The 58379-nt window shown below is 43.4% G+C and overlaps 3 protein-coding genes across 6 annotated transcripts in view; all 3 read right to left on the bottom strand.

The window, feature by feature from the left end:
• Positions 1-5855: 5855 nt before the first annotated feature.
• thrap3b (thyroid hormone receptor associated protein 3b) lies at positions 5856-21870 on the bottom strand. Of its 4 annotated transcripts, none has more exons than XM_063185176.1 (11): positions 21748-21870; positions 18855-19008; positions 17289-18158; positions 15652-16257; positions 15089-15270; positions 13164-13275; positions 12754-12829; positions 10270-10442; positions 9028-9304; positions 8484-8633; positions 5856-7946 (listed from the first exon to the last, which is right to left on the bottom strand). In XM_063185176.1, exons 2-11 carry the CDS (start codon positions 18974-18976, stop codon positions 7698-7700), a joined length of 2817 nt encoding a protein of 938 aa, XP_063041246.1. In that variant the 5' UTR covers positions 18977-19008; positions 21748-21870; the 3' UTR covers positions 5856-7697. The 4 variants fall into 4 exon arrangements, with proteins under 4 accessions (XP_063041246.1, XP_063041248.1, XP_063041247.1 ...); XM_063185178.1 differs by having other exon boundaries at positions 18855-19004; XM_063185177.1 differs by lacking the exon at positions 21748-21870 and adding an exon at positions 21244-21718.
• Positions 21871-50353: 28483 nt separating this feature from the next.
• On the bottom strand, positions 50354-55694 carry pex11b (peroxisomal biogenesis factor 11 beta). Its single transcript, XM_063185174.1, has 4 exons — positions 55253-55694; positions 54715-54830; positions 52442-52643; positions 50354-52126 (listed from the first exon to the last, which is right to left on the bottom strand). Exons 1-4 carry the CDS (start codon positions 55306-55308, stop codon positions 51664-51666), a joined length of 837 nt encoding a protein of 278 aa, XP_063041244.1. The 5' UTR covers positions 55309-55694; the 3' UTR covers positions 50354-51663.
• Positions 55695-56967: 1273 nt separating this feature from the next.
• rit1 (Ras-like without CAAX 1) overlaps positions 56968-58379 on the bottom strand; it is a 17083-nt gene continuing 15671 nt past the window's right edge. Inside the window, exon 7 of the mRNA XM_063185173.1 lies at positions 56968-58379. This exon is cut by the window's right edge and continues 2569 nt beyond it. The gene's annotated coding sequence lies outside the window, so the exon portion shown is untranslated.

The following is a 58379-nucleotide window of genomic DNA, read 5'->3' as shown; positions in this document are numbered from 1 at the left end:
GGATTGTAAGCTGGGGATATGTGCCTATTTTCTTTTATGTTAGTGCACATCTTTTCTTTATTACTATCATCACTACTTGGTATACTTCTCACTTATTCCAGTTTACTTCCCCCTTCGTAGATAATTGAATGGGTGGGCGGGCGCAAATACGTCAGGTGTAAGTCTGTTGGGAACAGGCATTAGTATAGGCACCTGGGGTCCTGGCACCGGTTGTCTTCCTGTTGCTAGCTCGGCGTTTGCTTGGGTCGAGTGCATGAGTGTTGTGGCCACTATCGAGGTATGTTAGCGACCTCCGTTTTGACTTAAAATCATATGTAGGCTTTCACTTTGAGTAATGTGTGTCCTATGTCTTTGACTAGTGGCTTGCTGTGTAGCGCTACCGCGCAGCTCTTGTAAAGAGGTCCGGGGGTGTGCTGGCTTCTAACTGAGCAGGTATGCGTTTTGTACATTGAAGCATCTCAGTGTGTGACTAAAGATATGTCGCTAGCCTTTGGATAATGTATACTACTTTGTGTCCTTTGCCAGCCACCTGCTGTGTAACGTGGTTATCCCAGCCACCTGCTGTATGCCGTGTTTACCCTTGCGCTGGTTTGGGGGGCTGGTCTAGGAAGCCCTAGCTACAGTAGGCTACTTCAGCAATCCAGGTATGCACATCGGCCGCATACTGTAGCCAAGTGTACCAACCAATGGTCCTTTAATATTGGTACTTGCTTTTAGTAATGTATGCCATTCTGTGTTCTTGGTCAGTCACCTGTTGTGTTGCGGGTTCACCCAGTCACCTGGCCTATCGTGAACGAGTTATCCTGGCATCGGAACGATCTGTGAAACTCTAGCTGCAGTAATAGGTAGGTTTGGGTGCAACCCGTCTTTTGATGTCTGTCCATTCGGTAGTAATGAATCACTTTTGTGTGGAGACTTAAGTATTCGTTTGTCATGATCAGAATGTAACACATGGCAAGTGTTAAAGTCCTTTTACTATGAGGGGCACAGAATTGTGGTCAATGGGGTATGTTTCATTTATGTGTGTTTTTCTTTTGTTTCAGTTGTGTACAGCGCCACGGTGCGACTACATTATTTGCTGGCTGCTGTTCTTTGGGTGTGTGTGTGTGTGCGTGCGTGAAAGGTTTGTTGCTTTAGTGGTGCATAGGGGTTATTGTTTTTTTTTGTTTCTCCCTCCAACCTGGGCTGGAGAAATAAGATGTTGCAACTGTGAGCCTCAGGTTGGAGGGATTTCTTTTCTTTATTCCTTTTGTTTGTTTTTTTTGTCTTTGTGTGTCCCGTCCCCCCCACCTCTTACTTCTGGCGTGGGCCGGGCGGTCAATCCAAAGCGTACGGCCTCCATAGAGTGTGTGCATCACCTGGTAGTGATTAGATAGTGACACGTTGTGTACATTCACTAGTGTGATCCATGAGGTTTATTTGTACACGTTTGAGGCTCTGAGAGCTATGTGTTGTAGTGGTTATACATTTCTCGTGTGGCATGAAATGCATTGTAGTGGTTATACATTTCACGAGTGATATGAAATGCATTGTAGTGGTTATACATTTCACGAGTGATATTGAGGCCAACGCTTTGGTGCCGCCGCCCAGGTTTAGTTAGAGTCCCTTGTCTGTGTAAGTGTTATTTATGACCAACCTCTGTGGTATTTTTAAACATGTTAAATAAAGATTTGTATTTTTATATTTCCTTCTAAACACCTGTGCTGTCTGGTTATTGCATCAGGATTCCCTTTGCTTTTGGTGGTTCTGCTGTAGGGGTGCAATAGCCAGTCTTAAGCGGGGGTTACAGTTACAATAGCACAGAACCTCATATCACTGAGTAGTACTCCCTGCACACGTACTGTAAATGTAGAGAGTAGGACCAACTGTGGCATTCATACAGTTACATAACAGCCATGTTACACATACTGTAACAGCACATGGGGCAGTTATGGCGTAGTGGTTCAGGAGATGGACATCAGATCAGGGGGTTGCAGGATGAAATCCCACCTGTATACTGACTTGTGCATAAAACTGTATACTGTATACTACATACCACTTTAGAAAGAAAAAATGCATACACAAAGAAGATGTAGGCCTACTTACTTACCTGCTACTTAGGTACACCTTGCTGGGCTGGTACTGGGCTGGGTACTGGGCTGTAGCCTACCCCTTTTGCCATAAGAAGCCATTTAACTGCCTGCAACAATGCTCAAGTAGACTGGGGCATTGTAATGATGCTTGATTGGTACAAAGGGGCCCAACGTGTGCCAAGAAATCATCCCCTGCTGAAATTATATTTGTGTCTTCTGAATGGTCAGTATACAGTCCTCACCAGTAGTATTTGGGTGCACAATGCCAATCACAGCTTCCAAACAAGTGTTGCATTCATCAATGAGCTTTTTGCACTTTTCTGATGGTATTGTCCCTCACTCTTCCTTTGCAATATGTTCAACTTCTTCATGATCTTCAAGTGTTATATCACAGAGAGTTTTTACATTTTGCTATAAATCATGACACCTCTGATACAGTCTAGGTCTTCAATACCAGATTCAACAAAGCCGTGCTGCCTGTTCAAACTACTACCCAAGACCCAAGTTGGCCTTTAGGTTTGTAGATGATAGACCTGCTGGTTTTCCTGCAAGAGGGCCTGTCTGGGAACACCAGATGTGTCATTATTGACTAAACAAAATCACTAAATGAAGAGCATCTCAAAAGGACTAGGCATGGACCGTTGCTAGATAGGGCACCAGGCTGCCGCCTCTCTCTCTCTCGCCAATCCTTTCCTGTCACAAAATGAGCCATAAAAAAACCCAAAAAAGAGGCTTAGGCCTCTAGAGGACATCTAATTGAAAGTAACAAGGAACAATTTTTCTTCAAATTACATTTTAAGTTCAGTACTTTATTGAACTACTTTACCTTTACTTGAGCAGATTTTGGATGAGTACATCACTTTTACTTACCCCTCGAGTAAGATTTAAGAAAGATAGGCCTACGCTCACTTGAGTACAACTTCAACTCTTTTCCCATCTCTGCTGCTAAGCACATGTAAAATTAAGATACATGTAGGTCTGACATGACGAACATTTTAAAGTCATATTTAACATGACACAATATGTCTACTAAAGTTGACATGATGTGTTTAAAGGCCTATTGTATTTCTCACACATTTGCTATGATTTTGGTTGGAAGACTAACATCAAATGGGCCATTATCACATATGTAGCAGATGTATATAACCTCTTGATGTATTGCATCACAACACTGATATTAGGACAAGTAGTCAGGATTCACGGATCATAACACAATGGAATCACTGAGAAACTGTATCATAGATGCTGGTTGGTAAGGAAAATCCTTTACCTGCGTTGCTAGGCAAATAGGTACAGCAAATATATCATAATATCCCATATACTGCAAACTCCAAGCTTTAATATGTTGTATAATGAGCTATGATAACCAATTGCAGAATGGCCCTAGAAGCGTTGCCAGTTTACCACTACATGGAACTGATAGAGTAGTGTGGGGTCATGTACAATGCGGTGTAAAAAAGAAAAGTGAAGTGGGAGTCAGTTATATTGCGGTTACCACTGAAATTCATCTTCAAGGTTGAAACGTCTTGAGGTATTTTGGACATATAATTAAGTTTCAGTCATGACAACAAATTGGCAACCGTTGCTATGCAAATAGGTTGCTATGCAAATGGGTACACCAAATACATGGTCATATCTGTATACTATACAATCCAAGCTTTCATATGATATACAGCGCCGCTGACAGCCTTGGCTGGGCCCGGGACAAAGACATCTGAAAGGCGCCCAAATTCAATACATACAATGTAATGAGGATCCAATTCTGCCCCCCCTCTCTCCCTGGGCCCGGGACAAGACATCCCTTTGTCCCCCCCCTGTCGGCTTCCCTGATGATATATAACAAGCCTATGATAACCAACTGCAGACTGTCTCAAAAAGGCCTTGCCTCCTGACTATACGAGACATTAGCACACAAAAAAACAGCAACAAAAAAGTGGCATGCCTCATACAAGACTGAAAATCACCCCCTAAACATGGGATAACATAGTGAAAGGATACATTTTCAGATTCCTGATACTCAAGACAGTATTTTAGAGTTTAAAATAGGTCTCTCTGATGCTCCCTGATGCCACAGTATGAAAAGACAAGAGATGATATCGGCGAAAATGGAAAAAAAATGTGTCTGAGTAAATGTTTGAAGAGCTGCAGGGAGGGCTATACTTAACCAAAATGTTCTCGAAAGGTGTCGGATGAAAGCTCAGAGTCTCCCCTTCGCAACTACACCACACATAACATAATTAAGCATCCCTATATGTCTTAAACAAGGGCCAGTAGACAGACAGGCACCCATCTTAAAAACCTTTATTTTTGATGGGGGCGTGTTATTTTGACGGCTGATAACCCTAACTTGGCTGTACTTCCAGAAGGGTTATCATACAAAAATGTTAACTTCAGACATGTATCTTTTCAAAAAATATAAGCAACCTTTGCCCCTCTGAGTGGTACCGACATCTCACCTGGCCCGTGGACTATTATGGTTGAGTCATGCAAACTCCTTATGAGGTAATTAACACCTCCAGTTGGTAAGATGTTATTCTGTGTTCCTTTCTGAATCCTTGGATCCACCATCACTGTGGTCTTGGGGGTAATTTTAGTGTGATAGCACTATTAGAAATGTTCACCACTAAGTTACATCATGCTTTCTCCATTTTATTTATTTGTGGATAATGGCTCTGATCATGGTTTGCAGATGACCCAATGATTTAGAAATGGCTTTGTAACCCTTTGCAGTCTGAGATGTCAATTATGTTCATTATAATCTGTTCCTGAATGTTGATGGATCACAGTGTGATGTCATGGGTTCAATGCACTATCTAGCAGGTCTCTAAATTAACACCAGCCAACTGGCCAAATGCTGGAGAAATTTCAGTTTGGCTGGTAGACAGTGTTGGGCAGTAATGCATTACAAAAGTAGGCTAATTAATTACTGTAATTACTTTTTTGCTGTACTGCAGTTATGTGAGGACCCACAATATGTATTCTTTGGCATAGTTCTGTTGTTTAGGTAGTTTTATTTCACAGATTCAGTTACATTTGTTATAATAAATAAAACTTGTTATTAAGCTGAGATTTTTGCTGTGGCTCAACTTACCCCGTGCCTGGGGTAAGTTGAGCCACCTGAACATTTTTTTTAATTTTTTTTTTTAAGGGAATATTACTTTAGCCATGAAATTGTATCAAATATTTTTTGCTCTAATAGTGACAAGACACTTTGAAATTTGGTATGATGGTTCCTTCACTTCTTTCTGGATGATATAATCGGACTGGCAGAGTTCCTGCCCTTCTTTTTTCCCACTTCAAGCACTGATAAAAAGGGAACTCAAACTATATCATGGGGGTGCTGTAAATACAGTGTTTCCCAACCTTTTTTTGTCCTGGGTACCCCATAAGCCATGTTGTCATATGAAGAGTACTCCCCTCACGCATGCTCTATTCTGCTATCCCAAAGTACACCATGTATTTGTTATAACCTTTCTCCACGTACTCCCTGAGGTGTGCTTGCGCACCCCTAGTGGTACACGTACCCCTGGTTGGGAAACACTGCTGTAACATATAAATCTGGGGAGCCAGGTTCGATTCCGCCTTGAGGTCATTTCCCGTTCTTTCCCCCATACAAGAACACAAATATGTTTGTCATTGGTACTTCCCTGTATCCTCTCAAAACTGTACTATCCAAAGGCAAGAAAGACCCTAAAACGTCTTTTTTTTTTTTTAAATGAATCAAATTCTGAATTTTGCACAACTCCATTGGACAGACAAACGATAATAATAATAAAAAAAACATTAACAGAAATTGAATTTATTGAAAACAGGACGGATGTCCTACAAGCACAGAACTTTTTCCTTTTTTCCCCCAAAGTGTATTGCCATGTAGATAGCCAAGAGGTTCTTGAAAGCTGTGGATCGCTGATGACCACAAGTGCTCAAGCATCAGAGCTGGCCTGTTTCAAGTCCAGAGCACAATAGTAAGCCTGATTTATTTACAAAATATATACTTTCCATTCACTAATTTGGTCTTTTTCATGACTTCTGACTAAGTAAATAAATAATGTTTACTAGCCCAACCAGTGTAGGTTGTGCAGCCAGATTGTAATTCAAATTGGTGAATTACATGGAGAGTAGGCTATCCAGCTATTCATTTGTGAAAAGTGTAAATGTCCAAATCCCCTCAATGAATACTTACAAAATGGTGGTGGGAGTAAGTATTCATGAAAAAGATGACATTTGTGAATGGGTAGCATTCATTTTGGAAATTAACTCCTAAAACAATTGCACATCAGACATTTTAGGCTTTGTGCAAGATAAAGGTGACACACTGAAGGCTACCAGAATCCCTCAACCTCAACCCTTGAGTTGAAGGGAGACACCTGAAACTTATAAAAAGAAAACTGAAAAATGTATTTCTTTTAACTGTAAAAGACATGACTATTAGGCACCCTAAAGTTCAGTGTCTTACATAGATAGCAATTACTCTGATATACAAGCATCTTTTTTTTTTTTAAATGCACACATTGTACACATTTGAAACATTTATAATTTGTAGCAATCAGTTCCGCGCTCAGTTTTGAAGGAAACAAGAAATCAGACAGCGTTGTCGTAGTCCACACCACACCACAATCCACAGCAAAAAAAAAAATCTTCATTTATAATCGCTTAATATTTTAACTACTGAAGACAGACTAAAATGTCATCATGGGCCAAAATAATTAAAAAGAATAATGGTATGCATCATTGACAGTGAAAGCAAGGTTGACAGGGACAGTCAAATAAGAATGGCGCCTATCTGACACTGCCAGGGGGTATACAATAACTCTTTTTACGTACGAACTGGCAGTTCAGTGCATTGGTCCCGGAGAAGACAAGAAGGCAAGGCTTACGGATCCTTTCAAAAAAAAATAAAAAATACTATCAGGGAGAAGTTATTACCATAATACATTAAAAATTTTACATTTTCAAAGATTATAAACTCATTGTCCACATTTTCAACTACTGTAAGTATTTGCTTTCTTTTTTTTTTTTTTTTAACTTTTTTTTTTGAAAGGATCTGTACTTTTCCCCACCCCAGGCAGACGCATGACAAGACATTGGAAAAAAAAAATTAAACATGTAAGCACTACATTAATAAACAGCACATGTGACACAGAAATCCGTACAGTGTTTTATGTCACCTAAGGCACAAGTACTTCAACATGCCTATTTTAAGGACATAAAAATAAAAACAGAGTGGTACATAAAAGTTTTGATTATTTTCTCAAATACAACTGATCATTATGATAAAGTTTCACAGCTGAGATGGTAAGCAAAATGTACCTCCTACTGAATGCAAAGCAATGCAAATAAAACATTTATTGTAAAATGTGTAGAAGTTACATGGTGTTTTGCTTTTAAACCAACCATAACCCCCACTTTTAGAACTTCCATCTAGCAAAGGCTCCAATAGTCCACCGAAACAATTACATTCTGATGTGTTCAATACAGTGACACTACAAACAAGTGTAATTTGGGCTTCAATGGCTTGACATTTACACAATAAAAAAATGAAACATAAAAATATAACTTAACTTTGCAAATACAGGGGGCGGAGAGGAGCATAGGTGACGAGGACTGCAAACGCTAATCTCAATGTCACATTTTCGACATGGCTGCATCACCAGCCTTCTCCTCGTCCTTGTGGTTGATGTCGGAGCCATTGCTGTCGCCGAGTTCACCTTCCTCTGAGCCCTGGAACATGTCGTGGGTCCACTTGGGGCTGCTGCCTCCTCCACCGCCCTTCCGGAACACAAAGCCCCGGCCACCGCGCGGATAGGGCCCGCCACGGCCACGGCCCCGCATGTCCACCCACTTACTCTCCCTCTCTCCGTCACGGTCGTCATGCTGAGGGGAGGGGGGAAAGAGAGGGGATTGTAATATCATTGTTAAAGCCAGAGTTCTTGGTTTACCCTTTGTGCATGAACTAGTAGCCCTCTTGGGGTTTATTGACCGTGAATTTGTCAAGGTAGTGTGAAAATTAGCCTTCGGTGGCACTTACTGAGTAATGCTGCTACAGACAACCAAATGAAATAGTTAATCTTCTGGTGCCTCAGTCGGTCAAATAGAAAATGTGATCAAACTACATATCGTTTGTATGTATGTCTATGTTTTGTTTGCATAGCCTTTGCATCTAAGAATTCCGAAAGTTTCGGGGGGAGGACCCCCAGACCCCAGCTGAAATGCCATATCCCGTATTTCACTGCTTACCCTACAATACACCTCACCACACGCCACTGGTCACAGTAGCCTTCATCTGTGACAGAATTAGGCCTGCAAAACTCTTGGTGGGCTCTTTTGTGACTGGGCTGTAGGTGAGACTTCTTTGGCGGAATAATGGGACCCCCCCCCCCAAACACACACACACACGCACGTTACACTTACAAGGTAGTATTTCCTGCTTTTAGGGGTGTACTCTGGGTCCCACTCTTCTTCAGCGGGGCGCACAGGCACACCCATCTGCTGGGGGTTGCCGTTGTTACTGTTGCCAGGGTAATTGCCTCGCCCCCATCCTCTGCCTCTTATCCTTGGTTGCTGTTAACACAGAAGGACCAGATAGGGAAAGAGTCGCAGAAATTAAGTACGCTCCAGTACAGTGGTTCTCAGCCTTATTTGAACAAACACACCCCTGACCTCACCTTAAGCCTCCCAACGCCCCTTGATGATCAGAAGCCTGCCCAAATAGAATCATTCAAAAAACGGGCAGTGGTATTCACTCAACAATGTGCACCATATGTGCCATTTAAAATCCTAGAATAAGTCTGCAAATCTTTAAATTTGATCTCATCTGCAGTACTGCTCAGAAGTCTAGGCCTCAGTCTCAAAAAAGGAGCTGGCAAAACTACAAGTCGTTCAGAACAGAGCTGCTACGCTTGTCCTAGGATGTTAGTCTAGAACAGTTATCAACCTTTTTTTTTTTTATACTTACAAATCCTCCTCGACCTCCCTCAAAGACCCCGCGGCCACGTCCGTAACCTCCACGGCCACGGTCGCCACCGCCGTGACCCTCAAATTCACGTGGGACCGGCGGCGGACCCCGGTGGTCCACAGGGTACTCTCGTGGTCCACCTAGACGTGGTCTGCCGTAACCCCCTTCCTCAAGGTCCATATCTTCCCCCATGTACTCCTTTCCCCTGTAGGAGGGGGAGGGGGATGAAGAGGAGGAAGAGGAAGAGGGAGAGCGCTCTCGCTTCTTCTTATTTTTCCTACAACAGCAGAACAAACAGGACTGAGTGTTACCAGTAAGGTGGACAAGGGTTGTTGGGTGAAAAAATCAGAACGTAGTAACAGCTACAAGAAAAAGAAAAGGAAACAAAACCCTACCAAACTACTTGGATATTGACACACAACACACTGTGTAGAAAATGTGAGAGTATTAGCATGCAGGGAGCAATAGCTGAAACAACCACCACAGTATTAGGCCATGAAAACGTCTTTAATGTGTCCATCTGGATTGCCGTGTTTGACAAAAATCCAGGTTTAAACAAGTCCGACAGGTGGACAAAGATGCGTCCGTCTATGCACTGCCGCCTTGTAGACACAGGAGGGAATGACAAGATGCTAAGACGCATCTACAAATAGAGTACTACTTCATTATTCCAGCCAGCTTGGGCATGTCCATCTGTTATTTATCTACACCAGTTTGTGTAATCTTTCATTTTTTTTTGAAAATCTATACATTTTCAAGTTTGACAGTGCTCTGGTGTCAGATGTGAGGTTGCGCCCTCCTGCATAAAAACTTGAGCCCAGGTTCAGACGGTCTATGAGTTTAACTTTCACTGTAGCAGTAGGAGCCATTGCAACTTTGTTTTGGATTAGAGCCAACACAAACAACAATAACAATTTGACCAATAATGTACTTGGGGCCAGAACATGCCACACAGCAACAAACAAACATTACATGAAACCATCTATAAAAAACAGAAAAGTAAACACAGAGAGAGAACAACAGTATGCCTTGCCACTATGGGGCAAGCAGAATGTTTAAATCAACATTTACTTCATTGTAAATTATAGGGAGATTAAATACAAATAATTAATGCAACTTGTCACACCAAAGAATAGGTGGCTAGTGAGACTGAAATTCTTAATAGCCACCGGCAAGTTGTACCAGTATTTGGCCGGTGCCAATGTCAAGCCCTGGTATAGTATGTGGGTGTGTGAAACATACTTGGATTTCTTGTGGTGTTTGGAGGACTTTTCAACGGAGCGCTCCCTGCTCGGACCCCTGGAGCCACCAGAGCCCTTGCCCCCGTCCCGCTTGTGCTCTCGCTCCTTAGCGGGGTACTTCTTGCGCCTCTCAATGTCCAGACGCAGGTCGCCGCCCTCATACTTTTTACCCTCCTGAGGAAACAAGACCAGTGCAGGCAGTCTTGTTAAGGGAGACTTTACCAGAGATATGTGCACATATTTAAGTGAAAATAGCTTTAAGACATTAGCAGCGCATCACATTAATATCATAGATCTCTCACACCATATTCTTTTTGCAAATGTAGCTGATGTAGAGCAGCAAGGAGAACAGGTTACTTATCAATATTAGGAGTCACTGCAGTCCTGATGGCATATCGGAATGGAGCTACGTACAGTGACTACAAAAAGTCTATGCAGCCCTGTTGAAATGCCGGGTTTTTGTGATGTAAAAAAGATAGGTAAGACAGCTATTTCACAACTTTGTCCACCTTTACTAAAAACAATAAAATACAAAGCTTTAAAGGGAAAAAAATAGAAAATAAAGAACTTAACATCACAATTTGTGCACAGGAGATGCACTCGCAATCTGTCAGATATGGAGTGTCTTCGTTAAGTGGAGTGGTATAATATTGCCACATCAAGATTCGCAGCACTTATAGACTCCCATCCAAAAAGTCTGAGTTCTGTGTGCCAGTTGGCTAGCTGGTCTTATAGGATTCAATGTAAATGGCTAGCATGGAGGTAAAATTTGCACTGCCATACTCGGAGAGTGATTGAAAGAACAGGAGAAAGATAAAACTCAATCATTTTACTCAAGGGGAGGTGTATTATGAGCTTATTTCCAAAAATGGCAAAGTTTAAGCAAAGATTCTCTATTCTGCATTTAGATCGTCTCTGGTTTAAGGGTGTGCATATTTAAGTTTTTCATTTTCCATTTTTTCCCCTTTAAAGCTTTAGGTTTGTTTCTCAATTGCATTGTACAGATTATAGCTAATATTAAATGTAGGAAAAGTTGTGGAATTATTTCTCATTTTTTGTCATTATTTACTTGTCATTTTTTTTTACATCACAAAACAAGGGTGAACAGGGGTGTTCAGACATTTTATTGGCACTGTATGCACATTTTGTAAAGGCCATCTGACTGAATTCAGACAGGAATACTGTGCTGTGTTCCATTCCCATGCTTATATTAACATCAATAAATCCCAGTTTACATAAGAATCACTGCAATTTACATGTAAATAAAAATGATTTCTGCCCGGTCCTTACACACCTGTGTACTGGTTATTGAACAGATGGATCACACAGTGTTCAGTGTGAGCTTTTTCTGGGAAAAGGGGCTCTTATTGGTAAATGGGGCTTAAGGGGCTCTTTTTGTTTGAATGTAGTAGGCCGCATAAATTTGCATACACATACACACAATCCCAGACATGCATTGATACAAAAAAAAATAGACTCAAGGAAAAACACAATTCAGTAAGGCTAATTTAAACTTTCAGGTAAAGGAATATCCCATTTACATTTCACAAACGCAGCATGAACACACACACACGTTGTTTAAACATCAAACTTAAGTTCTAGTAGAGATTGCTAGATAAGATAGGTCTACTATCCTGTAAATGTTCTCACTGAATTCTTATCAGAAGGCCTATAAAAAGAGACTCGAACTTTGGCCCACCTTACATTTACCCAAAAAATTCAATATGGCAGGCATTTTCCAAAATTGCTTTGAGGACATTATTAAAGTGACATTGCACCATTTTGGGATTTGTGCTCATTTCCCACCTTCCCGCCAAGTTGAAATACAGTAGTAGAGTTTTACTTGTCCTGTTCTCCCAACTGTTCTGACTCTGGGGGAATGACTTGTACCAACAATGCCTGCCTGTTGAATTTTGGGACAAACTAATTGGAGTCACAGGATTTCTGATGAGAAGTACATGGACATTTTGTCAGGAAAACATGGTTATTTTATCTAGCAAATAAACAAATGGGGAGAACAACATGCTTCAAATACTTCCAAACACCACATTAGGTCCACTGAGTTTAGGCAGAATAAAAATCACTTCATTTCTTTCTCTTTCTTTCCTTAAAAAGAACAGGTTGTCAAGGAGAAATACTTACTATTGGAATGGCTTAGTAGTAGTCCAGTGAAAGGCATTTTGACACTTTCGGGTGTCAATAGTCGCTTCCTGTGATTGATTATGCCGTTTTGCACTCAGGCACATACGAACCAACCCATCTAACCATACCGCAAAGGCCAGCGGGTACAGCCCAGTTTTAACACACAGAATTGTCAGAATTATATGTTACGCATCCCCTTTAAAAGAAAAGCAAAATCTTAATATTTGGAGTTGATTGATGGTGATTTTTTTTCCATTTCTTTCCTTAATTCTGTCTTGAATAATAGGTTATTCAGTCATTTCCAAATAAAGACATTATGTCAGATGGTCAAAATTGTTGTCACCTTGTAGCTGGTCTCCTCGAATTCCTCAAACAGGTGTGCGTGCCTCTTAAAGGCACTGGGAGACACATCAATTCTCCTGGAGAAAAAGGAAAACACATTTTCAAATTACTCAGAAAAACAAACCCTCTAGATGAAGGGTTCCCAAACCTTACGATGACAAGGATACAGGTAGATTTCAGCCAAGTCCCCCGTGACGTGGGTCGTGCCACACCATTTTTTTTCTGCACAACCTTTAACAACCATATTCTTTGTCTGTGTGTCAGTACTGGGATATATAAAATAATTATGTGAATAGTACTTATGTTCAGAGATGCAATAGATTATGATGGGAATATTGTTTAGTTCATAGGTGTGTGTGTGTGTGTGTGTGTGTGTGTGTGTGTGTGTGTGTGTGTGTGCTCTGTATGAACCTGTGAATCTCTGGGCTTTTCTTTGGCTTCGTCATTTCCATCTCTGTGGCTCGTCTTTGGTACATGGCAAACCGCTCATTTAGAGTCAATCCAGAGGATCGGAAGTGTTGAGCTACACAGAAGTAGATTTCATACAAAAAATAAAAAGTCATTCACAGTAACCAGCAAATTGATCATTAGACAGTCCAATGAATATACAGTAATATTCGGATTTTATTATATGGTACGACGTCATCGGTCGAATGCTCCATTCATTTCAATGGGGCTCCCCAACGTTCGCACGTCTGATATTTGAGATAACGGACGGGTTGGTCTTTATCAGACCGCTGTCAATGGCAACAAGACTTTTCACTGCTAAAGCGACTTCTCAACAAGACTCTAATCAGCTGCTGTGATAGACAACACCTGTTGTCCTGGCTACCTGTTGCCTAGCGGTGTTCCACAATGGCACTGTTTTGTTTTGCGCAGCAACAATCTTTTGACATGAAAAATTATAATAAACTTAACATTAAATAAAGAAATGTCCCCGCCATGTGTGAATCATTTAAGTATATCCATATAATAAGCGGGTTAACGTTCGGCGAGTCGGTCGCTTTGTGGAATAGCAGCACTTCAGAGAGAACAAGACCCCTCCGCTCCGTGTCGGGGTCTAAAGATTCTCTCTGTCGTGCTGCTATTCCACAGTAGCGACCTTCTCGCCGAACGTTAACCCTTACATAAGACGCACCTGATTATTATTAGTATGCTAGCCCCATGGGCATGATGCCATTTTCACCCATGATGAATTTTCCCAAATAAAGGTCAGTGTGATGGGTAACCATCAATGAAAGTCTTGTAGTATAGACAGGAACCATACATTTTTATTATTTTTCACAAAGATGTATGGATGACGTAACTCAACCTACCAGTGACTGCAACACACTTTTGCAACCTATGCATTAAATGTTTTTGTATTTTTTTGTCAGAGCAAGAGTCAAGATATTTTACCACAGAGAAGGCCAACGAAAACAAGAAGAAATCTGAGTTTTCTGCAGGAGGGTAACTTCAGGGTCGCCCCAGGAGTGTTAAACCTAAATTGAATACTTTTAATACCTTTTTAAATGCATGTTCACATAAAATGTAATACTGTCATCGCACCCATTATTTCAATAATATTGCGCCACATTAAAGAAAGCGTGTATAAAATTTCACCACTATTACTTGTTAAGAGATTACGTCTGTTTGGAAAAAGAATGTACATTTATGGAAAATACAATTAAAACACATTTAAAGTTGCATTGTAACATCTCAGATTTATTTACTTAAACACACTCCAAAATTGAATTCCAAAGCCACTTCGAAAGCACTATTTATTTGGACATTGCATTTGGACTTTGAACAACTAATTTAATACTTTTAAGAGGTTTAATGCTGGACAACTAATTCAGACTAAGATTTCATGCTTTTTAATGCTTTTAAAGTTCATTTTTATCAGCACATGCTCAAGTTTTCAGGCAATCAATGGATCATCAGTTTAATTGGCAGACGATCAATGATTTATCAAAATTCCTTAGTTGTACTTTACCAGGCATACAGCAACAAATGTTTTGTGTCACAATGTTTTATGCACCTGTCTCTTTTCAATTACAGTGGATACATTTCTTATCTTCTGCTGGCACAAATAAGGGAATTCTATGGCAAGTTCCCTTTTCAAGGAAAGCAGATAAATACGACTTCCGGTTTTGGGCAAATAACAGTGGGGTCAAAGCAGTGTCGAATTTGTATGTCTAGGCCACCAGACGCAAGTTGTACCTGCTTCAGATGTTTGGAGGCGTCTTGATGTCACAGAAAAAAAAGTCCCATTGTGCCACTTGAAAAACAACAACAACATGCAGATGCAATTGTGTAATGTGAAACCTACGAAAGAGTGTTGAGCATTTTTTTACCTTTGATGTGGTGTACGATGGTGACGATGTGCTGAGCATAGAGCTCGGAGGGGCTACGGCGCAGCTGTGCCGCCTGGATGTGCTGGAATATAGAGCGAAACTCCTGATCCTTCTTACTGGGGTGGACCAGATCACGGGACAAACGCCGCTCTTTAGCCATGGAGCCTGAAGCGGCGCCGCTGCTAACGGGGCACAAATGGACAGCGAGTTAGAAGGTTGAACTCATTTACGCTTAAAACACCTATAAAAAAACATCTCCGCTTTCAATGCGATTTATTTCATGTGCGTTATGTACTTGAGTTTTGGTTAAAAAAAAAAAACAGAATATATATAGAAATAGAAGGATATAGCATTGAAGAAAAAAAGGAGTTGGACATAGAAAGGGTTGACAGAAGACAAGGAGAGAGTGATGGCTAAGAGAGAAGGTGAGCGATTATAATAGGCCCTATTTAGCAATGTAACCAGAAAGTAATTCAACAAAGCTACTGAAAATATGCTCATCAGTTCAGCCATTCACAATCAAGAACAAAACACACAGACTCAGATTTATCCTTGTATCATACCCTTCTCCATCGTCTTGATAGTGCTTGATGGTAAAGTTCAAGTCATCGTCTCTCTTTCCTGACGAACGGCTTGGAGGCGAATCATCCCGCCCTACGGGGAAAAGTGGGCGCGTCCGAGAACCCTCTGGTGCCGTTCTCGCAGGTACTGCCGCTGGGGAGGGTGGGCTCTGGACCCTGTTCTTCTTCTTCTCCTTCTTTTTGGCGCTACGCTCCTCCTTGCGTTGCGCCGCCTGCTTGCGGCTGTGATACAGCTCCTCCTCCATGTGCTGCAGCTCCTCCTCCACGTCTTCCGGAGGCTCCTTGTTGGTGGTGGGATAGTCGGAGTCGTCCCACTTGCCAAAGCGCTCCTCGGCAAGGACGCGGGCAGAGAGCAAGGTCTTGTTCTCGCTCTTCCTGTCGGCGGTGTTGAACTCCATGTCCAGGTCTTCATCCAGGAATGGCACATTCTTGTCTGACTTGGGGGCACCGTATCCAGGGCTGGGGTCATAGGAGGTGTACGAGGACGGGGTGGCGCGCGTTTTGACGGCCGCGTTTTCTGTGTCGGCTGATGTGGACGCGGGATCACCCTCCCGCTCAACTGTTTTCTTGCCTTGCTCAGCTAAAAACCTGGTGGATTAAGAGAAACAAGACGTTGGCGCAATTGTTCATCAATAGCAACAGTTGTATTCAGTGCATGTATGTAAATTACCATGTTATAAAGAAAAAAACATTGATTTAGCCATGATAGAATTTGTTTGGTATGTTTGGTTCGCAAAACAAATTCATGCTTAACTACTACTTGGTTTATTTCAAATGAAAGCCCTTACATCATCCAAGCCATAGCACTTTGTTCATAGTAAGTCATAGTTTAGTATAGCCCTCTTCATACTGTAAAAATGAGTGCATTTACATGCAGTTCAGTATCCCGAATATGATCAGGATATTAAGTATCCCGAATTAGCGTTTGAGCATATAAATACCTTTTCCCGACTTCAGTCCTTATTCGGGATACTAAGATATCGGGATATGCTCGGTGGAGTATGCCATCAGAAGTCGGGATACTGATGCATGTAAACACCTTATCCAGAATACGAGGGCTTCAAATAGAACGCTGTCACTGGTATCCAGGCTACACGCATTTTAACTCTGTAACGGCCAAGAATGTAGATTGGGATATAACGGTCTGTGCTTATATACACACCTTATCCCGAATATGATCATAAGTGGAAGTGAAAGCCGGGATATGCCTCATATCCGGGATAGTGAACTGCATATAAACACACAATTCTGCTGCCTTCTTGCCAAAACCAAAACACACAAACTAGGACCACAGACACACATGATTCACCTGGGATGGGGGCTGATCATACTTACAGCAGTTAACTCATCACCTCCTAAATTATGGGGATTGCAAACAACTTCCACTTAACGCATAGCACAGCGGCAACTTTTTGTAATTTGGCTTTTTGAAAGAGCAGTGTTTTTAGGCCTTCCATTTTAACCTGAATTCTTCCAAGGTTCTTTGTCACTGCGCAAAGACTAGACAAATTTGAAAAAAATGATTATACATCATCATCATACATGATTTAGACAAAAAACAGCAGAAGACAAGTAGAAAAAAGCAGAAAAAAAGTGGAGAAGCCAAATTAAATATTTACTTCTTGAAAGCAGTGGAGATGGCAGTCTTCTCTCCTGAGCGGAAGTCTGCTTTGGAGAAGAACCCAAACCCTGTGGAGGCTGAAGCGCCCCCTGATGTGGACGAGGACTTAGGAGGGCTTGGGTCAGATGGCACAGCAGTGCCGATGGTCTTCCACAGGCCTGTTGTCTTTTGGCTGGGGCCCGTCGTTGCCTCCTGAGCCCCGGGCCTTGATCCTGGACTGGTGCGCTTGGGGCTAGCCTCGTATTCAGTCAGACCCTTCCACTTGCTCCGGTCCAGTGAAACAGGGGCTTCGTTGGCTGCGTTGGCCGTTCCCGTTGCTGTGGAGACGCCAGCATCTCCCGCAGCAGCGCCTCCTCCTCCGTCCTTGCTGGCCCTGGAGCCAGAGCGCCGCTGCTCTTTTCGGTCGCGGGAGCCGCGCTTGTCTCCGCTGCCACTGCGGCGTCGGCGTGGGGAGCGGGAGGAGCGGGAGGAGGTGCTGGAGTGGCGCGAGCGGTCGGACGACGAGCGGTACGAGCGGGAGCGCGACCGCGAGCGACTGCCTGATCGGCCGCGGCCACGTGGAGAGCGGGAGCGGCCACGGCGCGGGCTGTGCTCGCGATAAGGGTCGTGCTGGCCTTGGTGATCACGGTTCTTGTAATCACCCTGCCAGTTGTTGCTGCGGTAACCATAGTTACCGGCCCCGCCGCCACGCTGAAAGCGGCGCGGGTAAAAGCCGCGGCCTCTGCCTCTGGGGTAGTAAGGGCGCCGAAAGCCACGGTTGTAGCCCCCACGGTAGCCTCCGCGGTTGTTCTGATAGTCTCGATTGGAGTAGCCCCTGTCACGGCTGTGGGACGGGGAATGAGACCTGGACCGGGATCGAGATCTGGAACTAGAGATTATCAAGGGGGGGGGGGAGAGAGAAAGAGAATGTTGGTATGAATATGTATGTAGTACTGTACTGTACGTCTGCATGTATATATACATGCGTTTATGTATGTAAGAATACTCATGCAAGAATGCTCATGCTTCCATATGCCCTTGCTTCCTGCCATCTAGGGACCACAATGGAAATAAACCTTAGGGCTTTCTTTGTGTAATCCCTGACTATTTCCTTCTTTTAAAGGGACACTGTGCAGGTAATGGTCAAAAAAGGTACTGTAACTATGCTGCTTATTGAAACTGGGCTGTCTATTGCCAAATTTGATCTTAGCATGAAAGATTACTAAGTAATAAACAAATATTTTATAGTATGGTCCAAGTACAGTCATTTTTGCAGCTAAAAATAGCTATTTTTGGACATTCAAAATGGCGGACCATGGAGAAGATCCGCCTTTTCATGTATGAAAAGTGCAATTTTTCCAGTCATAATGAATACTTAGAATTTGATGGTGGTGATAAGTATTCATGAAAAAGGTAACATTAGTGAATGGGCAGCATGAATTCTGGAAATAAACAAATAAAAATCTCACACAGTGTCCCTTTAATGTATGGTTCAGTTGCTGTCCTATGTTTTTACATCAAAATAGTAAAAAAAAAATTAATTAATTTACTCAACCAAACATTGTTTTTATGTTCAGTTGGTCACCTGTAGCGATACTTCCGGGAGCGTGAGCGACTTCTGGACCGGGACCTGGAATAGGAGCGGGACCTGGAGCGGGACGCTGACCTGGAGCGCGAGTGGGACTGGGGGTTTGGGGGTTTGGACATTGTTGTGTTTAACCGTTCCTCTTTACACCTGTCTGGAGAAAGAAGAAAGGTCAATTATACAAAAAGGGGTGACAATCCCAACAGGGTTGGGCAATGTCTTGGAATGACCAAAAAAAAACTTGTATTATTTGTTTGAAGTAACTACTTGTGTCCTCTCACAAGACACTTTCGGTTTTCGGCCAAAAGCCAATTGAGTGGCCGAATAGAAAATGAATTGAAAATGGGCATTAATTAAACTAATTTCAGTTCTATTCTAACATTTGAAGACTTCAAATACACATTGCTTTTCTTTCAAAAACATGTCAAAACATTTATTGTTAACCATAGATTTAAGCAATATTTAAAAATAGTTAAAAAAAACTTTTGATAACTTTTGACTGAAGTGTAATATTCGGTTTCGGTTTCGGTATTCGGCCAAGTGATTAATTATTATTCGGTTTCGGTTTCGGCCACAATTTTTCATGTCGGTGCACCTCTACTTTTGTCATTTTCAACTCACAAAATGTCATCAAAATCTGTGCACAACTTTTTGAATTATCCTGCTGAGAGACAGACAGACAGACAGACAGACAGACAGACAGACAAACAAACAAACCAACACGAACGAAAACAAACCTCCTTGGCGGAGGTAATGAATATCAACTTGCATTGCATCACAAACTGCCAACACGGCGAAGGTTGGAACAAGGAAGTAGTTGCTTGCTGTCGAGAGCAGAGCAGAGGCTTTGGTCGAGAGGACCAATCAGAGCGGCTGCTGCGTTTGTCTGCAAAGCTTTACAGAGACAGTATTTTTTTTTGGGAGATGAGCGCAAAGTCCCTGCACTACGCAGACAACTCTATGAGGAATCTACAAGGCATCTTAAACACTATGCAGACAATCTGGATTCTCAGCATAAATTGGGCTTAACCCTCCACCCACCTTGACCAACATATTTTTTTTGCAGTAAAGACTATCGCACTCTATGTACTACATTAAATACAAAAACAACAATAATAAAACTAATTGCCAAGAAATTTCACGGTGCACTGCTCCTACTTTTTTTTTTCATCTATGCTCCCATTGAAAAAGCTACTCATACAGTCCTGAGTGGAGCTCCAAATGTGTAGTAGAGACAATGCCTTCTGTTTCAACAAATATCCCCTATGTTTCAATACAGTTAACCGATTGCACAAGAGAGCACATGTCAGCAAATAGGCACTTGGAATGAAAATGGTGACATCTAAGGGGCAGTGACAAGAGATGGCTTCAAAAGCTGAGTAGCAAAATAAAAGAGGGGCGTATGCGCGCGCGCGTTTGTGTGTGTGTGTGTGTGTGTGTGTGTGTGTGTGTGTGTGTGTGTGTGTGTGTGTGTGCGCAAGAGGAGGTGAAAACAACAACCGAAAGAGAGAAAAGCATTGGTTTGTAAACTCATAAGCAGAAAGTGAAAGTGTTCAGAGATTGTTGAAAAGGCCACTGCTTCTATAGTTATGGGTTTAACTACAGTTATTAAATGTGGCACGTGTTTCAACCAGGAAATGAGCATATCCATGCAGATCATAAAACGCAAATGTTGACATGGGACCCGATTCATTTTTACTGGCTCTGCACAGAGCGCCGCCCCAGAGTGCAGTACCACTCGGAAAAAGTCATATTACGAACGTTATGTCCTAGAATAGAATTAGAAGTGACTTTCTTCAAGCTCAACCACCTTCCACGTCACATTAATGCAGTAGAGGAGCCCTGTGCAATCTCGAAACAGAGTTTACCTTCTCAGCCAAGATTCCTTTGATAACTAATTACTTGCTCTCCCCAACGTGACATATTGCACAATGTGCAAACGCATATAAGATCTATTAAATAATTATCAAAGGAAGTAGCAAACTAGCGATCTGGGTTGGGTTTCACCACCTCCCTTTGGTTTCATGAAAACGTACAGCTAGTTGCTAGCCAGTTAACAACTTGGGAAGCTGCCAATGGGAAGTTGCATTGAAATAATCGAAGTAGCTAACGCCATTAGCAACTAATGTTTTCGAGAAATGCACCCATGCCCTGGTTTGCTAATCGAAAGTCCTGTCCAAGGGTGACCACAGGGGTTAGCCATTTTGCACGTACTCGACACATGAAAACAAAACAAAAATCAAAACTGTAAACATCGTGTTCCAGATTAGACAATGGCTACATCTAAATATGAACACTAAATACACCAATAGAGTCTACATTTACTAACGTAGAACGAAGTTGTGGCCTAGGCCGTAGTAGCAAGCGTTAGTTGAGATTGTACACTTACCACAGGCCAGCAAGTCAATCGTCGTGGTTAGCTACCAGCAAGAGCTCTACAACTACCGTCGAGGACGTGAAATCAGGCGAATTTGGCTAACGAGCTAGCGCCTGCAAATGCGTATGCTCGGGCGAGCTTTGATCAACTGGTTTGGTTAACTGACCTGTCAGCTAATTCTAGCTTGGAAACACGACGTTGTCAATGAAAAGACGAACCTCTTCAAGGCAAAAAGCACACCATAGTACCATAAACAGTTTTGTACACAATATTACACTTAAATGTGCGTTAATATATCTCACGACAAACGTATTTGGATAAGGCTGGACACATTTTAACATTCGCTTTTTGTCGCCTAGGCAAGGGGAGTCAAATTGCATTTTCAGTTTGAGCTTCCTTCCTGGTTCCTCATTGCTAGCAGTATTGCTAAGTGACTCGATACTGCACCAGTGAAGTGATGTACCTCGTCTCTCAATAAAAAGTCACTCTAACGTCGAAATTAGGACTTATACAAACCTATATCGCAGTACCGCTGTCAGTATATTGCAACATATAGTAGTCCCACAGATTCGATGATACCGAATCGAGTGTTTACCGAATATGAATGATGCATGCGCGCATGTGCTTTGCTACGCACGATGTTGCGCCTGAATAGAGCTCGAAAGTCCCGCCCCTTAGTTCCGCGTTTCACGGGACCTAAGCTGACCATCTAACAACATGGTAGAGAGTAAATATCTTCTGATCTCAGTCATGATATGCGCTGGGCTACAAATATTCTGTTTAAAAGGCTAGATAAAGATTATTCATGAAGTATCAATGTTTTGTTCCGATGCCGTCGGCATGAAAAATGTGAAGAAACACAGCTTTCTAAAAAGTTTGGGGGTTCGTACGAAAAATTAAGCAAAAATATCAGAAACAACATATATGGACCTCGTGGCACAACTCGAAGGGGATCGAAATATCATTTTAATACCGCCATTGGATTACATGCTACGATTTTCGGCTAAAAACGCCGTTGAGGTCCCATGAAATCAGGGGAAGTGACGTCACTTTCGAGCTCTATGTGTTTCTCGTTTCCGATTGGCTACAACGGCTCCCCTGTGGCTCCCTTCTGATTGGCTTTCATTTGACGGCAAGAATGTCAACTCGCGCTCAAGACAGTTTGCAGGAGAACATTCATGTATAATTTGGCCCATCTCTTGAAACACATCTTCTCCCGAGACCCGGTAATTATATCCCCGAAACGCGGAGCGTCGGGGATGTAATGGTTTTGCGTCCGCCGCGTCCGCCGCGTCCGCCGCGTCCGCCGCGTCCGCCGCGTCCGCCGCGTCCGCCGCGTCCGCCGCGTCCGCCGCGTCCGCCGCGTCCGCCGCGTCCGCCGTCCGCGTTAGGTCTTTCGTGTTAACGTGATAACTTTTGAACGGATGGTTGGATTTGTCTCAGATTCGGTGTGAATGCTCTAGGGTGGGTTCATGAACTGATTAGCGTTTGGGGGTCAACATTTCCAAGATGGCTGAATTCAAGGTGGCCATTTTTGTTTGGCCCATAACTTCTGACCGGGTGGATGGATTTGTCCCAGATTTGGTGTGTGAATGCTCTAGGGTGGGTTCATGAACTGATTAGAGTTTGGAGGTTAACACTTTCAAGATGGCCGAATTCAAGATGGCCGAATTTTTGTTTGGTCCATAACTTCTGACCGGGTGGATGGATTTGTCCCAGATTTGGTGTGTGAATGTTCTAGGGTAGGTTCATGAACTGATTCGAGTTTGGAGGTCAACAATTTCAAGATGGCCGAATTCAAGATGGCCGAATTTTTGTTTGGCCCATTACTTCTGACCGGGTGGATGGATTTGTCCCAGATTTGGTGTGTGAATGCTCTAGGGTGGGTTCATGAACTGATTAGAGTTTGGAGGTTAACACTTTCAAGATGGCCGAATTCAAGATGGCCGAATTTTTGTTTGGTCCATAACTTCTGACCGGGTGGATGGATTTGTCCCAGATTTGGTGTGTGAATGTTCTAGGGTAGGTTCATGAACTGATTCGAGTTTGGAGGTCAACAATTTCAAGATGGCCGAATTCAAGATGGCCGAATTTTTGTTTGGCCCATTACTTATGACCGGGTGGATGGATTTGTCCCAGATTTGGTGTGTGAATGCTCTAGGGTGGGTTCATGAACTGATTACAGTTTGGAGGTTAACACTTTCAAGATGGCCGAATTCAAGATGGCTGAATTTTTGTTTGGTTCATAACTTCTGACCGGGTGGATGGATTTGTCCCAGATTTGGTGTGTGAATGTTCTAGGGTAGGTTCATGAACTGATTCGAGTTTGGAGGTCAACAATTTCAAGATGGCCGAATTCAAGATGGCCGAAATTTTGTTTGGCTCATTACGTCTGACAGGGTGGATGGATTTGTCCCAGATTTGGTGTGTGAATGCTGCAGGGTAGGTTCATGAACTGATTCGAGTTTGGAGGTCAACACCTTCAAAATGGTGGAATTTTTATTTGGCCCATAACTTCTGACTGGGTGGATTGATTTGCCCGGTAACTCCTTAATTTAATGGTTCACCATTTCAGTGAATCTACCATATCAGGTAGGCCTACAGTGTAATAACCAGTGTAACAATATTTAATACCATGAAATACTAGTGTAATACCAGTGTAAAAATAGGCAATACCAGGTACAGTGTAATAAAAGGTGTAACAATATGTAATACCATGTAATACTAGTGTAATACCAGTGTAACAATATGCAATACCATGTAATACCACTTACACACAAATAGCCTACATGATATAAGTACAAAATTGGTACATGGTGTCACACTGATATGACGTGGTATTAAATATTGTTACACTGGTTATTACACTGTACCTAATTTGCCCCGTTTTTTCCTTCATTTTCACAATAGTCATTTGGTTTTAAGCCTCTGCACGTCATTGATCTATGTATAGATATTAAATATATTTATTTTATATTTTGTATTTATCATAAACGTTCATGAAAAGGTGGACGGGAGTGGTAGGAATGATTGGGGACTGGAAGCGTCGCGTTTCGGGGATATACCTTAAGCAGTCGAAGGCGACTGCACAGGCAGTCTAGTTCATTTTGTGTCCACTGTAGTGGACATTACTTTGCTAAATGTATCTCAAACAAACTTTATGCAACCTATTTCAATCTGCAATTACTGTAAAGTAGACATTTAGGGCTTTACAGTGATGCCACATTTGGGGGTGAGGCCTGTAGAACACCTGTAATCTGCTTCCAAAACGGCCTCCATTACACTAGCCAGATTTAGGGTGCGTTCCAATATGCGACCTAGCTTCCTCCACTTGTGCTTGTGGACTCGTACAAGGAGGTAATAGGTCATGATGACTTCACTGACAACAGCATTATATTTCAATATCTTGCAAAAGCTCAATTGTAAAGTATTTAGCCCATTTGCAATTGGGAAGGTGAATGAAAAACAATCCCCAAAAAGTTGTTGTGGCTAAGCTGAAAGCTATTGTTTTCTCCACGGAGGAGGGGCCAGGAGGCGGGGCGAGGCCACAAGCACAAGTGGAGGAAGCAAGGTCGCATGTTGGAATGTACCCTTAATGGCCACAGAGGAAGTGATCATATTTTGGAAAATTTTATGATTCCATGTCTCCAAATGAATTTGTTTCATAAATGTAACACTCTAAACAAAATGCTAGTCAAGTTTCAGGATGATATTTTAATATCACTTACGGGACTTACGACTTCTCATTTTCAACCAATTTCTGAACTTCAGGGAACGGGGCTGAGTGAGGTAGAAATTATTTTTTTCAGGATTTATTTCCAAAAACTCAAACATAGAGCTGTCAAGAGATCCATGTTGCTACTCTACCACTCAAGATATGGGCTATGTCTCAAATGGCGCACTTTTGTCAGTGCACTGACAGTCAGTGCATAGTGCACACAGTGCACTGAGGTCTTTAGTGCATAGTGTCGAGGAAAAATGTGAGCACTATGCACTGTGCCCTCACTGGTGACGGCTGAGCATGCCATTAGCTTGCCAAAATATGAGTTGGCTACCGTTTACAATGCACAGCGTCTGGTGCTTGTATTTCCATGTCCTTCACCCCAAAGGACAACAATCACACATACAATACTTTGGTTTGCATGAAAAGGTTGGTGTCCCATCAACATTACTTACAGAATTAGGAGACTGTTGACCAAACTCTTCTACTGAACTGAATGCCACATTTCCTCCGTGTCATAGTCAACATGGCCGCCGTTTAGTGCGTGCAGTGTCCATCATTCAAGCACTGCATTTTTCCGCCATTGTTAGGGGATCATCCTGGCACTTTCAGTGCACTGGCTCAACTGAAATTTTCACCATGAGCGCCCTAGGCACTGAAAAACAGTGCCCGAAGTGCACAAGTGCGGCATTTGAGACACAGCCATGGTCTAAATCTGTCCACCTGTTCAGAGATTCTCTAAGCTATGAGAAAGACATCTCTCATTGGCTCCCATTATAGCCCCGTTGGCGAACGCAGCCAAGTAAAAGATGAATGGGAGCCTATTGGGCTAAATGGCTCAGCAGGGATTTGTGACGGTTCTGTTCTCTGGTTTGTAAAGATGTGTGCACATTCTGTACCTTATCATGGAAGTTGTATTAGAAGTGAAGTTAAAGGTTCCTGACATGGCTTTGTTCTCCCAAAGACGTGTTAGTTTTGTCCTGCAACACGCTAGCATTCGGCTAATACCTGCTGGCTGAGGAATCTCTGCGACTATTCACGACCAGAGCTGACAAGAGACGTACTCTGACTGATCCTAGCAGAGACATCTACGGTCACACACCTCAAAACCCCCCACCGCCGTCCAACATGTTAATTGAAGGTGCCCAAATTCTTAAGGATGAGCACAGTCATTTCCTTTACCCCATGTACACATGCCGCTTTTCCACCACCTTAAATGCAATAAATAACAGGTGTCCGCAACAATCCTAACATAACTTTAAACACATCGACATCTGAAGTCAGACTTAAAACTACAAAACAAATGGTGTAGTGCCGTAAAGTCGATTGTCACATGTTATGTCATTGCTGTAGTTGAAATAAGGGTCATTTTCACGAATCTAACACTTGACAAGATGCAAACGTGTCGGCAAATGCTTTCACTTACTCATATCTATCGAATGCGACTTCATTGTTTCCAGGGAAAAAATCACACAGGCAGATAGTTCTATGAGAAGCGTACAGCCCCATTGGCACCCATTCATTATTTAGCCTACTTGGCTGCGATGACATAGCTGCAGTGCCACTCCTGGCCACACCAGCTAGTGGTCGTTCTTGTACAATATTCCATTTTCTTTGACCTGTTCAAAGTTTAGGCTACCATACAAACAACAAGTCGGCCATCTTGAAAGTCCAGCCATCTTGAAAGTGTTGGCCTAGAGGGCGCTGTCAGCCCATTCATCCGAGTCTGCACCATAGAGGTAGAAAATAACACTAGAGAGGACACAGCACTGGGAAATGGCAGATGGAGCTTCCCAACTTCCGTAGGTAGTGTAGGTACCTTCAGGCAATGCAAGTCAATGGAGAACACGCCCACCCCTGTCAAAAAATTGACTAAAACTGTGTGAATATGACGCAACACATTAATAAAACACCAGATTTGAAATGGCAGGCTAAATATCTACTCAAATCATATGAGTCGATAAAATACATTTAAAAATCAAATAATATCTTTTATGAACATAGTTAGCAACACACTTCAACTATTGTCCTTGTATAGTGTGTTGATGGACATTTTCACATGATTAAGCCATTTTTGACAGAGGTGAGCCTCGTTTTCCGTTAATTTCCAGTTCTCTGATCTACCTAGCCTGGTGAACCAGTGCCACCCGCTGGACGGCAAAATGTTTTGTCTACGGGTGGGTCTGGCCTCGCATAATGATTCAATGAAGCCAGAATGCCAAGAATCTGGCAAACCAATTACAACGCAAAGATGTGTTTTGAATCAAAGTGGGCAGGGTTTTGAGGGAAGGTTGTTCTCATCAACACTCTTCGGATGTATATGGATCGAGGCCAGACTAAATTAGACATCCACATTTAGTCTGGTTTATCAGGCTTTATTATACGGCACTCTAGAATGGTGCAAGAGCTCCCATTCACTTTCAATGGGCGGACCCAACGTTCGGTGGTCACTACTTTTCTGTAATGCCCACCTAATAATACCCGCTGCCATTGGCAACGAGTTTGGTCACTTCAGAGATCACTCCGCAAGTAGATCGGTCATATCTTCACTGATATGTCTTGCCTTCTGATTTTTAGCAGTATGGCAGCAGCGCGATTAACGCACGCTGCTGGTGGCCCATGATGCTCCGGTAACCAACCACTTCTCAAACCTCTCAAGACGAATTGCAACAACACTAGAAGTCTCATTCAGCGATTAATTTTAACAGTTATGTCATCCTGACGAAGTTAATAATAACAGTTTTGTTAATAATAACAAAAAGGCCGAGTGGTAGCCCATCAGGATTCATCAGCAAATGTCCGAGTGTTGCCGTTCCAAGAAAGCAAACTGTCACTGTCCGCCGGCCGCTGTGGTGACATCTTTTATTAACACTAGTATTTTTTATTTTATTTCATTTTTTTATTTTTTTTACAAGTGAGGAGTTCGTTGACAGTTTCCCTTCCATGTGGCGCACAGTGCTCTGCATGTAGCAGGATCGATAATGATGGTCAGGGCGCACAGCAGTGCTTGGGTTGCTATGCTTTTTCCCCTGGAATACTGTCGCCGATTAGATAGAAATATTCCTGTTATGAACCCGAGTTTAGTAGATATCGCGCAGTGAACGAGGCAGCCTGCAAACAGTTTGAAGCGCAAGGTGGCTGTAACAAGTTATATAGAAAGTAGCCAAACTCTGTTGCTTGGTAACCTTTTTAAATTATGAGCGTTCCACGAACTATCTTTCTTTGCGCACGCTATAAAATGGCAATAAACATGTTATTTTAAACTACTGGTTAACTATTTATGCTTTCTAATGTTGGTAAAAGCCGTATAATAAGCGGGATAATGTATTGTCCACACGTGACTATCGGAAAATATTTCCCTTCGAAGCGTAATAACACCCCTCCGCCTTCGGCGTCGGGGGGTGTTATTCGCCTCGTCGGGAAAATATTTTCCTATAGTCACGTGTGGACAACACATTATCCCTTACATGATCTACCTACAGATAATAGAGCTCTTCAGCGTTGACGTCAACTTGTATGCGGCGCTTGGACTACCGGTTCCATGGCGATTTTTTACATTGCAAAACGCCATAGAGATTCAGGTTTGGCAAAAACATAAGTTGCATGCCAACAACGAACATTAGCGTGTCCCCGCATCCCTTTCTCATTAGTGGAACGGATCGTATCATCATGTTGGTGTATTCACATGTTAAATCATGACGATTTTAATTCAATATTGCTACCCCCTTTCTGATCATTAAAACTTCCGAACTACATACTTTCCTTTGGTAGCCATGGGTACGACCCTCCGTACGTACATGCCGGTGCCGCTTCTGTAGTCGCCAAAAGTTTCCGGGTTTAGCATATGGACGCAACATCGTATTTATGTCGAAGTTTGACACAAAATGATCAACCATGTCATACCTACAGCCTATTTTTAACACCCTCGACAGTTTGCGGGGGTTCGCTAAGCGCGTGCTTGCACTCGGAGCTTATTTGAAACTGGCCCTCATTCATTCCCAATGGAAGCCGGAAGCCGATACGAACCAGGAAGTCCTTAAATGCTAACATGAAAGACTACAATCTACTACATGCTTCCGCGTTACTGAAGAACTCTATGGCCGCTACAGATTGCCGTAAAAAGGGGGGCGGGGTCCTCTCTAGTGTTATTTTCTACCTCTATGGTCTGCACTCACCCGTTGGAACCTCTAGAGTTGCAGTACCACCCGGAAAAGTAGTAGAGTGGACACACTGGACTGTCTCTTTAGGTAGACTGACTTTGTAAACTGGCCTGTGGTGCAGTCCGTAAGAATTATTGTTTCTACACACTGTTGGCTACCAAAGTTCTCTGCCTCATTTTAGATGTCAACAACCCTGCGACTCTACAGAATGAAGTTTTGAGCAACTTTGAGCGTCGTTAAGCAGATGAGGTATGTGGACAAAGTTAGCGCAGAGCATCATGCTTTGACACTATTTAAGCCATTTCACACCGGATTTCCCCTTTAATGAAAATGTGCTTCAGCTCATATTGAAGTCGCCAAGCAGGAAGTTAGCTCATATCTCAATACCGACTTGTCAGATCACAACCAAATTGGACACACATGATCAACACTACCTCTAGAGGTCACATAAAAGAGTATGTGAGAATTGGCCACTGGGGGGCGCCACAATTGACAAAAACAGAGAATCTCTAAACTATGAGAACGGTGTCTACCATTGACTGCCAAATAGCCCCGTTGGCGAACGCAGCCAAGTGAAAGATGAATGGGAGCCTATTGGGCTAAATGGCTTAGCAGGGATTTCTGACGGTGCTGTTCTCTAGTTTGTAAAGATGTGTGCGCATTCTGTAAGCTTACCTTATCATGGAAATTGTATTAGAAGTGAAGTTAAAGGTTCCTTGTATGACTTTGTTCTCCCAAAGACTTGTTAGTTTTGTCCTGCAACATGCTAGCATTCGGCTAATACTTGCTGGCTGAATCTCTGAGACTATTTACGACCAGAGCTGACGACAGACGTACTCTGACTGACCCTCGCAGAGACATCTAGTGTTAGGTATACTGAGGGGGCACCTTTGTTATGTAACCTGGGGACTGGAAGGGGGGGTCACTAAATAAAAGGTACACCGATACCAACTGGATACACACATTGTGGTCTCTTCATAAATTATAATAATATTGGCACGGCCAACTGAACATCTACGGTCACACACCTCAAAACCCCCCACCACCGTCCAACATGATAATTGAAGGTGCCCAAGTTCTCAAGGATGAGCGCTGTCATTTCCTTTACCCCCTTCACACTTACCGCTTTTCCACCACCTTACATGCAATAAATAACAGGTGTCCGCAACAACCCAGACATAACTTAAACACATTGACATCTGAAGTCAGACTTAAAACTACTTGTACAAAACAAATGGCAAAGTGCCGTAAAGTCGATTGTCACGTGTTGTGTCATTGCTATAGTTTCAATAAGGGTCATTTTCAAGAATCTAATGGTGCGTTCCCCTGGATTGGGAGATGGGATGTTTCTGACCTCCTACTTGCTGAAATGCATTGGAACGCCTGTTGAAGCGGAATGTTCAAGTCGTGAGCTGGGGCAAAAGCGAAGCAAACCGACTTCGTCCCATTGGCAATTGTGATGTCATCAGAGCAATGGCAGCGCACAGTGTTAGGAATAGTTTAAGGTGCATTCCCGAGACGTAGGACCTTCCCAATAGGCAACAAGGAGTCAGCTACCTCCCACTTGAAAGCGTTCCAACCAGCAAGCTAGGTAGCTGCCTTCTGGTTGCCTACTAGGAAGCTCCTACCTCTGGGGAATGCACCATAACACTTGACAAGATGCAAAAGTGTCGGCAAATGCTTTCACTTACTCCTCTCCATTGAACGCAACTCCATTATTTCCAGGGAAAAAATTACACGGGCAGATACAATTATTAGAAGCACACAGCCCCATGGGGCACCTAAGTCACGCCCTCTACTTCCTGGTTCATGGGGCAGGGGGAGTCAAAAAATAATTACTGGGCTTGAAAATGAGTGTTTTTTTTTACACCAATCCAAACCTTGGACCTCCACCTATGCACCACCAGGGTTGGGGAGTAACGGATTACATGTAACGGCGTTACGGTAAAAGAATACAAAATCAATGTAATTGTAATCCGTTACATTACAAGCAAAAAATATGTATTCAGATTACAGTTACATTCAGTGGGAATGGGGATTACTTAACAGGATTACAATTCTTGCGAAATTGCGTCTTTGGTCCCTTTTATTTATTTAATTATTATATTAACTGATTTATTTATTCATTTATTGTTATGCCGCGGCTTGTATGTTGTGATTTTTGGTTTTTCGCCGGAATCATCACCTGTAACGTAATGACGACAGTGACAGTAGCATTCCTGACCGACCTACGTTCTCTCAGCCTTGCTTCCCTTCCCTGCTGGTGGGAGTGTTCAATAGTTCGATGTCGTTGCATCAATCACTCAGTCAAAGAAGTACAGAGCAGTCGTGAGCAATGGAGAAAAATGCATTTACCCGGTGGAAATACAATAAACATTTCATTTTCAAGGAAGACAAGGGCGCCAATATCGATGTCCAGTGCCGGTTGTGCCAACCCAAAGTCAATATCTTGTCAGCGTCGAAAGACACAACGTCTAACTTAAAGAAACACCTCCTGGTAAGACTGCTAATATTCAGCATGCATGCAACATGTGCGTCAGCACTTTCAGGTCATACATAGCCTACTCTGGAAAAAAAAAATATCATGGGATGGGGAGGCTTTTCAAAACATTGGTGTTGTCAAGCCCGTAATGTCCTTGTAGAGCCATTTCATAACAGTCAATTTTTTATTCATTTGTCTTCCCGTTACGATGAATTGGTACTGGTGTAGGGAAAGTGTAAGTCAGTTTCGAGCTAGCCATCGACTGGCTAACAAGTACAACTTGCAACTAATGATATCCATTAAACTCTGGAAAGTGTTTGCTTTCTAATTTTCTGTCCCCATAATACTCCATATAGTTTACTGTATGGACATTCGTCCAAATGCATTTCCACTCGGTGTTATTGTGCATTTAGCTTAATCCTGGAAAATATGGTGGTAGATGTAGACAAGCTAGCTGGGCGAAAGTAATCCAAAAGTAATCCAAAAGTAATCCGTTACATTACTTAAATATTGAAGTAATGGGATTACATTACTGAATACATTTTTGAAAGAGTAATTTGTAACTTTACCGGATTACATTTAAAAAGTAACTTCCCCAACCCTGTGCACCACAAATCCAAAAATAACTCATTTTCAAGCCAAGTAATCATTTTTTGACTCCCCCTTCCCCATGAACCAGGAAGTAGAGGGCGTGACTTAGGTGCCCCATTGGGACCCTTTCATTATTTACTTGGCTGCGAGAACATAGCTGCAGTGCCACTCCTGGCCACCAGCCAGTGACCATTCTCATGGGTTAGACTTTCTCTGGAAAAAACTTGTTTTGGCGAGGCCAAACAGGAAGTTAGTTCATATTTCGGCAACGCCCACAGGTATCAAAACCAAAATCATATACACGAATCCAATGCACTCTTCAACAAAATTTTGGACATGGAAAGTTGTCCGGCAATTTTGAATTTAGTAAAAAAACAATAAACATGGTGCCCTGCCCACAATTTTTTTTCCGATTGTCATAGAAATTTTTATCAGGGCATCTTCAGACTGAGATACATCTACCAATGAAAATACTGGAATGGTTGATTGAAACGTCTTCAAACAGGAGCCAGTCAAATTTGCCAACGAAGAAGCCAAACAGGAAGTGAGCTCATATCTCATATCAATCGATACACTTTATCTTAACTATAGCCAGAGGGTACACACTGTTTTTTGTCCGAATCGGCCTCTGGGGGGAGCTGCAATTATCGAAAATATGTTTTGGCCCATATAAACCCTGTTTACACCGTATAGACAGTGGGCCAAGACCCTAAAAAAACCTCTTGATGGCATTTTTTTGTTGTAAATTTGCAACCACGCTAGAAGTTACAAGAATGGACTAAGGTTTCAGAATTACTCGGTGACCAACATGAAACTTGACCTTTTAAGGTCACATTTGAAAGGAAAAAGGTAAACTATGCCATGGTCAAATAACAATTAAAAATATATAATTCGGTAGGCCCTAGCTCTTATCTTGGTAATGCTTTGACCGATCAAAACAAAAAATATTACACATGATTTGCACTACCCTCAGAGGAAGCATACTGAATATGGTGCAAATTGGTCACTGGTAGGCGTTACAATTAGCGAAAATGCTAAACATGAACTTACCTCATATCTCGATAAGATTGTGTTGTGTATGTATGAAGGGCAACTAATGCATGAAGGGAACACATGCATGGAGGGCAACGAATGCATGATGGGCAAGCATATTCCAGCATTTTCTGTGAGGAAATGCAATCTAGTTTTGAGTTGATATTTTACAGAATTAGTCATAATATCTGTTTATATTATATGGTCGTTCCCCACTGCACCCTAGTGTTGAAACCAGGCACATGTGTAGTAACACAGAGCTCACATTAGAGCTGGGCGGTATACCGTTAAAAAAACGTGATCTCGGTTTACACTACACAAGGTTCTCTTTTTGATGAGAGACGGTTTTGTTGTTGTTGTTTATAGCCTACTATGTTATGTGCGTGAGCTTCATACTCCGTGTCACACTTCAAAGATTCTTCTAATTCATAAGTCTCTGACACTTCATTTCAACTCTGCTAAGTCCACTGTTGTTGCTGTTCTACTAGGGAATGTCACCACAATGTAAGATGTTGATTGAACTGATAAAATAATTGGTTAATCGCGCTAGAGGCTAGTGAGAGTGAAACATGATGAACACCAGGGGCGGAGTGGCCCACCTTTTCCCACCGGGAGAATTTTCCCCTTGGCGGCCCTCTTTAAAAAAAAAAAAAAAACCAAAGCGAACATGGTTTCCTAACCAAAAAGACAAAAGCCACGAAATCTGCAGTCGTACTACATGTGGACATTAGTGTTGTCAAAATATCAACCTGAAGTGGAGAATTGTAGCCTACACCTTGATGAAATGCACAGCCAGTGGTGTAGTCTACGTAAAACGCAGGTATACGCACCAATTTCAAAATTTCAGGGATTACAGTATACCCACTTAAAATTGATTGATCCATTATTTACAATAGCACAAATATATACAGTAGACTATACACACATCAAAAAATGCTCAAATATACAGTATACCCACTTCAAAAAGTAGACTACACCACTGGAGCCATCATCACAGTCCAAAGCATTCATAGGCCTAGGTTAGGCTACATCACGCTACTGTTCCATGCAAATGTGCACTCCACTGTCATTTTGACAGTTTGAAATTGAAATATCGTTTAAGGAAGACAGGATGAGCATGGGCACAAAGTTTTGGGTGTGGGGATTTTTAGAAGAGTAGGCTTACAAAATATATTATAGTAGCCTATAGCTTACAAAAAGTCTGTCTACAAGGGGTGGGCAATTATTTTGGCTCAAGGGCCGCATTGGGTTTAGAAAGTTGACCAAAGGGCCGGATATCGTAGGCAACTTGCCCATGCCGATAATAAGAAATGGTGTACGCCAACATAATTACACCATTGTCAGTTATGCCATTCCTGCTAATTGTATCCAGATGTAGACTTTAGTAATCTTAGGTTTCCAAGACCCTTGTTTTAGGTAGCGCATTGAAGAATGAGTGACCATGTGAATCTGCATTTTTTTCTTGGAAAGGCTCTGAGGGCCACATGAAATGGCCGAGCGGGCCGCATGTGGCCCCCGGGCCTGGGTTTGCCCACGTCTGGTCTACATTGTGCAATAAACCCACCATGCAGCAAATAAGCCAAACTTAGCTACTTCAAACCACAACCATAAGTCAACAAAATGTATAACCAAACGGTGTAGGCCTACCTTAAAACGCTGTCTTCTCGCAGCAAATGTCTTTGTTTCTTGCAATCACTCTACTTTAATCCACAGTTTATTAGCCTGCACACCCAGCACTGGTCACATCAGAATCTTGTGTGGTAATTATTTTGTTCCATTTCTTCAGACATAGGCTACATCCTAAATGTACCACATATAAATATATGTATGATAATAATATTATTTCGACTATAAGGAGATATACTGGTAGGTCTAACAAATCAAAACAAAACCCATTGCTTCTGTTAGGTGCAGTTATCTTGCTTCTGTTAGGTGCAGTTATCTTCCTTACCACTTGGTGGAGTCTGTTCGTAACCCAAGTCAATAACCACAGAGCAAGTGAATCAGGACTGGAAAGACTGTAAACTGTAACAGTCGTGTGGAAATCGGAAAATAAATCATAATTTATTCATATTTCCATCCTTTGGTAACCAATATACATATCACAGGTTCTTCAAATACTGAAAACGAAACTGTGTTACTAAGATCTTGTAAACTTCCGCGATCTACGGTGTATGAAAATTATCAGTAGAGAAGGGGTGTGGCCAATTTACTGTTTGACACCGTCAGTGAGGTATTGCCGTCTGGTATACGGTATAAATACTAACTAGTCAGCTGAATTCCGGAACAGGGAAGGGGAAAGTGGGAAGTCAGTGCTTATAAATCCTATCTCTAAACTTCAGGGCCGGTGGGAAACGCAATGCGGCCGCATTATTACAATTCACGGCTGCGGCCCACCGGGACAAGTCCCCGATCTCCCGACGGCCACTCCGCGCCTGATGAACACACATGGCATGGATGAATCATGACAAACATTTCAATTCATTTAGCCTACATTTGATCTCACAAAGTTAAATAAAAGGCAATTCTATGTGGTGCTTTGTTACAGGCTACAACAGTTATCTGATTCTTAACTAGATATTTAATTACCATCCCAACTGTGTGTGCAGCACTGCTGTTAAGACTGCGTATAAGCTAAAGTAGCCTAGCTTTCAAATGCAATGGGCAGACAAGATACATTGCTACATTGCTATATTTGTTTGAAATGATATGGGGGCAAAATATGAGCGAAACACATCGCAATATGACACAAACTACCGGACAAAATACCTTCTACGTTGGATTTGGACTTTAATTCAAAGACAATATGCACACAATGTCAAGTAAATCCGTTTGTTTTCCGTGTCTGTCTAGAGCAGGGGTCCCCAAACTAAGGCCCGGGGGCCGGATGCGGCCCGCCATGCCCCTTTGACTGGCCCGCCACCTCTCTGCTCCTCACCATTTGAACTGGCCCAAAGAAGCAATCCTATCTTGTCTTGATAGTTTCTCATCTCACTGTTGTAAAGGATCTCCTTGAGGCCTTTTAGATTAATGTCGTTTATTCACTGGCAGCTCGTCAAAACACACTCACAGTACAGTAAGTAACTAATAACGGAATGAAGTCCAATGTCATGCGCATCACAGGATAACGTCCCTGAGTTATTACCGTATATCTCATAGTAGATGCGCAGGGTCATCTATTACCGTATATGACATCTCCCCCTTCAAAATGGATAATTACCCTTAAACAAACAACCCGTTGCTTACTTGTATTAAGAACACTTTCATTAACATTTACTGTAATCATTTCAGCTGTTAACATTAAAATCAATATTAAGTCATTTCTATAACCTCTGTTATACTCAATCAATATAAACTCATTTCTATAACTTCTATTATAAAATCATCTCAGCAGGAACTTGGATCAGCATTCACAACAATAATGCATTTCAGTACAATTTTCACATTGTTTTCATTTTCACATTTCAGTCTCTTGTTTCTCTTCTTCTCACTTTCCCCTTTTTTTTCCTCTTTTTTTTTGATAATACCCCCCCCAAAGGCCATAGGTTGTCTACAGGTCAAGCCTGTTGACCGGTTTGCACACCCGTCCAGATCTAGTCACAGATTGACCGGGCATGAGGCTTGCGGGTGGAGCCACACTCTGACTGGTGGGGACTGTCTCTGTCACGTCAGACTGTGTAGCTGTCCCAGTGTTCTCGCTGGGTGGCTGGGGAACCGGCTGAGGTTGTAGGTGGCGGCGGTTCCGCCGAAGCTCAGCTCCCTGCTGCGTCCTGATGACGAAGGATCTCGGAGTGCTGCTTTCCCCCGAGACCACAGCCGGCTGTGACCACGATTTCTCGTGATCCAACTTGGACCTCACCACGTCCCCTGGCTGCAGGACAGGTAAGGGTCGGGCCCCGTGGCGGCGGTTGTAGTAGTAGGCCTGCTTGGCCTTCTCTCTGTCGTCCTTCTCCTGCACTGCTGCTCTGTTCGGCCACTGTGGGTGGAGATTTTTGCATGGGGAGCGTTGTTTTGATCTTTCTCCCCATTAACAGCTCCGCAGGGCTGTAGCCGGTCGAGGAGCACGGAGTGGACCTGTAGATCATCAGCGCCAGCACTGGATCTGCTTGCCTGAGGATCTTCTTGGCTGTCTGCACGGCCCGTTCTGCATGGCCATTGCCCTGCGGGTGATGAGGGCTGGACGTGCAGTGTCTGAAATCAAACTGCTTCGCAAAGTCTTTAAACTCAGCACTACAAAACTGCGGCCCGTTATCACTCACTACTTCGTCTGCGATGCCAAACCTAGCAAAGACGGCCTTGAGCTTAAGTATGACATGTGCACTGGTAGTGGATGGCATGTGCAGTATCTCTATGAATCTAGAGTAATAGTCTGAGATGACTAGGAAGTGCTGGTGGTTGTACTCACATAGATCCATTCCGATTCTCTTCCACGGACGATCTGGAAGTGGTGTAGAGATGAGTGGCTCTCTCTGCTGTGTACGCTTCTCTCCTAGGCACGCCTGGCAGGAGGACACCAGGCTGCTGAGCTCTGTAGCGAGGCCGGGCCACCACACAGATGAGGAGGCTCTCTCCCTACACCTGATCAGTCCTTGGTGCCCGTCGTGGATCCTGTGGATGATCTCGGTCCTCATCCGCTGCGGGATCACGATTCTGCTTCCCCTGAGGACCAGGCCATTGTACTCTGACAGTTCAGCTTTCACTTGTGTGTAGTGTCTTATACTCACAGGCACCTTGCGGCTGTGTTCCGGCCATCCTGCCCGTATTACCTTGATGAGTGACTGCAGTTCGGCATCCTCTGCAGTCGCCTTCCGGATCTCGTCCATCTTGCTCGGGCTAGCAGGGATTTCCCCCACTACACTGGCAACATAACAAGCCACCTCACTCTCAGTGTCCGGCTCAGCACACTTGGACAGAGGGCTGCGTGAGAGAGTGTCAGCAACGACCAGGGTTTTCCCCGGAGCATACTCTGCCACGGGGCTGAATCTCATGAGCCTCATGAGAAGACGCTGGCACCGCACAGGCACGTTGTCCAGGCTGCGGCTGTTGATGAGCGGCACAAGCGGCTTGTGGTCAGTGACCAGTTTGAATGTGTCCATGCCAGTGAGGTACCTGTCAAACTTCTCACACGCCCACACGCCAGCCAGACACTCCTTTTCAATCTGGGCGTAGCGTGTCTCCGCGTCGGTGAGCCGTCTGGAACAGTAGGCGACAGGTTTCCACTGCTGCCCATGGAGCTGGAGGAGGACTCCTCCCAGTCCATAGCTGCTGGCGTCAGCTGACACGGCCGTGGGCTTGCTGACGTCGTAGTAGGCGAGGACAGGCGCTGTTGTCAGTAGTTGTTTTGTGTGTGTGAAGGCTTTTTGTTGTGCGTGACCCCATGTCCATGCATTTTTACCTTTCAGGAGCTCGTACAGTGGCTGCGCCACTGTGGACAGGTTGGGGATGTACCTGCCAAGGTAATTCACCATGCCGAGGACCCTCTTCAGCTCCGGCACGTTCGTCGGTGGTGGCAGCTGCTCTATGGCCTCGACTTTACCCGGGTCAGGCCGAATTCCCTCTCCATCGATGAGATGCCCCAGGAAGCGCAGCTGGTGCTGTCTGAAGGAGCACTTGTCGCGGTTTAGCTTCAGCCCGGCCGCCTCGATGCGCTGCATGACCTTCTCCAGACGCTGGTCATGTTCTCTCACCGTGGTCCCGTAGACGAGCACGTCGTCCATGAAGATCTCCACTCCTTCCAACCCCTCCATTGTCTCCGTCACCTTCCTCTGAAAGATCTCGGGAGCGCTGGTTATCCCGAACGGCAGCCTCTTGAATTGGAACCTGCCGAACGGGGTGATGAAGGTTGTGAGCTTATAGCTGTCAGGGTGCAGTGGGATTTGGAAGAACCCACTGGCTGCATCGAGCGTCGAGAAGACAGTGGCACCGCTCAGCTTTGCTACGATCTCATCTGTGGTAGGCATGATGTACTGCTCTCTCTTAACAGCTTCATTCAGTCTTTTAAGGTCAACACAGATGCGTGCTTTACCTGAGCTCTTCAGGACCGGCACCATGGGCGCACACCAGTCGGTAGGCTGCGTCACCCTCTCAATGATGCCGTTCCCCTCCATCCGCTCCAGTTCCTCTTTAACCTTCTGCAGCATGGGTATTGGCACACGCCTGGCAGTGTGAGTGGCGTACGGCTGAGCATTTTCTTTTAACTGTATTCTTACAGGGTCAGTCTTTAAAGTGCCATGCTCACCGAATGCCTGCAGGTGTCCGGCGCTGCTGCACGCCGCTTCCTCCACTCTCCTCACCAGGTTCATCTTCACAGACAGGGGCCTGCTGAGGAGGTTGCTGACTGTGCGGCCTCGGACAACGTAGGCTGTGAGTGGGTGTCTTCTACCTTTGTAAGCCACAGTGCTTTTGATCTGTCCAATGCACTGCAACTCACCTCCTGGGCTATCCAAGTGGATGTCTGCCGGCCCAAGTGGTGTTTTTGGTCTGAGTGAGTGGTAGGTTTCCTCGCAGATGACGTTCACGTCGGCCCCCGTGTCGATCTTGAACTCAACTGGAGTGGAACCTACCCGCAGCTTGACGATCCACTGCTCCGGTGACCCCTCGGCTGCTCTGCTCACTGCCCCCAGGTAGTATGTCGGTTGGTGCTGCCGCGACTGCTGCTGCTGCTGCTCCGCGACCTCGCTCACCACCCTCCTGCTCTTGCACACCCGGCTCCAATGCCCCACTTTGTTGCACGAGTTGCATGTGGAATCTCGCGCAGGGCAGTTCTCCTCCCTGCTATGGCGCATTTTCCCGCACTTTCCACACTTGCCACCTCCATTGTTTCCCCTGTTTTGCTTTCTTTCGCCGAATTTCAAGTTCTTTTTGAATTTGTTGGTTACTTCGTGCACTAGCCCGGCTTCTGCCCCTTGCATGCTAACATGAGAGGTGACCTCCTCCGACTGCCTAACGGTTTCGATCGCCACGGCTAGGTTCAGGTTTTGCATTAACTGTAGCTGCTTCGACACCTCTTTGTCCAGTATCCCAACGACAATTCGGTCGCGAATGTTCTCTTCCCTATTCGCGCCAAAATCACAATGTTCTGCTAGCTCGTACAAAGCCCTTATAAAAGTCTCTGCTTTTTCCCCGGCTCTTTGAACGCGTTGATGGAAACATGCCCGCTCATGTATTACATTTCTGCGCGGCACAAAGTAGTCATCAAACTTGCCTAGCACACAGTCAAAGTCATTTTCATCTTCCTCCTCCCCAACAAACGTGAAGGACCGAAACACATTTTCAGCCTGGCTGCCCATAGCATAAATCAGGCTGCTAGCCTGCACCGCGCCATCTTCATCTGCTAGTTTGGTAGCAGTTCTGTATCTCACAAAACGTTGCTTCCAGTCGGGCCATTCTGCTGGCTTGTCGAATGAAAAGTTCATCGGAGGGTTGAATTTCGCCATGACTCCTTTTTACGCTTCTGACACCATGTAAAGGATCTCCTTGAGGCCTTTTAGATTAATGTCGTTTATTACTGGCAGCTCGTCAAAACACACTCACAGTACAGTAACTTACTAATAACGGAATGAAGTGCAATGTCATGCGCATCACAGGTTAACGTCCCTGAGTTATTACCGTATATCTCATAGTAGATGCGCAGGGTCATCTATTACCGTATATGACAACTGTAAGATAAACAGGCCTACCATTTCTATTGTATCACTCATAAACTGTAAATCACCAAATTTTTCTAACCTTTCCTTGCTATTTTTACATGGTTATCAGAAATTTAAAGGAATACCTGTGGTATTTCAAATAGAAAAACTTGTGAAGTACTCACTTCTTTTGCAAATCACTTGTAATGATGAACAATTTTGTGCTAGAAATTATGGCTATAACAGGCATTGGCCTAGGATTAAAGCCCACATGATTGATCCGGCCCCTGATCACAGTCAGGAACGATAATGTGGCCCCCAGAGAAAAAAGTTTGGGGACCCCTGGTCTAGAGTCTGTTTCGTTCCTGTCCAACTGTTGTTTACTCGCAGCGGCAGCGCAACACGCCGGATGTGTTGCCAGGTGTAGACGAACGACAAATAAGCAATTAGTGTTGCCATTTGTAGAACGAAATAAGCTGTTTTGGGCTGTCTTGAAAAAAGCCCAAAACAGCTGCTTATAATCATTTAACCCAGGGGTCCCCAAACTTTTTTCTCTGGGGGCCACATTATCGTTACTGACTGTGATCAGGGGCCGGGATCAAACATATGGTGATTGACCATTAGACAAATATGTATTATATTACATAATTTATTTATCAGTCACGTTTCCGCGGCACCCCAGGGAGCCCCGGCACCCCTGTTGAGAAGCACTGTACTAGGCCATTGCCTGTTATAGCCATAATTTCTCTGGGGGCCACATTATCGTTACTGACTGTGATCAGGGGCCGGGATCAATCATGTGGGCTGTACTAGGCCATTGCCTGTTATAGCCATAATTTATTGCACAAAATAGTTCATCATTATAAGTGATTTGCAAAAGAAGTGAGTATTCACATGTTCAATTTGAAATACCACAGGTATTGCTTTTAATTTCTAATAACCATGTAAAAATAATAAGGAAATGTTAGAAAAATATGGTGATTGACAGTTTATGAGTGATGCAATAGAAATGATAAGCCTGTTTACCATGAGATGAGAAACTATCAAGACAAGAAACTTCTGGTTACTCACACTAGGTTAGAGAAAATGAAACTATAGGAAGGCCTGCTGACAAACAAAATGAAATGTTTAAAAAATATATTTGATCTTTTTTTCTCTCTGTGAGGAGTGCTTCTTTGGGCCATTTCAAATGGTGAGGTGCAGAGGGGTGGAGGGCCGGTCAAAGGGGCATGGCGGGCCGCATCCGGCCCCCGGGCCTTAGTTTGGGGACCCCTGATTTAACCCTTCTTCCTTTAAAAACCATGGCACCCTGGTCAAGATTTTAGGCTATTTTAAATATTGCATTTTCTCTAATTTGAGACTTTGTTGGATAGGGAAATATAAACTATAAATTATAGAAAATATTATTGAAATGAAAAAATGATAAAATATCAATGGAGATTAATTTAAATTCATGATTTTATCTCATTTTAACATTTAATTTCAGTCTTTTCCTCAGAAAGATTAAGATTTGGAGGGAAATCGTTGCATATCAAAAAACCGTGCAGAAAACCGTGATATCAATTTTCATCAAGAAAACCGTGATGCAATTTATTTCCAAAATCGCCCAGCCCTAGCTCATATTCTGACCTGCTCTAAATAGGCAATGCAATGTGGAGGCATTTTCACTAACCACAGTTTGACAACATTAACCAGCACTGATATATCAACCTTTACATCTATTTATTGATCATAGCAGGCAGCGGGATGCAAATTCACTGAAATACTTGTCAGACTTCATTGAACTACATTCTTGGGTTTATGGGGATGGCTGTGCAGTATTTTAATTATTTCAGTTACCACAACCATTTCAATTTGTTCAAAGAAGGGCAGAGAAAGTGCGTCCTGAATATATACCTAGCTAGGGAGATAGGTGACCCGTTACTTCAGTTTGTGATACAAGCGCCAGAATCGGTACAGATACTCCTTAGACATTAGTATTTTCAAAAAGTACGCGGACCACTTCAAATTCAAGATGGTTGCCCATTTTCCAGTATGGCCGCCATACAGATATAAATTGGCAACGGAAACAATTTGTGATACAAACACCAAACTTGGCACGGATACTCCTTAGATGTACCTCTTTTGATAAAGCATGCAGGTGACTTTTCCAAGATGATTCATTTTCCAAGATGGCCACCGTTCAGATGTGTCATAGGAAAATAAAACAATTGTTCAAATAATGATACAAGCACCAAAATTGGTACAAATACTCCTGAAGCAGTAAGATTTTTGATGCATCAAACTGACAAAGTGCGCATGCCCACTGCCTAGCAAAAATCTTACTGCGTCGTCACGAACGAGCCCATTGAGTCCCAAACAGTACGGCTTGACTTCGCAACTGGGCATGAAACGGTTTTGCAAATGCAATTTTGACGGAGGTCATCTTGCACCTGTTCACCCCCCTCGGGGATCGAACGTGTGACCTCGTCAACTACAACGGTCCAGCAAAGGGAGACACAGTACGATACAGCTGGGCCAAGAGACTAGTCTCTCAGCCCAACGGCACGAGACTGTATGAGGCTATCGGAGGGAGGTTTTAGGCCTACCAACGTTCCACGCCAACTCTGATAGTTAGCCTCCGTTACACTATGCCCTTCGTTGTGTTCACTGATATATTGGTGAAATACAAAAAAAAAACAATTAACAGAAGTGTTCCTCGACAGCAGCAGCAGCCAGCGTGAGTCAAGTGATTGGGAAGCATAACGTTATTGGGGACAACGGCCTGGGGGAGGAGAGCGCAAGCAACACGTTCAGTTACACAGGCTATTCACAATTATTTTCAGCTTTGTTCCGTTTCATATTAGGCCTACTGGTGTTTTGTAACATTCAGTAAGCCTATTTAAAATGAGCTACTATTATTTACTGATTAATTGTAGCCTATTTTTTGTCGAACATTTTGTCCGGTCACATTTTATTTTGCCTGTCATTCATGCATGCAAAACGGCCAATAGGCTCGTTCATGGCGAAGCAGTAACATTTTTGCTAGGCAGTAGGCATGCGCACTTTGCCAGTTTGATGCATGCATTAAACTGGCAAAGTGCGCATGCCCACTGCAAAAGCAAAAATCTTACTGCTTCGTCACGAACGAGCCTAATGTCCAGCCACAGCCGGTGTTGTGACAGAATTTCCTACAATGTAATATTTTCCTACGTAATATTGTTTACAGTGAAATACAAAACAGTGACACCAAACAGGGTGTTAGATTTACGAGATGAAAGATATGAAAATAAAATCGCAATCTTCAATTTCTAAGACACACATACATAAATAAAGATAATAAAGACACACCTGTAGTGTAAATTGTAAATGAAAGTACTCTATTTATCTGTTCTCCGCTAATACTGCAGTCTGGTGTTGACATTTCGTGACATTTCATGGTCTGCACATGTCCAATGGGGCTTTGTAGGATTATATGACATGTAGTAGAATTTTACAGAACACCTGCTAACGTGAACCTTGGTGCCAAGCCTTGACACACACACACGCGCGCGCGGACGCAACCAAGCATAAAAATGCTTGATCAACATGATCCTTTGTTACTTTGCACAATGCTACTACTGTTTCTGTACATACCATGCACTTTAAATATTCCATTGCACTTTTCTATGTCTCCAATGTTTTGTATGCCATTCCCTGTTTATTACCTCCGCCAGGAGGTTATGTGATCGCCTGGGTTTGTGTGTGTGTTCGTTATTGTATGTTCGCACTGCTATTTCACAGCCTGCCACAAGGTGGCCGGGTGAGCACTGAGCACATGGATGTGGAACATAACACGGATTGCCGTGAAAAGGGGGGGCGGGGTCCACTCTAGTGTTATGTTCCACCACTGACTGAGCACGAGCGAATATTCCACACGGGTCTTAATAATAATTACCTCCGCCAAGGAGGTTATGTTTGATAATGCTGTCGAATTACTTGCATCTGGCAAAAGTTCACAATGCTGTTGCGAGATGGACAATGACCCCGCAGAGCGTTTAGGTTCGCAATGCTGTTCGCTTTTTTTCATGGGGCTCTAAAGACATTAGCCTAGGCTACTAACAGTAAGGCCCTATTTGTACAATACATTTCGGGCACATGACGTCACACGTTGCGCGGCAGACATTTTGGAAGCGGGCCAGCCCATTGTTTACAGTGAGGACTTGCTTTCTTCTGCTAGTAGTTTGCTTTGTGTTTTACCGTTTCATTTGACCTCTGCTGTTGTTATGGTCGCCCGTTGCTGTGTCGTAGGGTGTAGAAGCGCAAGCTGTGACGGGACGGGGAATAAAATCCCAAATGGATTATCTTTTTACCGTTTTCCAACTTGGAGGCGTCTCAATGGAGAACAAATGTCCTCCATAACAAAGAGTCGCCGGCTAGCATGGGTCGCTGCTGTAAGACGGTCAAATATAACTTTCCACTCAATCCCGGTGTGGAGGTGTCTCTGGTCTAATACCCACAGATGAACTCGGGGAGGCAAACTTTGTGAAAAAATTCCTGTGCCTTCCTCAGACAGAACTCCCAGAAGCTGACATCTGTCAGGATACAGGCAACGTCTTTCAGTGTCCACACCACAAAGTCACAGTAGGTTGCACCTGTCACGAACATCGGTGTCTGCACTTGTGTGTAGTACCTATAACCTTGTTTGAGCTGAACAATGCCATCAACTCTGTGGAGACAAAAGTCTTTGTCTGCGTCACAAGCCTCCTGGACAGTGCTGTGTTTGTGCTTAGCAGGGCATTTCACTTCCCGGCAGCCTTGTCCACAGCTGTCACAGCTAACTAGGCCATCAGGTGAGGCGCCTACCTGTAGGAACGCCGGGTTTATGCAGAAGCCAGACTGCTCGATTGTCAAGTTATCTTGGTGTAGTGCTTGTTGTTGAAGGTATTCAGTGTGTGCTGTGTCTGTGCTTTGGGTAGCACACATTCTTGACTGTGGACACAGCTGGCTTGTCGATGTTAGAGACCAGAACTGCATGCATGGTGGAGGCAGTCACTATCCCTTTACCATAGCAACTAGCTATCAATATGGCGGCGTACCCAGAATGGAAGCGCTGTGCCCGTCCCTTATAGGCATCACCTTCATTACCTCCGCACAGGGCAATATTTTATTTGTGTAACCCCCCCCCCTGTTTTTCTTTCATACCCCCCCTCCCCAGTTTTGTGTCTTTTGTTTGTGTTGTTGTGTGAGCACACCAAGCAACATTCCTAACAACTGTATTTTTATACTGTTGATATGGCTAAATGATATCTGCTTAGTCTAATAAAGGTGAAGTTGAATACTTGGCAAACAAGTTGGACAGTAAGGTCGTTCATGATGCCGTTTTTTAGGCCAGGCAGCAAATTTGCTAGGCAGCGAGCATGCTCAATGCGTTCGCGTGAAGCATCCTGGTTAGAATGTCCGTTCACCACACAGCATAAGGGAGTGACCTCTACGCCGCAGTCGTGTCACATGGCGTTAAACCATCGCGGGAACAAAAGTTTTGTCAAGCAGCCACGCAGTACCATAAGAGCAAGTGCTGGGCAGAAGACCTTCTCCATGCCGTCGGTAATCTGCGGTGATTGGCATTCATCAGTCTGACGTGAATTGCAGGTGTAGCCCATATGCTTGTGAGGCAGTTCACTCGCTGCTCCAAGTAGGAAGCAGCGTTTTTTATGTCTTGGGAAATCACGTTAGAAAAAACTGTCCAACTTGTTTGCGAATCATTCAACTCCACCTTTATTAGACTAAGCAGATCTCGTGTTGATCAAGCATTTTTATGCTTGGTTGCGTCCGTGCCTAGTTTTTTCTAACGTGATATCCCAAGACATTAAAAAACGCTGCTTCCTACTTGGTATAACTTACAAGTATAACTTATTTTAACTTATTGTACATTTAATTTCTATACTGGTGGGTTTTAGAATTGCTTACCCACTAATATGCTAAGTGAGTCTTTTTCTTGGGACTAAAATGTTCCACTGGTTTGTCAGACACTGTCTCCCTTGGCATATAACCCCATAAGGAGTATACAGGGCTGGGTAGACCTGGCTTCAACCTGGGGCCCCCCATCTGCCAGGGGGACCCTGATTAGCCAAAGGAATAAAATATTCCAGAATTGCAAAAATATTATATTGAATACATTTTTTGTGTTGAAAATAGTGTCAATTCGTGTGAACATCCCTCTCTACAAGTTGACAAACATGTAAGCCTACAGCAACTTGTACCCATCGCCGGAATGTATTGATATGTGATCAGATTGCGAATGTTTAATGGAATATCGGTGACTTTGCTCCCCCAGCTTCTCATAGATACAGGATATATCTTCTTCTCCATGTTACACTCGGAACATATATTTCAGCACCACATATGCGGACAGCTCTGGACACACTGATGAAAATGTACGCTCATGCGTGGACAACTCTCCATAAGAGTAACTTAGTGTCGGAATGGCTGTATGAAAAATAGGAGGTACCGTATGTCGCAATGGCGGTTGCGCCCCGTTTCTCATACCCTTTGACCTCTCTCCGCCACCAGGGGCCTACATTACAAAGCTAGTTCAGGAGTAAACCAGGTAAAGTTAAGAGGTAAATCTTCTAATAGAAGAGCCTGGAGTCTTCATTTTCTTAACTTAACCTGGTTTACTCCTGAACCAGTTTCTTCGTATATGCCCCAGCTCTGAACTCAGAACAACAGGAGCTTGGCCAAAGAAGTGTGTGTGTGTGCGTGCATACATGAGTGTGCATGCTCACATAAACAAAAGAGGGTCCTTCAGAGACAGAGATTGATGGGATTGAGGGGACACACCATTTCATGTCATCTTCTGTATGTCTTAAGGGAGTAATTTCAAAACCAACACATATACCTACTTAATATCTGATCCAGACACTTAATAGTCTGAGTAAATGACTATCAGGGTGTCTACAGGTTTGACCAAGTCAAAAGTAAGACATTTTAAGACTTTTCAATACCATTTTCCAAATAAAATTAAGACCAACTCGCCGCGTTTACAGGTTTTAGCAAGTAAAAATTAAGACATTTTAAGACTTTTCAATACCATTTTCCAAATGAAATAAGGACCAACTCGCAAGATCATACACAGGTTCAAATGAAGCACAAAAACCAATTGGTTATTTACATTAATGTAGCCGTTTGAAAACAAAAAACTATACACAATGAAACTTGAATGAAACAATAAAATTCTATACTATACACAATGAAACAATAAAATTCAATAATGCGTTCTAAATTACACTACATGGCTACAACTCCCGATTTCCGTCGCGAAGTTCATCACAGGTCTGACATAATTATTCCTCCCTAAATTAAGCTCCACAAATTTAAGACATTTGGGTTGAAAATTTAAGACAAAATAAGACTTTTCAAGGCCTTATTTGGCAAAAATGACATTTAAGACTTTTTAAGGACCCGCGGCCACCCTGGACTATACTCCTGATTCTTGCTGAATGGTTGCAGAATGAACATGCCATTGATTTTATCCTTGACGTACGCAACACACATCTCATCTCCACAGCTGTAAACAGTTCAATTAGATCCAATAAAGACACAGTGGACTATTTTATAATTTCATATCAGTACTGTTATTCATTGTAACAATTTACACAAGCTCCCCAGCCACATTTCATGTCTTCGGCACTGATTCGTTTTACAGAGATGCAAATCATTGCACTAGATTAGAAGAGCACATAGTTAAGTATAACTAATGATTTCTCATCAGCACAGTTGATTTGTGAATTTCAGTTGCTGTTCATAAAGGTTGGAGCAGGCTTCACCCAAACAGATTTTTCTTCTTTTTAGGGTGCTGACCAAATTATTATATAACTGAAAAGAGAAGGTAGCACCATGCATTTGACTTTCTTTTATTACACAGACACATTTCGGCGTTCTACCTTCCTCAGTGTGTTGAAACACGTCTGTGTAACATAAGAAAGTTAAATGCATGGTGTTTCTCTTCTTCAGTGAATTTCAATCGCTGTAATTATAGCTCCCTCAAACAGAGAAACCATTTAAGTGCCAACATGCAAGCACCACCTCTGCTGATCACAGACAATACAAACAAATACATTTTAAACCAGCTCAATCAATAAGATAAAATACAATAAAACAAGCCAATAAGACTGGCTAAAAGTCTGTTTAGTCCGTTTTCTAAAATGTTCTCACAGCGCACAGGCACATTCCATTATACAGGCCCAAAATATACCGTAGACAAGATCAGGGATGGGCAACTTTTATGTTGAGGAGGGACACTTTTTTCATTGCCACCATCAGAGGGCCACATGACCATGGATCTGAATGCAACTCGCTGAGTTTGAGGAGCATTTGGTAGCTCAGTGACTGCCCATATTGTTTGGAAGGAATAGCAGTGTACTCTATTGGCAAACAGTATTGTTACAAATTGATTCAGTAGTCATTTTGAAAAAATCTGGTCCTTATTTTTTTTTAAATTACCATTTTATCTATTGATCGTTGAGCGTTGATTGAAGAGGCAGGCCCCGAGCCTCCAGTTGCCTATCCCTGGCCAAGATCAATATTTAAATGTAGATATCAATACAAAATATATAACCATTCTTATCTTTACTGTCTCATTCTTATCACAGTGTAGACAGTTTGTGTTCTCTCTGGGCTCACCATGTTCCCATTCATTCACACACTCAATGTGCTCCGGGCTAGACTGGGCTCTAAAACAAACTGGGCATTTTTTACATAGACCAGCTCCTCTCACCACCTTGCTTTTCTACTACATCACGATTAGCTCAGTCCACAGTCTGTATTAAAGATGGACCAATGGGACGCCCCACATTAAACTGTGGGTCAGTCTCTAAGAAAGCAAAACAAACAAACAAAAAAAACAAACAAAACAACTGCATCAGCCCACTGGGGACTTTCGGCCCACCAGGAAAACACCCTATATGCCAGATGACCAGCCAGATGGCCAGCCCTGCACTAACTCCCTCTGACTGGCACTGTGTGTTTCTCGTTATAATTCACTGTCATTCTCACTCAATAATTCCCACTAAAACCCACACCACCCCTCAATCAGCCCCATCTTAAATGTCTCGCCTAGTGTGCAATTTTAGTAGCTTATTTCCGAACATTATACTGCTCATTCGCAAATGTTATCTTTTTCATGAAAACTAAATACTACATAAACATTCATATTTACCAGTCTGACCAGCTTTGAAGTAAAAGAAAGTATGACCGCTTATTCCATATGGAAAATGTACATGCAGAAGATCCATCTGATGCATGGAAAGGGCACACATCCAAATCATAATGAACTGGAGCTAGGAGCAGGCTTAAACACAGTGTTCATCAATTACTTTGTAGGTGGCTGGCCCTATTCATGATCGCAAACATAACCAAAACACTTTCCCCCTTCTTTTTGTTATATTTCAAGTCATGGTGAATAGACAGAAATTGGTGTCAGAAGTAAGTTTTCATGAAAAAGAAGTTTGTGAATGAGCAGCATAAATTCTGGAAATAAACTACTAAGGAAAATCACACACTGGTCCTTTAAGCTCACTGTTACTGTACATTCTCTCAAGCTATTCAAAATGGCTGCCATAGGACGGGGAAGCACTTACTGGCTCTCAATCCACTCATTGGCTCTCTCGGCCACTGCCAATCACAACCATACCAACAAACAAAAGAAAAAGGCATACAAAAAAACTAAACAAAAAAAGATCACGTCAAAACGGCAAAATCAACATTCACTACTATTTAACAGATATGAATTCAGGAGAAAAAAAACACAATTACTGTAAAAGAAGAAAAAAATAACAATAAAACGAGGCAAAACGTTCCGAGCAATTAAACCAACTGTTACACAGATCAGTCCATCACACACATTTCTCTCTCTGTATTATTTTAGTCATGGTTACAAGGTTGGGAAGCGCTTCTTAATGTGAAGTTGTGCCTGGTGATTGTAAAAGCATATCAAGTCAGTCAATTTGTCAGTCTTACAGGCCAGCAGGGAAATTATGGGCAAGATGGGGAGGCAAAGGGGTCAGTTGTCTCGGGCCATGGAAGACAAGGGCCAGAATTGGGTCCCCATTACATTGTGTGTGTGTGTGTGTGTGTGTGTGTGTGGACTCCAGAGACCAAGGGAAAGTGGAGTGGTAAGCTGCTGCTGAGTTAAAAGCTCAAGTGAGGGGAGTCATATGAGGACCCCACACACACACACACACACACACACACACACACACACACACACACACACACACACACACACACACACACACACACACACACACACACACAATTAATTTGACCTACTACTGCACTCCTACCACTTCAACCCTCTTCTCTCCCATAGTCAAAAACTGAACACACGCACACATGTACACAGTCCTCATTTTACTCCTCTCCTCTCCATTCTTCCTCTCTCCTCCTTTACTTTTTTGCCACATCCCCATACTTCCCCCAAAACATGACATCACTCCTTAGAATCTTTGAAGGATCACATACACACACGCACGCACGCTCGCACGCACACACACACCTAATTTCACTCCAACCTCCTCTTTTCTCTTCACTTAACTTTATCTCCTGTCACAGCAGGATTTGAGTTTGAGCCTTGGTGAGTATACCCAGCACTGAGGATGCCAGACTGCAAGCTTGACACACGCACATGCACACGCAGGCGCACACGCACACACACACACACTCTCTCTCTCTCTCTCTCTCTCTCTCTCTCTCTCTTTTTCAGGGTTTGAGTTTGAGCCTTGGTAATATACTCAGCATTGAGTATGCCAGACCGCATGCTACACACACACGTGTATGCACAGACACACACACACTCTTTCAGGGTTTCAGTTTGAGCCACGGGTGCAGGATGGTGAGTATTCCCAACACCGAGGAGGCCAGGCCGCACGCCCCCACGAAGCCGTTACCCGTGCGGTAGAGTCCCAGCCGGTCAAGGGGGATGAAGATGTCACAGGTGTTCTTCATCAGGTCCAGTAGCAGCGGGGGGTTGTTACGCAGCACCGCCACCAGCAGGTGGAGCTGTTTGCGCAGGCGCACCGAGAGCACGGGCAGGGAGGGGGGCACCACGGGCAGCAGGAGAGGGGGAGAGGGGGACGAGGGGGTGGAGGCGGAGGTCGTCACGGAGAGGTCGCCATTGTTGTCCGGGGTGGTGGCGGAGACGGGCGTGCCGGAGAGAGAGGCCTTGGCCGAGCCGTAGTAGCAGCGGGACTCGCGCTCCATCAGGAGGCCGATCTCATACACGTCACGCGTCAGGTTCAGGATCAGGGCGAACAGATAGTACCTAAGGACGGAGAGAGAGAGAGAGAGAGATAGAGAGAAAGAGAGAGACAGAGACACAGACGGAAGGAGAGAATGAGAGAATAGAAGATAGAAGGAGAGACAGAGGGACAGAAAAGACAAGAGACACTCTCAAGAGCGCAGTAGTGTCTTGACAGCCGAGTATGTCATATATATACAGTGTAGCTCTCTCTTTCCCCCTCTTACATGAATACCCTCTGCCCAGTTTTTCCCAGAGCACGTTATTGTGACGTGCACACGCAGGTACACACACACACACACACATATGCACACACACACACACACACTCTCCGCTTACCTGTAGGCTCTCTGGCTCCACTTGTCCTGGTCTAGGGAGCGTATGAGTCCAGTCTTGCCGGCCCAGAGCACGTTATCGCAGGCAAAGTACATGGCTCTGTTGAGGTGGGAGACGGTGATGCAGAGACGCAGCACGCTGTCAGACAGGTGAACCGCCCGCTTAGCCGCCTCCACCGCCTCCGCAGAGTTACCCAGACGCATGACTGAGGAACACACACACACACACACACACACACACACACACACACACACACACACACACACACACACACACACACACACACACACACACACACACACACAATCATCATCATCATCAGACAGGTGAACCACCTGCTCAGCTGCCTACACCAAGTTACCCAGATGCATGACTGAGGAACAAAACACACACACGCACACAAGACCATGACACGGTTAGACGCCATGAAGAAAACAGAGAGCATCATTTCATACTGTAAGTAGAACTAGAACTCGTCTTCCTGCGCTAGTAGGCTTGGTCTTGATGCTATGAAATTAGGCCATGTGCTATGTGATCATTTCCATTAATGACTTTTATTATTGTCTTTGTGTATTGTGCGTGAATACATGTGTGTGCACTCTCACGTGAACCCCGGTACAGAGCTGGCGTGTGAACGTGGGAATTTGTATTTGAAAGCGCTTTGAATTCAACTTCATAGTAGTGATACTGCGCTATATAAATACATGTTGTATTGTATTGTATCATCGTTGGGCAGACTAACCACCACCCTGTTAACTACTTCCATCACTGATGAATGCACGAGCAAGCGCACACACAGGCGCACTTTCACACACACCATCATCAGACATGTGAATGAACTGCCCACTTAGCTGCCTCCACAGAGTTACCCAGGCACATCACAAAAGCAAAGAAAATGGAATCTTGTACAAGAACGACAACTAGCTGGTGTGGCCAGGAGTGGCACTGCAGCTATGTTATCGCAGCCAAGTAAATAATGAATGGGTGCCAATGGGGCTGTACGCTTCTCTTAGAACTATCTGCCCGTGTGATTTTTTCCCTGGAAACAATGAAGTCGCGTTCGATAGATATGAGTAAGTGAAAGCATTTGCCGACACGTTTGCATCTTGTCAAGTGTTAGATTCGTGAAAATGACCCTTATTTCAACTATAGCAATGACATAACACGTGACAATCGACTTTACGGCATACGCCATTTGTTTTGTAGTTTTAAGTCTGACTTCAGATGTCGATGTGTTTAAAGTTATGTTAGGATTGTTGCGGACACCTGTTATTTATTGCATTTAAGGTGGTGGAAAAGCGGCATGTGTACATGGGGTAAAGGAAATGACTGCGCTCATCCTTAAGAATTTGGGCACCTTCAATTAACATGTTGGACGGTGGTGGGGGTTGAGGTGTGTGACCGCTAGGAGGATCAGTCAGAGTACGTCTCTCGTCAGCTCTGGTCGTGAATAGTCGCAGAGATTCCTCAGCCAGCAGGTATTAGCCGGATGCTAGCGTGTTGCAGGGCAAAACTAACACGTCTTTGGGAGAACAAAGCCATGTCAGGAACCTTTAACTTCACTTCTAATACAACTTCCATGATAAGGTACAGAATGTGCACACATCTTTACAAACCAGAGAACAGAATCGTCACAAATCCCTGCTGAGCCATTTAGCCCAATAGGCTCCCATTCATCTTTTACTTGGCTGCGTGCGCCAACGGGGCTATAATGGGAGCCAATGAGAGACGGCTATCTCATAGCTTAGAACATTTCTGACAAAAGGAACACACAGACACACACACAGCATCATCATCACAGACACAATCATCGTCATCATTACACAGGTGACATCCTTGGCCGAGTTACCCAGGCACATGACTGAGGAACACAAACGCGCGTGCACACACACACACACACACACATCAGAGAGATGAGACATGAGACAGAAGACAGACAGACCATCATCATCACCACTCTCTCTGTCACTCACTCACTCTCTCTCTCTCACACACACACACACACACACACACACACACACACACACACACACACACACACACACACACACCGGTATGATATGCCCTTGATAGATGCAGCTAACTCCGCAAACAACAAAGGCTGTGATAATGACACAGAAACACAAACAGTCCACTGCACATTGGCTCCACAAAAGTAACTATTCATCCTCCTAGAAAAAAAAACCATGCATTTGCAGCCGGACACATTTATATCATGCGTATCAATAAAGTATCTCTAGCTCTACACTGTACACTACAGTGTGTTCTGTACTTACGTTTCCGTGTGAGGCTCATGTGAGACTCCAGCTGTTTGACCGTCTTGAGCAGGTCGCCACCAGCGCCTCCCTTCTGCAGGGTGTAGCCGAGGAGGGTGCATGCATACTGGGCAGCCCTACGGGAAAACACAGCAGCAACCTCCAGTGAGACCGAGTCTCGCTCATCACCCAAATGTACAGTAGTCTACGTAGGTATGCACTGTCGGCGCCAACATTGCTACCAAGTGGTGGTCAGTTACAAGTAGTAGAAGTGAGTGTCCTACGTCATTCATAGGTTTGCACTGACTTGTATACCCTACGGTTTACGGGAGACAACGTCAAATCAATTGCCATATTGAATACCAAAATGATAGAGCTTGACAGTAGGCTACACAGTGCATGTCGCTAGTTGCGCGGTCAGTTTGAGGGATGACCCTGCACTTAGCTACAATACACTAGATGGAGCTAACTGAAAGTTATAGAGGACAGGGGGAAAGTTTATCTATTACAAAAGACGGGTTTTGTATAACAAATGGGTTGTGCGTATGCGGTCTGTTACCTGCACAGTCGTTCTTTGGCATTGCTTTGAGAATTAAATCGGACCCAAGTCTCCATACTTCCAGATCAACTGGTCCAGTTTCTCAAGCAAAAGCGCAGATACAGCCAGGCCAGGGAAAATAAAAAAAATAACGTCACCTTGTTCTGACGCCTGTACAGCCGTTTGTCAGTTTCAATAAGTTAACGGGCAAAGAAAATGAAGATCATGCCAGCGTGTGATAAAAACAACACGATGGTTTTTGCTCCACTACTTTGTTGTTGTCCTGACAGCACCTGCTAGTTGTGGTTAGCTTCCAGAGTTAGCTTCCATTGCGGAAGGTAGCCTTTGAGGGACAAACAGGACGTCATGACTGTTTTCGCGGGTGGACTGTTACTTAGGCTTGTGTTTACACTTTCCACAGCTTGACGAGAACAAACAAACAAAACATGGCATTAAACTTATCCTGGCGTTTGTGGATCAATAGCACATAGTCAATTACATATCGCTTTTTCATAACGCCCTCATTTCGGGTTGATAGAGAAAGATAACCTGTCCTAAATTAATATAGCCACGCGATGGCGCTAAATCCTAAACATGTAGCACCACCTCCATCAGTAGGCCTAGGCCTTGAACTACACTACACCAGAGATGGTCTCAGCCAGTGTTGGGAAAGTTCATTTTCTACAGGAAGAACTAGTTCAAAGTTAAGTTCACGCATTTCAAAATGAACCAATTTGTTCAAAGTTCATTATTGTTCATAGTTTCAAAAAATGAACTAGACATAGTTATTTTATGCAACAGATTGCGAGCTACAGGTATATTGTTCAATATCATTGACAAAGCCTATATAAAACCACAGACAGAGACATTCCTTTTTTGTCAAACAGTGAACATATATGTGTTCAAGGATTCTAGGATTCAAGGATATTCATTTGTCATGTACATAGAGACACTTTTGTGTCACTTGTAATGAAATGCATAGCCAGTGCAAAACAAGTGTGCAGAAGAAGGGTGAAGAAGAAATAAAATAAAAATAAAAGGTGTGTGTTTGTTCAATCAAATTAATTAAGAGGAATTCACTAAACAAATGGCATGAGGAAAAAAGCTCTTTCGCAGTCTCTCAGTTCTAGCTCTGTGACAGCAGTCGCCTTCCAGATCTGTTTTTTGAATAATCCATATCCTGGGCTTGATTGGTCTTTGACAATGTTATGGGCCCTAGATAACACTCTCTTTGTATAGATGTCTTTCGCGGCTGGCAGAGGTTGACGAATACAGCGCTCAGCAGAGCGCACTATCCTTTGTAGTTCTTTCTGTTCACGCACAGTGGCATTTCCGTACCAGGTGATGATGGACCCTGTTAAGATGCTCTCCACTGCTGAGGAGTAAAAGGCTTTTAGGATGGGTGTGGAAACTTTGTAAGATGTCATTTTATATTATTGGGTCTCTTTTGAAATGTATTTGGCTGGGGTTTCACCTAAACACTTAGGAAATGTGGCACCCTATTAAACAAAGGCACATGCAGTTCGTTCACAGGCACCAGAATGAACTAGTTCATAGTAGTTTGTTCACCATGCAGTAGGCCTACACAGTGAGCGTTCACTTCAAGTTCGCCCAAATTATGAACTAGTTCATGAACTATAGATCATTGAACCAGTTCAGGTACAACACTGGTCTCAGAGAGAGCATCTCTGACTACACTACACACAGGAGGACAGGGCGAAGAGAGAGGCCGGCTCTTGTAAAACAGGAGTTCATTTTATTGGAGTGTTAAAATGACAATAAATTAGGAAATATCATCATTATCATGATACAAAACAAATAAAAATCACAAAAAAATCAAGACACCGATAGCCTAGTTTGGGGAATAGATAGCTAACCAGGAATTTTTTGTCACATGGTACGTCCAAACTGTCTCACACATGTCTGGCACAAGCGCTCAGCAGGTGCTGTCACAAAAACAAACAAACAAACAAACAAACAAACAAACAAACCAGCAAATAAAAAAACAGGAAATTGGGTCATATTCACGCAACACTGAAACAATGCAACTAGGATCCCATTCACACAACATTGCATAATCGTAATGTTGACAGAAATAAACTACAGGAAAAAATAGCACAACAGTGTTATAGCTGACAAAACCTGCAGGGAAAAAAACCTTAACACAACATTTGCGTAATGTGTTGACAGAAACTAACACATGAAAACAACATTCCCACAACATTTGTGTAACCTTTGTGTTACGTTGAGAGAAACAAAGAGGATCACATTGGCACAACAACATTGTGGAGTGGAAGTACAGTACAGTATGATGTAGGCACTGCCCAGCTCAGTATGGGCCCCAAAGGGTCTCTATACCACATGGCCACTGCAGACAAAGTAAATATCTCAATGATAGACATAGAATATTAGACTAGAGGTGACGCTGCAATTTGCGACAGCACTGGAAAACGGAAAGTGCAGCCTCCATCTTATGTAGTAATAGGTAGTGTAGAATGATGCAAATCAATGGGAGAATGATGTCAAAAAATGGACTAAAACTGTGAATATGAAGTGACACATTAATCAAGGGCCAGATTTGAAATGTCAGACTTAATATCCAAGTCACGAGTTGATAAAATACATTTTAAAATCAGTCTAATTATGTAGATATTTAGCAACAGACTTCAACTATTGTCCCTGTATAGTGTGATGATGAAAATCTCAGGCCATTTTTTGACAGACCCCTTCACCATTCATTTACATTTCTCAGGTCTTCCTCCAAGTAATGGCTACCAGGATTGCTGTGAAAAAGGGGGGCGTCTAATGTTCTACGTCTATGATCTCAGTATCCATCCTCCAGTCGTTGCCCCTCCTCCCGTGGAGGAAATAATGGAGGAATGAAGGGAGGATAGCAGAATTGAGCACTCACATGTGTAACTCAAACGCCCAGTCTGCCACTTAGGGCTCGTGACTTTCCATTTCAGGCGCGTCAGTTTGGAATGGGAGGCACAGGTACTATACACAACTGAGCTAAAGGCCAACAGTAGGGACCGATAGCTGAGTGCCAGAGAATTGTAAAGTAGAAGTAAAAGTACTCTTACAGTTGTAATAACAACACTAGTAGTATGACATTGCAAAGTTGAAGCCATGTAATATCAATGTTATT

Source organism: Engraulis encrasicolus, chromosome 20 (genome assembly GCF_034702125.1).
Source record: "Engraulis encrasicolus isolate BLACKSEA-1 chromosome 20, IST_EnEncr_1.0, whole genome shotgun sequence".
NCBI lineage: Eukaryota > Metazoa > Chordata > Actinopteri > Clupeiformes > Engraulidae > Engraulis > Engraulis encrasicolus.
Note: the sequence above shows the minus strand (reverse complement) of the source record. Positions and strands in the feature narration are given on the sequence as shown.

Bases quoted from the DNA above. Each gene is read 5' to 3' on its own strand.
- thrap3b (XM_063185175.1), bottom strand. From the start codon at position 19,625: ATGCAAGTTGATATTCATTACCTCCGCCAAGGAG. The intron at 19,009-19,591 runs GTTTGTTTTCGT...TTCTTTCTCCAG, and splicing joins TCATTACCTCCGCCAAGGAG to ACAGGTGTAAAGAGGAACGG. The intron at 10,443-12,753 runs GTGACAACAATT...TTGTTTCCTCAG, and splicing joins TCGAGGAGACCAGCTACAAG to GAGGGTAAAAAGTATGAGGG.
- pex11b (XM_063185174.1), bottom strand. From the start codon at position 55,308: ATGGAGACTTGGGTCCGATTTAATTCTCAAAGCAATGCCAAAGAACGA. The intron at 52,644-54,714 runs GTAAGTACAGAA...TGTGTTCCTCAG, and splicing joins CATGAGCCTCACACGGAAAC to TCATGCGTCTGGGTAACTCT. The intron at 52,127-52,441 runs GTAAGCGGAGAG...CTCCGTCCTTAG, and splicing joins TGGAGCCAGAGAGCCTACAG to GTACTATCTGTTCGCCCTGA.